Source organism: Narcine bancroftii, chromosome 2 (assembly GCF_036971445.1).
Source record: "Narcine bancroftii isolate sNarBan1 chromosome 2, sNarBan1.hap1, whole genome shotgun sequence".
Taxonomy (NCBI): Eukaryota; Metazoa; Chordata; class Chondrichthyes; order Torpediniformes; family Narcinidae; genus Narcine; species Narcine bancroftii.
Genome location: NC_091470.1, coordinates 253790851 through 253862939, shown reverse-complemented (window position 1 = coordinate 253862939; position 72089 = coordinate 253790851). Strand labels below are relative to the sequence as shown.

Sequence of the window (72089 nt, the reverse complement as noted above, 5' to 3'; positions counted from 1 at the left end):
TTGCCTTGGCGAGTCTGTTGTCTATCTCATTGTCGATCCTTGCATCTGATGAAATGGTGCAGCCGAGATAGGTAAACTGGTTGACCGTTTTGAGTTTTGTGTGCCCGATGGAGATGTGGGGGGGCTGGTAGTCATGGTGGGGAGCTGGCTGATGGAGGACCTCAGTTTTCTTCAGGCTGACTTCCAGGCCAAACATTTTCTAATTTCTCCTTAAATATAAAAATCGATCCCGCATCTACCACTATGGCTGGAAGCTTATTCCACACTCCCACCACCCTCTGAGTGAAGAAATTCCCCTTCAATCTCAATCCAATGACCTCTTGTTTGAATTTTCCCCACTCTCAATGTCCACATTGACTCTATCTGTTCCCCTCATAATTTTTAAATACCTCTATCAAACCACCCCTCAACCTTCTACACTCCAGGGAATAAAGTCCCAGCCTACTTAACCTTTTCCTGTAACTCAAACCCTGAAACCCAGGCAACATTTTTGTAAACCTCCTCTCCATTCTTTCTATTCTGTTTATATCCTTCCTGTAATTTGGCAACCAAAACACAATATTCCAGATTTGGCCTTACCAATGCCTTATACAACTTCAACATGACATCCCAACTCCTGTATTCAATACTTTGATTTATGAAGGCCAAAATACTAAAAGCTTTCTTCACCACCCTGTCTACGTGTGACTCCATTTTCAGGGAATTAAGTACCAGAATTCCTAAATCCCTTTGTTCTACTGCACTCCTCAATTGTCCACCATTTAACGCGTATGACCTTTGCTGTGTAGTCCTACCCACTCTTCTAACTGGCCCATATTCTACTGCAAGCTTTGAAAACCTTCACTGTCCTCAACACCACCAATCTTGGTATCATTTACATAATTACTAATCCATAGATGACTTCGGGACTGACCAGTCCAACCAAATAATCTTACAACATATCATCTGCCAGCATTTTCAATGGTAGGATGTGTTCATTTGTCTCCACTTGGTATCACCACCAAGACTGGCTTGAATACAGTATCAAGGCTGATGTTGGCTGTCTAACACCACTCAGAGGTCTCGCACACGGGATGCCTTTGTGAATATGGGCTTCTGTAACTGGAAAATTGCTGTGGAGAGAGATCGGGGATTTGATAAACTCAAATCTTCAAAGGAGCATATCTCTTACAATACATTGTGGAAGGAGCGAAAGAGGTGTGTCAATACTGGAAATGAGGTTTCAGCACTTGTCAATGCAGACTAACTATGAAAGAACAGGTGCTATGTTTCCTCTCTCATCGATGTTCTTGGATTTTGGCGGAAAACCAGTTGCCTTGACAAGGGAAGATAGAGTGTTTTGATAACGTTGAAGTGGGAGAGTAGACTTTTCCTCTTACTGCTTAAAAAGGACCATGGATTGGCTGAGGTTGAGAAAACAATCTCTCGCAACATCATGTACACCTGTCACGACATACAAAATGAACTCATAAATACACTCAGCAGTGTGGTGACTGAGGCTACGGTGGGGGAAGTAGGCAACTCCTATTACACCCATCGGGTGTGAAAATATATTGATTGTCATTCGATTTATGAATGAGCCATATGAGGTCACAGAGCGCCTGCTAACCATGGCAACAGCTGGCAAAGATGATGCCCAGACATTAGCAGACACCATTTTGGCAGAGCTAAATGAAGTTGGACTGGACTCATCAAAAATTCTAAGGCAGGTATTTGATGTGGCTGCTCTGAGGTCTGGGAAGCATGGTGACGTCCAGAAGTTATTGTAAGAGAAACTAGGTCCTGAAATACCTTATGTACACGGTCTTACCCAGCAGCTACACTTAGTAATAGTACGTACAATGTCAGCAGAGCAGGGTCAGTGTCAGAAGTCTAATGGGGGGGGGGTGGGTGGGGGGTATTAGGGTAACCGTGGGGAGGCGGTACAACCTGAGGTTTGAAAATCCACAGTTGGGAGGAGTGGCGGAGGTGCCTACCTGCCACGAACCTCCTCCGTGCACCGTTGTCACACTTTCTCTTCCCTCCGACGTAACAGACAAATGCACTGCTTATATTGCATGGAGACTAGTGATGCTAGTGCAGTGGGTAGGTGGGCACAACAACTCATTGGGGGGGAATGCCCGCGGATGCCCCCCCCCCGGTGTTGACCATGCAGCAGAGATTGCTGCAGTGGACTTGGTTCATGTGTGCTATGCCCTCTACAGATTCTGCAAGAAGTTCACAATTGCTGTACACTATTAGGCTGTGTATCTTCAACATTTTCTGGAACAGAAATGGATGGGACATCTTGCCACTGCATCAGTCATTTTAAAACCCTTTAATGACATAACATCTCTTTTGACTAGTGGGATTGACTCTGTGCTGGTCTATGGTGCAGAGATTTGAATGAAGGCTGTGAACCTGCTGCAAGAGATGACTGAGCCCATTTTCTCATTCATTGCCAAGTTAGTGCACATAGTTCTTGCCCTGTTGGACCCACCAAACAACCTTCTACAGCAGGAGGGCACTGAGTCGATGACAGGTTTAAATGTCGTGGCGAGTGCAACAGCTTGTGTACAAAAAGTCTGTGGTGACGAGGAGTTTAATAAGATGTTGGACGTGGACATGGCTGCCAGCGCATCACTGAGACCCGTGAGCACCAAAAGGAGATGTAAAGCGAATACAATCATGGATGAGTATGTCGTTATGGGAACAACAGGACACAGGGATGATGGTGAGAAAACAGAACTTCAGAGACTATAACAAAACACTATTGATTCAGGGTTTGGAGAGATAGATCACAGATTCAGGGACTGCAACTCACAGTGGGCTAGTGCACTTGTTGCACTGAATCCAGAAAGTGATACATTTCTTGCCTTGTCCTGTCACAGTCGCCTATAATTGAGACACAGTATGAAGTTGGTAAACAGGTTTTCAGCTCACAAAAATAATCACAGCCAATTGAGAGGGATTGGACCATACAGCACATCTTCTCAAAGTACCACACACATCTGATCAGAATGCCCAGTGTACTGACTGCTTTCAAACATGCCTTAATATTTGGCACTTCCACAGCAAGTGCAAGAATTAATTCTCTACTCGAAGAAACGTATTGTTGGATCACAGACACACAATGCTCCACAAAAGAAAGGCCCAGTTAGTTCAGCTAGCATTTGAGAGGCACAACGGAGTAGAAGGACACCATTCTGAGGAGATTCAACATCAACACTGGCCATCTGGAACTCTTCTATAACTAAGCCATGTGTTTAATTCACTTTATGATACCAACTTTGGCTTTCTTGATCATTATGCAAAATTTGGAATGATTTTTGGATCTATCTGCATTTATTCAGTAAGAGTAGAGTATATAGTCTATTTCAAATGATGTTCTAATGACGCGCACAGTGCCGTGTGTGTGTGTGTGTGTGTGTGTGTGTGTGTGTGTGTGTGTGTGTGTGAGAGAGAGAGAAAAAGAGACTTTGCAGTATGTTTTTTAATTGGAACTGAGTTGTGTTGGTTGTTGACGGCAAAGTCTTATGATCAGCAGGTTGTGTGTGGGTTGAAAGGGAGAGTTTCTGGCTGGTTGGACCCACAACTGAGAGCTGAGACCAAGGGGAAGCCCTTCAAACAACAGAAGGGGGAGTAAGGACATGATGCCACAGTGGTGGTAATGGTGTAAATAGAAATGAATGCGACAATGTGCAGTTCTGGAAATGTATGGTTACAGAACTTTGAACGGCTTTCCTTTTGGATTTAATTAAGTTTGTTTGGTTAAAAAAATTCACTGCAAAATGAGCTCAGTGGGTCAGGCAACATCGTATCGAATTTGCATCTGTAGTTTTTGTGTTTCACTGAGGTTCAACATTCATCTTATTTATAGTCACCGGCTACAACACTCGAGTGCAGGAGGACGGTTTGACCCCAAAGTTGTAGGATTTTAAGCTGCAGGTCCTAGTGCAGAAACCAGTGAAGACATTCAGCACTAATGTCACTAGGGGGTTGCGGTCCGCACCGGGTGACACCGTCAGAGGAGAGTCACCAAAATGAATCCCCTGATTTCATCTCCACGTGTGTTGGTCTGAAACACTGGAGAAAGGGGGAAGTGTGATTGTGCAGCGGATGGAGAAGGTTATGCCAGGTATGGCATCAGCTCCTCTCACCCCCCCAAATGAGTTCTCGATTGGCAGTTTGTGCCCCCCCTCCACAGCGGATGCCCCCTAACCCCCTAGATCTCTTCTGATGCTGAATCTGCCTCCAGAACATCTGTGTTTTAATCTTGTGACAAGTGACCCACCTCCTGACACTCAGAACTTTAACACCATCTGCAAGGCAAAATTGGGAGTGGGATGGAATATTTATACTTGCCTGGATCACTATAGTTCAAATAGCACTCAAGAAGCTCAACACCATCAAGGACAAGATAGTCTCTTTGATTCACTCCCTCCACCACCGATCGGGGGATGGAATATTTCTACTTGCCTGGATCTCTATAGTTCAAATAACACTCAAGAAGCTCAACACCATCAAGGACAAGGTAGTCTCTTTGATTCACTCCCTCCACCACCGATCGGTGCCCAGTGGCTGCAGTGTGTCCTAGTCATGGAGGGCATGCAATAACTCCCCCAGGGTACTCTGACAGCACCTGTCAAACTCACCACCTGCCACCAAGGGCAGTAAGAGTAAATGGTTGGGAGTACAATCCGTTGCAGAATCCACCCAAGTCACATGCCACCCTAAGTTATCACCGTTCTTTCATCATCAACCGCATCTAAATCCTGGAGTCCTCTCCCTAACACCACGGTGGGGGAATAATCACCAGAAGGACAGCACCAGTTCAATCCCACCTTCTTGACGGAAGGGGCCATAAATTCTGAATTTGCCAGTGACATAAATGCAAATAACCTTCATTTCCTGAATGTCTATCAACTTCAGTGGTGGATAAACTTGCTAACTAATCATTTACAGTTCTCAAAGGGAGAGACTTTCAAGGACTTTCTGCATAAAGAAGTCTCTCCATTGCTCAGTCCTGAAACCCGATTATCCAGCTCGAAGAATGTGAGTTCAGGGAGGCAGTTTGAAAACCACTGCCCTAATCCAATATAACAATTGAAGTTCACTTGAAAGGTGCCTATGGTGACTACATCAACATAATTGAATGTATATAATTAAATATTTTCTTTTGGCTATCAATACTATTGTAGAATAATGAAGCCATGATAATATTTATCTATTGGCAAATTGAACATTAGTAAACCTGTCCATTATATTGCCATTGCAGTGATGTGCACTGTAGTTGTACAAATCTGCCCTCTGGTGGTTAGTCATGTCCACTGCAACTCATTGAACATTACACAACAGAAACAGGCCCTTCAGCCCTTCTAGTCTGCTACCATTCTTCTGCCTAGTCCCACTGACCTGTACCTAGTCCATAGCCCTCCATACTCTCCCATCCATGTACCTATCTAAATTCTTCTTAAGTGTTAAAATTGAGCCTGCTTTCACCACTTCTGCTGGCAGCTCATTCCACACCCCCAGCACTCACTGTGTGAAGAGGTTTCCCCCTCATGTTCCCCCTAAACTTTTCCCCCTTTCACACTTAACCTATATCCTCTGGCTTGTATCTCACCTACCCTCAGTGGAAAAAGCCTACCTATTTTTTTTTCTACCCTCTCATAATTTTAAATATATGCACCTCTATCAAATCTCCCCATATTCTCCACGCTCCAGGGAATAAAGCCCTAACCTGTTTAACCTTTCCCTGAAACTCAGTTCCTGAAGTCCTGACAACATCCTAGTAAATATTCTCTGCACTCTTTCTATCTTATTGATATCTTTCCTGTAGTTAGGTGACCAAAACTGCACACAATACTCCAAATTTGGCCTCAGAAATGTCTTATATAACTTTACCATAACATTCCAACTCCTGTACTCAATACATTGGTTTATGAAGACCAATATACCAAAAACTCTCTTTCCAACCTTATCTTCCTGTGATGCCACTTTCAGGGAATTATGTAACTGTATTCCCAGAACCCTCTGTTCTACCATTTACCGTGTATGTCCTTTCTTGGTTTGTCCTTCCAAATGCAACACCTCACATTTGTCTGCTTTAAATTCCATGTCACTTTTCAGCCCATTTTTCCAGCTGATCCAGATCTCTCTGAAAACCTTCTACTCTGTCCACAACACCTCCAATCTTAGTGTCATCTGCAAACTTGGGGATCCAATTTGCCACATTATCATCTAGATCATTGATATAAATGGCAAACATTGGTCCCAGCACCAATCCCTGAGGCACACCATTAGTCACAGGCATCCAGTCTACTTCCATCCGTTGTCAAAGTTTACTACTTCACCATGAATATCCAGTGTCTGAACCTTCCTGACCAACGTCCTAAGTGGGATCTTGTCAAAGCCCAGCTGAAGTCCATGTCTTTGGCTTGGCTTTGCGGACGAAGATTTATGGAGGGGTAAATGTCCACGTCAGCTGCAGGCTCATTTGTGGCTGACAAGTCCGATGCGGGACAGGCAGACACGGTTGCAGGGGAAAATTCGTTGGTTGGGGTTGGGTGTTGGGTTTTTCCTCCTTTATCTTGTCAGTGAGGTGGGCTCTGCGGTCTTCTTCAAAGGAGGTTGCTGCCCGCTGAACTGTGAGGCGCCAAGATGCACGGTTTGAGGCAATATCAGCACACTGGCGGTGGTCAATATGGCAGGCACCAAGGGATTTCTTTAGGCAGTCCTTGTACCTCTTCTTTGGTGCACCTCTGACACGATGGCCAGTGGAGAGCTCGCCATATAACACGATCTTGGGAAGGCGATGGTCCTCCATTCAGGAGACGTGACCTACCCAGCGCAGTTGGATCTTCAACAGCGTGGATTCGATGCTGTCGGCCTCTGCCATCTCGAGTACTTCGACGTTAGGGATGAAAGCGCTCCAATGGATGTTGAGGATGGAGCGGAGACAACGCTGGTGGAAGCGTTCTAGGAGCCGTAGGTGGTGCCGATAGAGGACTCATGATTCGGAGCAGAACAGGAGTGTGGGTATGACAACGGCTCTGTATACGCTTATCTTTGTGAGGCTTTTCAGTTGTTGTTTTTCCAGACTCTTTTGTGTAGTTTTCCAAAGGCGCTATTTGCCTTGGCGAGTCTGTTGTCTATCACGTTGTCGATCCTTGCATCCGATGAAATGGTGCAGCCGAAATAGGTAAACTGGTTGACCGTTTTGAGTTTTGTGTGCCCGATGGAGATGTGGGGGGGCTGGCAGTCATGGTGGGGAGCTGGCTGATGGAGGACCTCAGTTTTTTTTGGTTTTTTTAAAATTTTTTTTTCACACCATAAATCACAATAGCCATGATATACACTTTTTCTTTTCCACACATTTACAGTGACTTTTTCTCCCCCCCCCTCCCTCCTCCCAAGCCACCCCCCCACCCCCCCCTCTCATCCATTTTAGGTATACAATCTAGGTTGCATTAATTCAGTCAGACAATGTTGTCATTCAACAAAAATACACCAGAAATTCTACTGAGTCCATTCTTTTCTTTTCTTCTCCTTCCATCAACTTAGGTAATGTTTGTTCCCGGTAGGTTTTCGCTATTGTATTTAATGTAAGGCTCCCATACTTGTTCAAATATTTCAATATTATTTCTTAAACTATATGTTATTTTTTCTAATGGAATACATTTATGACCTCAGTTTTCTTCAGGCTGACTTCCAGGCCAAACATTTTGGCAAGTCCATGTAGACAACATCTATAGCCTTTCCTTCACCAATCTTCCTGGTAAACTCCTTGAAAAACTCCATCAGATTGGTTAAACATGATCTATCATGGACAAAGCCATGTTGACTATCCCTGAAAAAACATAAATGCTGGAGAAACCCCATAGGTCAAACAATGCCTTTTCACCTCATGTAATATAAATATTTTAAAATGCTTTTATGTAGTCAGCAAGAGATGTACAGAAGAAACCAAAGCTTGACTGTTTCACAGGGAGGGGCCCCATAAACTGTGAGCAGAGTTCAAGGGAGGGGATGGGGTCATAGATGACAAAAGATTGAGAATGGATGCTCTTGACCATCCTTGCAGCAGTGTGATCACCCTGAGGAGGTCTGGCATCCATTGTCTGGTGCTTTCTTTCCCTTTGACTGTCGACAAATCTCTGGATATCAGGTGGGCCTGCTCCACTGGCGATATTCCAGGCAGCCAATGAGCATTCTGCAGCTGTTGGATAGCATGAGGCAGTTTTTGTTTGCAAGATCCTGGCTGGTGAGGTATTAATTCATGACAAGCAATGATACAGAAGGGTGAGATGTTGACAAACAGAGAGAAATGGACAGAACGAACAAAGTCATAATTACAATATCGCAAGATGTAAATATTTCTCATTTTTTTTCCATACAAAATATGAGATAATTTGGCCTGCTGGGTCAAAGCCAGCTCTCAGCAATTCCATCAATCCCACTCCCTGGCATATTTCCTTATACTTAGCAATCAACCCCCTTCCCCCACCCCCAATCCTCCTGAAACTCACTTATACTAGTGGCAATTTTACAGCAAATTCATCAACATACTGGCAACTGTTGATTATGTACACCTTGAAGATAAATGCAAAGTTAAGATGACCTGTTGGCAGGAGATTTTGAGAATTCAACCAAAGTCTGGTGTTCAATCCTCATCACCACATTTCACAAAAGGTTTTTAATTGTAGAAAGTGGTCAGAGAAGACTTCTTACATTATCACCAGGATTGGAGAATTTTAGATTGCGATTGTGTTCTTTCGATCAAGAGGCTGAAGGAGATTTAATCTAGGTTCACAAATCAACAAGTAGTTGGCTGAGAAATCAGTAACAAAGGGATATAAATTGGAGGTAACCGGTAGACAGATTAGACATGAACTGAGAAAAAAAATTCTACCCACAGATGACATTTAAAGTCATTGTCTGAGAGTTAACCTAAACAGCAAATCCTTACAATGGGTTAAACAATTTTCTACTCTGCCATAACTTCTATTGTTGAATACTTTACAACATTGTTCAACCATCCTAAAGGCCTTGGAGAGGATTTAGAGAAAACAACTGCTCTTTCCTGTTATTGACAGGATTTAACCCTTAGATGGTCGAAAGGCTAGCAAGCCAAAGTTGTGAGGTTAATGTTTCCACTTCTTAAGGGCAATTCCCTCAAGGAGAAACCATACTGGAGTCATATTGAGCAACTTGGACCAACTACCAAAAGTGAACCCAATTCATCTCTGCCAGTCATCGCACAATAACCTAAAACCAATCAAAACATACATTATCTTTTGAAAAATCTGCACTAACATTTTATGGCTGTGGGCTTTGGAGTTTTGCCTCGAAGTAAAAACAATGTAATTGCCTTCTCTTAGAAGCAGTTAATTTGTGAATAATGCTTTTAAAACAAGTTGGCATTGAGAAACTGGAGTCTGATCACCAATGATCCTTGATCGAGACTAATTAATTAATTTACTAGAGACAATTTCTCCTTCAATTGAGCCAAACCAATGATTTCCTGGTGCTCCCCAGATGAACTCAGGAGCACTTGCTCTAATTTTCACTACCCCTACCTGATGAGCTGCAGAGAAACACTAAGAGCTGCAGAAGTGGAATTTTGGGCAAACAAAGAAAGGCTGGAGGGACTCAGCAGGTCTAATCCATGTCAGCACCCATGGAGAGACCTCAGCAGCACCCATGGAGAGAAATTGCCCATCAATTGAGATCATTTTTGAGACCACATTGGAAGGGTGAAATCAAATATATCGGGGGGGGGGGGGTGGTAAACGAAGAAGAGGAGAGGAGCTAAGGGATGATAAGGTATTGTACAGGTGGGAGACCACTGGGGTTAGGGAGGTGAGAGACAAAGGTAATATTGGGAGTAGGTAGAAAACTAATGGAAACCATGAGGTGGGGGTCCCTACAATTAAAAAGATCAATGTTCATGCTGTTGGGCTTAAAGCTGTTCTGAAGGAATATTAGGTGTTATTCCTCAATTTTGTATTTGGCCTTACCCTGGTAATGGATGAGGCTGATGGCAGACATGTCTGTGTGGGGATGGTGAGGGGAATTAAAATAGTTGGCTATTGTCCTCTTCAATGATTTTTTTTCGATTATGAAATCTGATGCTAAATTCCACACATGCCCTTCCACAAAGGATGTCACCATCACTTAACCTCAACAGCAGACACTTGGCAATGATTCGTGAATGGTGATTTTCTTTGCTGATGGGGTTAAACTTGTATGGTGCATCTAAGTCACAGAGAGGGGAGCAGAACACCCTGAGAGCTAAGACAGAAAAAATCCCCAAACTGGCAACCATCTGTTGTAGATGCTGAGTTCGTGATTTAATAACTACTGCTTCTGCGTCGTACACTGGTGTAAGCATGCAGCCTTATCAGAAAGGAAGCATGTTTTCTCCTAGGCTCCATCCTTCTCAATGTGTCAGATAAAGGTGAGATAACCTCAGTGATGGAAAGCAAACCTTCTTTTGTAGTTCATAGACAAAACCTAACCCCTCAGGCAGGATGGTTTCAACCAGTATCAAACATTGAGAAGCTGGAGGGACTCAGCTGGTCAGGTAGCACGTCTTTCAACATTTCACATTTCAACATTTCAAAACTCCAAAGCCCACAGCCATAAAATGTTAGTGCAGATTTCACATCGAGACATGTGGAATCTCATTGAAGTAACAGGCAAATGGAAGCAGCCAGATAGACAATTAGGGCAGCATGGACAAGTTCTATGACTCTATGATGTGATAGAGTGGATGAAGATTGACAAGGAAGCCTAATGACATTACATCTATCTAACACACCAACACTTTGCCTTCATTTTTTCCCCCCTGCTATGGCTCTCCGTGGTTCAACCCTACCTGTGGAGGAAATGTAATCTGAACTCTCCCCTCATCACATGAAGGTTTCACAGCTCTGCACTGCCCACAACTTCATCAGATTCATTAACCACCCACATGCTGCTCAATGCATTTCTAATGCTGGTGATGTGTTTGCAATTCTCTGAATGCAGTGGTTTTGCCAAAGAAATGATTAATGTGGCTGATAAAACTGACGAAGAAAATGGAAGGGAACTCTTCAAAACAACTCACTATTTTGTTAATGGTCACAATTCCTTCTATGTATTTGTTGGATCTGCATGAACACAATGAATGGCCTCTGAACTGCTTTAGCAAATTATTGAAATGACAGCTGTTGACCATAATCACATACTTTCCTCCTCTGTGCTCAAAATTCTACCGATCTGTGCGGTCACTGAGGTTCCAACACAGAACTGCTGGAGGAACTTAGCAGGTCTCGCAGTATCCATAAGAGGTAAAGATATATTGCCTGCTTTTTTGCTCAAGGTGTGAGCAAAAAGCAGGCAAGGGCCCTATGTTTAAAAAAAAGCTGGTGAAAAGGGAAGAATGGGAGTACAGACCAGACAAAAGATGTTGGTTTCCCCATTGCTAACACCCACTTCAAAATTCAGAGTTGACTCCTACAGTTTATAATGTGGGTTGGGACATGTGAAAACTTCTCCAAGTTACCAAACTGAATTAGATTTGATCATCTGTCTTGATAATATATAAAAAGATCCATTTAAATTGCAAACAATGTAGTTTTTCTTTGGCTTGGCTTCGCGGACGAAGATTTATGGAGGGGTAAATGTCCACGTCAGCTGCAGGCTCGTTTGTGGCTGACAAGTCCGATGCGGGACAGGCAGACACGGTTGCAGCGGAAAATTGGTTGGTTGGGGTTTTCCTCCTTTGTCTTTTGTCAGTGAGGTGGGCTCTGCGGGTCTTCTTCAAAGGAGGTTGCTGCCCGCCGAACTGTGAGGCGCCAAGATGCATGGTTGGAGGCGATATCAGCCCACTGGCGGTGGTCAATGTGGCAGGCACCAAGGGATTTCTTTAGGCAGTCCTTGTACCTCTTCTTTGGTGCACCTCTGACACGATGGTCAGTGGAGATCTCGCCATATAACACGATCTTGGGAAGGCGATGGTCCTCCATTCTGGAGACGTGACCTACCCAGCGCAGTTGGATATTCAACAGCGTGGATTCGATGCTGTCGGCCTCTGCCATCTCGAGTACTTCGATGTTAGGGATGAAATCGCTCCAATGAATGTTGAGGATGGAGCGGAGACAATGCTGGTGGAAGCTTTCTAGGAGCCGTAGGTGATGCCGGTAGAGGACCCATGATTCGGAGCCGAACAGAAGTGTGGGTATGACAACGGCTCTGTATACGATTATCTTTGTGAGGTTTTTCAGTTGGTTGTTTTTCCAGACTCTTTTGTGTAGTCTTCCAAAGGCGCTATTTGCCTTGGCGAGTCTGTTGTCTATCTCGTTGTCGATCCTTGCATCCGATGAAATGGTGCAGCCGAGATAGGTAAACTGGTTGACCGTTTTGAGTTTTGTGTGCCCGATGGAGATGTGGGGGGGCTGGTAGTCATGGTGGGGAACTGGCTGATGGAGGACCTTCGTTTTCTTCAGGCTGACTTCCAGGCCAAACATTTTGGCAGTTTCCACAAAACCGGACGCCAAGCGCTGAAGAGCTGGCTCTGAATGGGCAACTAAAGCGGCATCGTCTGCAAAGAGTAGTTCACGGACAAGTTGCTCTTGTGTCTTGGTGTGAGCTTGCAGGCGCCTCAGATTGAAGAGACTGCCATCCGTGCAGTACCGGATATTTGAGAAGCATTTAACATTTCAACACAATACAAGATGTTTAACTACCCCTGTCGAGCAACCAATTCATTCTCATGATCAAATGCTTAAACTCAATGACAAAATAGTTCCTGATATCAATCCTTTTGCAAGTTCTTGACACAAAATGTCAACAATTCCTCTGCCTCCACAGATGCTGCTCGACCTGCTGAGTTCTTCCAGTGGCTGGTTTTTCACTCAAGCATCTGCAGCTTTTGTATCTCCCTAATACTATTTGGCATTTCTGATTCTTGTTAGAAAGCAACAAATGGACAAATCGATACGCAAACAGTAATGTTACACAAGATTCTGTCCATGTAAATGTTCATCGTACAACTTATTTATAAGCATTACAATATCATTATTGCTATTGTGAGAGATAATAGAATATAGGAAGTAAAGTTAGTATGAATGAAATAAGGAATACTAGACTAGACTAGAGGAAGTTAAGTAAGTGCTGAGTAGGGATGAATTCCGATAAGAGTGTGAGGAAGAGTTACGCAAGTATAATAGAATAAGGGTCTTATAGTGATAGAAAGAATTAGCAAGTTCTGCATTTAGAATTTAGTAAGTCCTGGGGGTTGAGATGTGTGAATAAGGACAATGACATGATGGGACCCAGACAGGATACCCCATGGTCTTTCAAGTTTACAGAAACTGCACGTAGGCAGACAGAATTACCAAATGCCAAACCAATCCAGTAGGCAGAAGAATGTTAGGGGGGGAGGGTACCTCTACACTGAAATGAACTGTATAAAAGTTGGGTGAGCCCCAGTATGTGTGTGTATTCCCAGGGTAAGGGGAAGCACCCAACTTTGCATTGTTGTACAATATATGTTATTTGTTCTCAATTTTGTCTCAAGTGAAATCTGTGAAGGTATTTCTGTTTCTCACACTTACAAACATAAGAGAGACTGCAGATACTGCAATCTGCTTCCAAATATCATCTGCTGGTGGAACTCAGTGGGTCAAGCAACATATGTATATTTTTAAAAATTTAGTCATACAGCACAGTAACAGGCCCTTTTGAATACAGGCAAATGGACTAACTTGGGTAGACAACTAGATTGGCATGGTAGTCAAAAAAGCTTTCAGCACATTGGCCTTCATCAATCAGAGTACTGAGTATATTGGGAGGTCATGTTACAGTTATACAAGAATTTGGTGGGCCTCATTGGGAGTACTGTGCTCAATTTTGGTCACTCTGCTATATGGAAGACGTCATCAAGCTGGAGAGGGTGCAAGAAGACTTATGAGGATGTTACCAAGACTCAGGGGCTTGAACTAAAGTGAGAAGTTGAGCAGGTGAGGGCTTTATTCCTTGGACACAAGAGGATGATCTCCTAGAGGTATACAAAATATTGACAGAAATAGATCAACACTGAAAGTCTTTTGCTCAGAGATGGGGAAATCAGCAACCAGAGGACACAGGTTAAAGGTCATGGAGAGGGGTGTGGAGATTTAACAGACACCCGAGGGGTAACCATTTCCCCCCCCCCCCTTCATGTGGGTATATGGAACATGCTGCCAGAGGAGGTGGTTGATGCAGGTACCATTCAACATATATTTATGAAGTAGACAGGCAAGTTGGCCCAAATGTTACAGAGATATTTTGATGAGCTCTCCACAGCAGGCGAGAGAACAAAGACATTCTTCCATCTCCACCCTGCAAACAGGTTCAAATACAATTAAACTTTGTGCTTTCCAATCAGGGTTTGTAATAGTAGGCTGTTAAATCCTCATGCTGGAAGTGCATTAAGGCTGGACTGTGTGTGAATGATGAATGTCAAAACACAGTGGTAGGTGAAAAAATCATGAGTGCATTTCAATGTTATCAAAACTAAAATATTTATTTCATCTGCACCAGCACTTTAAAATCATGACTTCAGCATGCTGTCAAGAATGTGATCTGATGATAACCTACAAATTCATTCCTTTGGTTTTTCCATCCCTTCAAACGTGTTTCCATTTTGTAGAAAAGAGAATTATCATGGAGTTAAATGCTTGTAGATTTGGATAAACATGTCAAATTCATGAAAGAATTAAACACAATGCCTGTCCTATTCTAGCCTATCATTTCTCACCCCCCCCCCCCCCCCCCAACTACATATAACGAATAACTGGATGCCATTGATCATAAAGCACCGCAGGATAATGGTGATAGGGATTTTATAAAAACATCAGAGAGCTTGCATAGATGATTTGGATTGGTCTACGAGTCTGCTGCCGAATTGCTGGACACTGTTGTTGAAGCAGCCACCGTACATTCTTAAACAATGGGGAAGGGATTAATTTCACTTCACTTTCCACTCCTTCATTTTTAGAGTCAAACACGATTATCACATCCAACGGTCCAAGGTCAGGAAGGAGTAGAGTCTGGGGACCTCTCAGAACATTGTGAATTTTCCCAAGTCCTTCTCCATTTCTGCATACCGTTGCTTCAGCCAATCGGTCGCTTTCTCGTGCTCCTCCTCCACCTCAGCAGCTTTGCGGTGCTGCTCTTTCACAAAGGTCTCCCATTCAGCCTTGCGCCGGTCTCTGCTGGCTTGCAATCGGTCACTCTAAAGATAACACGAAGGAAAACGCGTTCACGCAGATGTGAGCACGGAACACAGAACAGTACACTACACTCCATGATGGTTGCGCGGAACACTGCCAAATTCAACTAAAACTCTGCTGCTTGTACATGATACAAAATCCCTCCATTTCCTATATCTTCTTGCATCTTTAGAAACCTTTCAAACAGGTCTCGATATTTTTCAAACAACTTCTGAGCAAACACTTTGTGTCTGGAACAATCAGTGCTTTATCTGCCTAACACTCAAGGATGTTTACTACCCTGTTAGGGTACAGGACTAGGTCCAGAGGGATGCACCGAAGCTTTGTGCAACCAGACCAAAGGGTTATGCGGGGAAGAATCACAATCTTAAACACAAAACCCTGCAGACACTGTGACTGCAGTAAAACCACACTGAAATGCTGCAGGAACTCAGTTAGACTTGCAGTGTCTGAAGTCCTGCTGCAAGTGGATACTGGGTCAAGCACCACAACCTCTCAAACACTTCATGAGGGTATTTCTTAAAGAAGGAATATGTGTTATTGTTGCTTTATTGATTAAATAGAATAATGAATTCAAAGAATATACTGATTGTATTGCATTTCTTATTTTAAAAAAAATAAATATGTAAAACCAGTTTATCACTACACCAGGTTTAACAGAGTTAAAAGGGCTGAAAGGCTAGTTTTAATAAGCTTGTTAAAACCTTATCACACCTTTTGTCTGTTCTTTTTAAAAAATATATTTATTTATATATGGTTTTACTAAAACAGACAAGTTAGATAAACTTTCAGCGGTGGGCAGATACCTCCTAAGGGGCAGCCTAGAGGCTTCCTCAATGTGAATGCAGAATCCAAACAGAAAATACAGACTATGTTCAGAATTTGATTTCTTCTCTACTCCAATGCTGCAACTTTGTGGGAAATCTCTGAAGTTCACCTTGGAATAGGAAAACTCCATAGAAACCACTTCATAGCCCCACCAGATATTGTTTAGAACCAGAAAGCATGTCACTTTGCTAACAATCATAAAACATTTAAATACGAGATATCTTGTAAGATCCCATGGTAAAGGTGATGGAATATATCCATCAGGAAGGAGGTACAGGAGCCTGAAGACAAAGAAGAAAACAGCCTCTTCTCCATCTCTCATCAGATTTCTGAATGGACAAAAGACCACAGACACTAACCTCACTTTTCTTCCCTTCTTTTGCACCAATTTATATTAAATAATGTATTCTTGGAAATTAATTTTCAGCATTTTTGCTTCTGCATTGCACAATAGTGATAGCACGAAACAACAAATTTTGTGACACATGGTCATGATAACCTGATTCTGATTTTGATCCTGAAATTTCTTCTCTCAGAGGGTAGTGAATCTCTGAATTCTCTGCCACTGGGGATGGCGGAGGTAGGATCACCAGATATATTGAAGGTAGAAATAGATAAATATTTGACAGATTGAGGAATTGAAAGTTATGGGGAACTGGCACAGAAGAATTGAGGCTGGCATAGATCAGCCTTGATCACAATAAAAAGTGGGGCAGGTGAGAGCATCCACCTCCTGCACCTATTTTCTGGTTGCTAAACACAGAACAGGTATTGCTTTGCATTGTAGTACTGACCTGATCTGCCTCCTGCTCCTTCTGCTGGATTCTATTTGCAATCTGGATTGCAGCTTCCACTGAGGAGAGAGAGAGAAAAAAAAAACTAAGAGAATGAAAGCCTGTGAGCTTGGGAGTGAGATGTGTGTTCAGCAAGGGGGCAAACCTCTGAAGTTAGATTTCTTCACTGGGTGACAAGGCTGATGGCAAAAGCAGCGATTAAAGAGTGGCTCCAATGGCACAAATACAAGGGCTGCAACCAAACACAACTCAGTCATTTGGAGCTTGCCAGTAAAGGAACCTACCTCTCAATACAGGATGGACAACAACTTGCCGTATTTATGACATAGTGTATGCTTGAAGTTAGGGAAAATGACCTAATCAGAGCCTTGATTTTGGCAATGGCTGCTACCGCCTGATTGGGTGTTGTCTGGCAAAAAAGTGGGCACAGTGAACTGAACTCTCTTGTACAGAAAAGAGCAAAAGCAAGTGGCTGAAATTCACAGTGCAAGAGACCAAGTGGTGCAGGAAAGGAGAGAAAGGGCAACAGTATTGGGCTGGAGTCCAGTTAAAAGCATTCCATTTTGTGCAGTCCTGCCAATTCATCTGAAAAAGCTTTGTAGTATTTTGAAGGAAGGAAGGGTAGATGATCAGAAAAAATTGAATTGGAAAATAAACACAATTCTATTGTGTTTATTTGTCATAAACACAAATACAACATACAAAAGCAATCAAAGTCCTGCTGCAGCTTTCAAGGTATGTAAAATACACCAAGTATAAATTATATACAAGAGAAAAAAAGAAGAGAAGAAAAAGAATTAAGCAATATTTACAATGGGCAGGTTGTACAAAATAATGTGTTGCAGCAGAAGGGCAGTCAGATCTTGAGTAGTCTTGAAGTAGTGATATGGTTAGGGTAGAATGAAAAGCTTCAAGAGCCTGAACAGACAGGAAATGTACTCAAAAAATGCTCATGCTCAAGGAACCATAATGCCGTCATGCAATCTTTGAAATGTAGTTTTCAAACAAACACTGTTCAAACAAGGCTTTCACTGATGGATACACAAGTGAACAGCTAAACTAACGTCACTGTTGAGATGGAGGAGGTGTCTGGATATTCACCAAGTTTTACAGTAAAAGGTCTTTCACAAAGTAAGGAAGAAAGTTAATGTGTGGTAATATTGACTGATTAAATGGCTCCTTGGATCAGATATCCTCAAGCACTATAAATAAAAATGCCTGTTATTATGGTTGGGAACATTATAGACATTGTCATACAGCATGGAGCAATTCCTTCAGCCCAGCTCAACCAGGTTTTGGTCTAACCTCATTTGCCTGCATTTGGTCCATATCCTTCTAAGCCGTTGCTATGCAGATATCTGTCCGAATCCCTTTTGATCATTGCAATTGTACCCACTTGTATAGCTGCCTCTGGATACTGATTATCCTCTGAGTGAAAAGGTTGCCCCTCAGGTCCCTCGTAGCATAAACATGCCCTCAAGTTCTAGAATAGTCTACCCTGGGAAATAAGCCGTGACCATTCATTTTATATATGCCTCCTTGATTTTAAAAACTTCTGCAAAGTCATCCCTCGGCCTCCTACAGTCTATGAAATAAAGAACAAGCCTATCCAACTTCTACCTACAACTCAAGCCCTCAACTCTTGAGATCTTAACAGCAAATCCAACAATTTCAGATAACTAGCAATTCTATCTTTTACACTTTACATTTCCAACATTCAGTTTCTTTGCATCTGGTAATTTTCTGATTATTATTTGACTTTCTTTCTATTCCGTCCTCAATCATTATTCACCAAAACTTTTGCAGCCTCGTCACCTTTCATTGTTTAATCTAACCCACACATGTCAAACTCTTGCCCGTGGGCCAAATTTGGCCCGCGATATAATTATATTTGGCCCGCAAGATAATTTCAAAAATGTATTAGAGGTGGCCCGCCCTGCAGCGAGAGCCGATGCTGTTTTTTGGTAATGTCACCCCCACCATCCTCCCCCTTCATTGCACATCCTTCCCCACCCCCTAACTATCCCCTCCCCCCTAAAACCACCCCCCTTAAAAGATGGCCAGAATATTCTCAAAAAGGAATCCAGAATGGTAAAGTTCCACAAACCTTCTGCTGGGAATCCTAACAACACCCGGGCATCAGATCCACGGGACGCGGAGGGAGCAAGAGTGTTGCAGGTTGACCGGGAGCAAGAGTGTTGCAGGTTGACCGTGCAAACTTTGAAAACGGGGAAAACAAAATTGTAACACGAGAAGTCTGTTGATGTCATCAGCTGGCAAGCTAGTTGGAAGGCTCCCTGCACAACCAGTCACTTCTCCCACCTGTCGAGTGGTGCGGCGGATTGGCGAGTGCACGTAATTTCCTGTCAGCGCGACGGACATGGCAGGCTGCGCACGGTCCCCGCTGTTCTGCAAAGGCTGATCGGCAGCGTGCTGGGCCTGAGTGGGTGGGTAAGCAGGGGTGGGCAGAGGGTGTAGGTGAGGAGTAATGGGCAGGGGAAGTTATGGTGGTGCGAGGGGCAGTTAGAGGGAGGGATGAGTAGAAGGAGGGGTGGATAGGGAAGAGGTAAAAGGGGAGGGGCAGGGCGAGTAGGGGAGGGGTGATTAGAGGGTGAGAGACGGGTAGAGGGAGGAACAGGTTGAGGGGAAAGGCAGTAGAGGGGCGTGTATAGGATGGGGTGGGTAGAGGCAGAGCGAGTGGAGTGAGGGGTGAGTAGAGGTTGGGTAAAGGACTGGTCAGGTAGAGGGATGGTGGGTCGAGGGTGAATAGAGGCCTAGAGCCTGAGGAGTGAGCATGAAATGCTGAGTCCTGATGCAGGCCAAAATGGACACAGCCTGTGAATGCTGACTACATCTCCACAGGGACCAAATAGGTTTCCATCAGGTCAAGCAAAGGGTGAACTTGAGCTACCTACTCCTGACCTGTAACATTATCCTCCTAAAGTTATATCCTAAAGTTTAACATTACATATGTTGAAAGAAGAGAAAACATGCAGATGTTGTTGAAAATTTTCAATAAATATTTAGTTCGGCCCTCGACTTAGTCCAAGTTTTTAATTTTGGCCCTCCGTGAATTTGAGTTTGACACCCCTGATCTAACCTGTCTCCGACTGAATCAGATCTTTCGGTTTGTTCTCTCCTTCCCTCCACCCCCTGTTCCACTGCTACTTAAAAAAAAACACTCTCTCCTTTCCTCCAACCACCCCCCCCCACCCATTCCTCTGCTTCTTAAAACACACACCCCTAACTTTTATTGGTTTGTTGAAAGTTTGTCAACTTGAAACATGATTCCCATTTCTCTGCCCAACCTGATGAGCAATGGCATAAATTTCTGTTTAACTTCAGATTTCTAGCACCTGGGGTACTATTTTTTTGGTGGGGTGGGGTGGGGGGGTGATGAAGTAGCCATATAGTGTTTAGTTGTGGCCTTGTACCCATCTCCCCTCTACACTCTCAACCCAAAACATTACTCATTCCTTTGCCTTCACATATGCTGCTCAAGACAGTTCCTCTAGCAGTTTGTTTACTGTTTATCAGCCACAACCAATCTCTTGTGTATCCCTTGTACTTGCATTTGTTGGAACAGATTTTGACATTAGCTCTTGCCTCTGAGGTACTGCACTCAGAATAAATACAGATTTATATGGCACAAAAAGGAGGTCACATGGCCCATCATGCACATACCATTGTCAAAACTTCTCCCATGCAACAGTAGGCCACTCAGCCTGTCCCTCCATTCAATATGATTGTGGCTGATTATGCCCCAGGCCTCAACTCATCCTTTGTCAATTCTGGATCTTTCAAATAATTATCCATCTTTACTTTAAATAAGTCTAACAAACTAGTCTCCATTATATTTTAGGTTTTAGAATATCAGAAGAAATTTTCTACACATCTTGGCTTTAAATGACCAGATATCTTGAAATGATATCACTTCATTCATGATATTCCCACCAGTGAAACCATCTCAAAAGTTATCCTGTCTTGGCCCTTTCTGTTTCTGTCTTACATTCCTAAGCTCTCAAATGCCCCAATAAGAAGGCATTGAAACTAAAAAGACTCAACCTTTTTATCTGATTATGATAGAACAACCCTCTCAGCCCAGGAATTTGGTTGCTGAATCTTTTCCGGACTGCCTCCAATGCTCCTATATTATTTAATAGGCAAGAGAACCAAAACTGTGTGTGGTACTCTCGGAAAGTCCTCACCTATACGACTGTATCAAAACTCCAATCCCTTTGAGTAGCCTCAATAAAATTGATCCTTGAAAGTATTTAACAAACTGCTGAATCTGCTGCCACTGCTCTTTGAGGTTGTGCCTTGCATATCAGACCAACTTGAAAATATTTTCATTTTCCTTCTGATTCCTGTCACAATATTTTAAATGTCGGTCCTCCAAAAACTCCAACTTGGCAACAGCTTCTCCTAATACACTGCATCAAAACCCCTCAGAGTGTTTAAGTTACGGGCCACCCACACGTAGGGAGCAGGTTCCATTATTTTAGGCTATTTTGTCTTCAAGTTTGAAAATATACAAAAATCACTCAACTTGAATGCCATACCTCCACAGTATTGTGGTGAGTGGCAGTAAATGCACCAAGGACTGATGAGATAGAATAATTATGATGGTGTGTACCAAATAATTATCTCAGTCATGTTCCTGGACTTACATCTGGGAAGAACAGAGGGAAAGCCACTGCTCAAGACCTCACAGGCTTTTGGAACGGACTGGTTGTTGAGCTCCTCTATCACGCTGTCCACGCTTTCAAGTCCTCTTTGTTCTCGAAATCCACGCTTCTCCTTCAGTGGAGGGGAGAGAAAGGATACAGTTGTATTTATAAAAAAACCAAATTAAATTTCACTGGACAAAAGGATACCTACAATCAGCCCTGCCAGTGGCAGCACAGGAAGCCTTTTTGCAGGCCAAAAAAACAAATTGGTAAAACAAGGTTAAAATAAAAACAAACTCAAAAATGGGATTTTGTTGCTTTCTTATATTTTCTTACCACATAGTCTCTTCAATCTGAGGCGCCTGCAAGCTCACACCAAGACACAAGAGAAACTTGTCCGTGAACTACTCTTTGCAGACGATGCCGCTTTAGTTGCCCATTCAGAGCCAGCTCTTCAGCGCTTGACGTCCTGCTTTGCGGAAACTGCCAGAATGTTTGGCCTGGAAGTCAGCCTGAAGAAAACTGAGGTCCTCCATCAGCCAGCTCCCCACCATGACTACCAGCCCCCCCACATCTCCATCGGGCACACAAAACTCAAAACGGTCAACCAGTTTACCTATCTCGGCTGCACCATTTCATCAGATGCAAGGATCGACAATGAGATAGACAACAGACTCGCCAAGGCAAATAGCGCCTTTGGAAGACTACACAAAAGAGTCTGGAAAAACAACCAACTGAAAAACCTCACAAAGATAAGCGTATACAGAGCCGTTGTCATACCCACTCTCCTGTTTGGCTCCGAATCATGGGTCCTCTACCGGCAGCACCTACGGCTCCTAGAACGCTTCCACCAGCGTTGTCTCCGCTCCATCCTCAACATCCATTGGAGCGCTTACATCCCTAACGTCGAAGTACTCGAGATGGCAGAAGTCGACAGCATCGAGTCCACGCTGCTGAAGATCCAGCTGCGCTGGATGGGTCACGTCTCCAGAATGGAGGACCATCGCCTTCCCAAGATCGTGTTATATGGCGAGCTCTCCACTGGCCACCGTGACAGAGGTGCACCAAAGAAAAGGTACAAGGACTGCCTAAAGAAATCTCTTGGTGCCTGCCACATTGACCACCGCCAGTGGGCTGATAACGCCTCAAACCGTGCATCTTGGCGCCTCACAGTTTGGTGGGCAGCAACCTCCTTTGAAGAAGACCGCAGAGCCCACCTCACTGACCAAAGGCAAAGGAGGAAAAACCCAACACCCAACCCACCAATTTTCCCCTGCAACCGCTGCAATCGTGTCTGCCTGTCCCGCATCGGACTTGTCAGCCACAAACGAGCCTGCAGCTGACGTGGACTTTTTACCCACTCCATAAATCTTCGTCCGCGAAGCCAAGCCAAAGAAAGAAAAGAAGGCCCAGAACATTCGCATTAACTTGTGACTTATTATTTTTAACTACACCCTAAATCTATTTCCCACCCAACTACATTGGGGGAAGAGGGGGTGAGAGTGTGGTCTACAGTTCCCATTTAATCTACTAACACACATACATTTGTGATGAGGGAGGAAACCCACACAAATCACTCATCCCTATAAGGACGATGTACAAATGCACTGAAATTCTTACTTGCTGTAGCTACACAGGCATGTTAAATGCACTAACAACAAGTACAAATTAAATTAACACAAGAGAAACAAAAGATAATGATTATAAAAGGATACATTTTACAGCTAATTTTGCTTCACAAAGAAAGCAATGTTACACATGTGCAGTTGTTGTCCATACTTTATGGTTTAAATTACACTAGTCACCCAGAGGACACAGATTTAAAGTAAATTGCATTGGGTACATTTCCTAGTGGAAATCAGCTAGTTGTTAGAAGGGAGTTGGTAACAGAATGTGAGTTATATTATACAAAATACTAGCAAAGACTGTAACAGGTGTGTTGCATCAAATTCTCATCCTTGCTCTTTCGCAAGGGAGTGAGAGGAATGTTTGCAGGGATGACTCACTTTCACAATTGGGTTAGAATGGAGCAAAGAAGGGTTACAGCAGATTTGATCCAGATACACTGATCACAACAGGGTGAAGCTGTTCCCATTAGCAGGGTGTTCAAGATCAATAATAAAGGAAGGGGACATTGAACTCAGTTTGCAAATCAGCTTCACAGGAGAAAAATCCATCCATTACCATCCCTCTTCTTTCCACAGACCCTTGCAATATTTTCTTTTCTAATTCTTATCAACCATCATTCAAATGCTACAATTGAATCCCCAATGGCAGTGAAATCCACATCTCAAGTCATTAGCCGGCCCCTTCCGTGATGGCAAAGGTGCTTGGTCAAACAGTTTACCCAGGCCCAGTGCCAGACACAAATGCTGGCAGTAGGACATTAACAACACACTTTCAAGTATGTACTCCAGGATAACATCAGCAGCAGTTTGTGATCAGGAGAGAGAAAAAAGGAAAAAAAAAAGGCAAGCAATTGGACAGGATGGATGGTGACAGTCTAGGACAGGAGAGGAAGTAAACACCATTCTAACACTGTTCACCCATCTTTAATGTGAAGATACTGACCTCAAACTCTTTAACCAAATAACGAATTTCAGCCTGGAGAATGGGCCTGTGGTCGAACAGCCTGGAATAAATCTCACTCAGGTCTGAAACACCAAAGGAAAGTTTAGTAAATTCACACCAAAAGCACACTAGGATAGGGCTGAACATGGATCGAAAGCTAACTCTCGGGACCACTTGTTTCCTAATGCCAGGCACCCACACCCCCTGACTTTGGGAACACTCTGCCACTGACCCCAGTAATTCTGCCACTTGACCAGCAGACACAGCACCACGATCTTCAGCACTGCTTGCCTTCTGACCTCCAGGAACCTCCCATACCAGCTCGGCATGCACACCCACCAACTCCCGGGCACCAGTGACTGACCCTCGGGCACCACCTCCACCCAGTGACAGACTCCCGGGCACCAACACCCATCGACCTCCCCGGGCACCAACACCCATCGACCTCCCCGGGCACCAACACCCATCGACCTCCCCGGGCACCAACACCCATCGACCTCCCCGGGCACCAACACCCATCGACCTCCCCGGGCACCAACACCCATCGACCTCCCCGGGCACCAACACCCATCGACCTCCCCGGGCACCAACACCCATCGACCTCCCCGGGCACCAACACCCATCGACCTCCCCGGGCACCAACACCCATCGACCTCCCCGGGCACCAACACCCATCGACCTCCCCGGGCACCAACACCCATCGACCTCCCCGGGCACCAACACCCATCGACCTCCCCGGGCACCAACACCCATCGACCTCCCCGGGCACCAACACCCATCGACCTCCCCGGGCACCAACACCCATCGACCTCCCCGGGCACCAACACCCATCGACCTCCCCGGGCACCAACACCCATCGACCTCCCCGGGCACCAACACCCAACGACCTCCCCGGGCACCAACACCCATCGACCTCCCCGGGCACCAACACCCATCGACCTCCCCGGGCACCTCCACCCATCGACCTCCCCGGGCACCTCCACCCATCGACCTCCCCGGGCACCTCCACCCACAGAACGACCCCCGGGCACCACCACCCACTGAACGACCCCCGGGCAGCTCCACCCACTGAACGACCCCCGGGCAGCTCCACCCACTGAACGACCCCCGGGCAGCTCCACCCACTGAACGACCCCCGGGCAGCTCCACCCACTGAACGACCCCCGGGCACCTCCACCCACTGAACGACCCCCGGGCACCTCCACCCACTGAACGACCCCCGGGCACCTCCACCCACTGAACGACCCCCGGGCACCTCCACCCACTGAACGACCCCCGGGCACCTCCACCCACTGAACGACCCCCGGGCACCTCCACCCACTGAACGACCCCCGGGCACCTCCACCCACTGAACGACCCCCGGGCACCTCCACCCACTGAACGACCCCCGGGCACCTCCACCCACTGAACGACCCCCGGGCACCTCCACCCACTGAACGACCCCCGGGCACCTCCACCCACTGAACGACCCCCGGGCACCTCCACCCACTGAACGACCCCCGGGCACCTCCACCCACTGAACGACCCCCGGGCACCTCCACCCACTGAACGACCCCCGGGCACCTCCACCCACTGAACGACCCCCGGGCACCTCCACCCACTGAACGACCCCCGGGCACCTCCACCCACTGAACGACCCCCGGGCCCTATTCTGACCTCTCCGGACACGCTCCATCCTCAGGCTCTTCCCTTCAGCCGTTCTTGGGCCGTGCCACTTGAGGCTGGGAAGAAGGGGGGAGTGCTGGAAATTCACTCTTCCTTCCCTTCCCTTCACAGCACTATTAAGGCCAACCGACACTTCCTCGGATTATATGTATTTGTCCACCCCCCCGAACCTTCGCTCAATGGTTTCTCCCGCAGCTGATTGATGGGGCGATATAAAGGCTTCGGCCATTGGTTAAAAAGGCTGATGATAGCACATGGATTCTGATAGGCTTTGCCACGCTGCATGCAGAGATGCCAGGCATCCAGCAGGTGGAGCGACCAAGTGGCAGCGTTGACTCTGCTCAGTACTGCCCTCCTCAGGCAAACAGGGTAAGTCCAGAAGCTAAACACAATCTGCCGGAGGGATCAAGCTCCATCAGTGGGAATGGTTAACCTTGGGAAACCGACATCCTTCATTGAAACACTGTCAGGGGAAGTGCAAATCCTGGAGGTACAACACTCCTGTAGGGTCCAACAACATCCTTTTCGTTTATTTACATTAATATGTTCAAAGTTTAAAGATGAGGTTGGGGATTTTTTTGGCAAATGTGCCCTCTTTGAAAGGAGATGCCAGCCCTTTCAAGTGCCACAGCAGGAAGACAACAGTGTTCATAAGTTCACAGAAACAGCAAGATGCTAACAAAATTAAATCAGAAAATGCTGAGAACACTTAGGAGGTTGGGCGACATCTGTGAAGAGAGAATTAAGAGTCTGAAGTAAAGGTTATTGACCTGAAACATTAACTCCTCAGATGCTGCCTTTCAATTTGGTTATCTGGTTTTGTGAAGATTAATGGAAATACGTCTAATGGAATTGCACTAAGGTGCAATGGCGGCAAAGTTCACTTCGAGGCTGTTCGCCGAATCCTTGAATACGGACTGGATTACTGATTTGAAGCAGTCTTGTAGGATGTCATCTGTTACTTGGTTCATCGTTGAATGACTTGCAGCACTGGGACTTCCTTCTGCTTTGGCATCTGCAACTTGGATGCATTTTTAGTTCCATAAACATGGTATAACAAAGTCCCTGCCTACATCTGAAATGAACAAAGCAAACATCAGCACCTTCAGTTATCTGAATCTCCTCGGATATGATGGGGACAAAATCTAATATTTGATTTGCTCGAAAATCGCTCCAGCCTGATATGCAGGAAAGTCAACTTTCGGCAACCCCTCTGACCTTTATTGTTTGATTTCTCTTTAACCTTTTGGCTCGGGATTTCAATGCTCATCCCAGAATTTCCTGCCCACATCACTCACATCCTCTTCCCAACCTCTTAATTCCTCAAAGAAAGTTTTCAGGTTACAGGACACTTGGAAGCTGGAAAGGCAGCTCAGAATTCCTTCCAGAAGTTAGCTTGCTTCATGAAGACTTGTGTGATAGGGTTCTGTTGCTTGCATGGGAACCCTAACCCTAATGTTCTCCTTCTGACTGAAGGTGGATAGCAGGTCAGTGTTTATCTGGATTATCAGTGTTACAGAGGACTATGATCAAGGGGTTGCTGCCAAGGACTGGTACTGAATATCAGGTGATACTAGAAAGTCATCAACTCATCAGATTTCAGTTAGATTTATTCTCAGAATACATAGATGTCATCACATACAACCCTGAGATATTTTTTCCTGGGGAGATGCAGAATTACCACATATTGGTAGTGCAAAAAACTGTACTCAAGAAGATATGTGTACATGCAAACTAATAAAGAAATGTAAAGAAACTGTTTGTGCTGTACAGAGAGAAAAGAAACCAATAAAGTGCAAAAGCAAGAGTCCTTATACAAGTCTTTGATTAAGTTTATTGTTGAGGAGTCTGACGGTTGGGGGTAGCAGCTGTTCCTGAACCTGGTGGTGTGAGTCTTGTGGCACCTCTACCTCTTTCCTGATGGTAGCAGTGAGAACAGAGCATGTGCTGGGTGGTGTGGACACTTGATAATTGCTGCTGCTCTCTGATGGCAATGTTCCCTGTAGATGTTCTTGATAGAGGGGAGGGTTTTGCCCGTGATGCCCTGAGCTGTTCCACTACCTTTTGCAGGGCTTTTCGCTCAGGGGTATTGGAGTTCCCATACTAAACTGTGATGCAGCCAGTCATCCCATTCCAGTTTGCAGGACTACATGCTGAGGGATGCACTGAAGCTTGATGAAACCAGCGCAAAGGCTTTGTGGAGAAGGACTGCAGTCCAAAGCTCTACTGCCACTAGACAATGAGGGGCCAAGTCCAGTGCAACGACCTCACTAACATTTGGTTGGTATCATGCAAAGAGACCATGTGTGACAATAGTGCTATGTGTACAGAATGTGCTAACACAGCCGATAACATTATGAATGTATAGAAAGGCATGCACTCTTTGTGTATTTCTTGTATAGATATTTTTGGAATACATTTTTGAAATAAACATTTGCATAGGGATCCCAGGTGACAATATTTTAATTGTGTCTGGGGTCACAAGGAAGCAAAGTATCCTTCTTTGAAGGACATTGATGGATTTATGCAGAAACATGGTGCTTTTACAGATTTTTATTCCTGATTTCTTTAATTATTTTTCTGTTGCCATATGATTGGAGGCATTTCCTCTGGATCCGTTGGCCTGGACTCTGGATACAAATCCAGTATGTAAATCTACTGTCACTTATATAATACCAGCCTGTCTCACTGACCACATTTAAGGGACATCCACAACAGGAGCATCCCCTCAAGCCTGTCCTACCATTCAACATGATCTGCTTCAAGCCTCATCTCCTTGACCAGTTCCCCATGACCCTGAATTCCCATATCACCCCAAAATGTGGAGGCTGAATCATGGCGGTTATTTAAACTCTCACGATCCAGCCTCCAAAACTCTGTGGGGTAGAGAATTCCAGAGATTCACTGCCCTCTGAGAAATTTTAAACAGCCACCATCTAATCTTGCAACTAATTCTCCCACTAGACATCATCCTGTCATGACTCTCAGCATCTTATATCACTCCTCATTTGCCTAACCTCTGAAGATTAGAGATTTGATTTCTTTAATGTGAAACTTTTGTAAACAATATAATATATTGGTGGTTGCAGAGGAAAGCAGTTGTGTTTTTTTAGATATAACCTATTTTTGTGATTTCCAGCCATATTTTAAGTCTGCTCCAAGCATACAAAACCATGGAGTCCAACATGTCATTGAAAATTCACTTTCTTCCTTCACACTTAGCCGTCTTCCCTGCTGATCTTGGTGCCATCAGTGATGAACATGGTGAAAAGTTTCACCAGGACATTGCGACCATGGGAAAGCGGTATCAGGGCCACTGGAATCCATCGGGGCTGGCCGACTATTGTTGGGCACTTACAGAAGAGGCATCAGATGCTGAGTACAGACGAGAATCAGCGGAAAAACATTTTTAGGTCTGTCGAACTCGCGCAATGTGATTAAACATGCTAAATTCAATAAAGATGAATTTAATGTTTCTCCAACTTCCTGCGTGATACAGCAAATCTGAAATTATCTTTGTGTTCAGCTTGAAGTTGTCTATAATAATGACAAGAAGATTTGCTGTCCAGTGCAATCAGATGTTAGTAACCAGTTGCCTAAGTATTAAGAATTATGGTAATATTAAACCACATAAATCAGCATGTGTTTTTTTTAACAAAAGATATATACAGCAAACTTCCCTGAACCATGAGCCTTTGTGTCATTAGAGATTAGCTTTGTTTATAAACCTTTCTCTATTGATATGCCAAGGCTTGTCATAGGCGCCTGCAGGGCTCGAAAGAAAAATAATCTACTTCGGGATTGTCTCATCCAAGTGGCCGTGTCCGGGTCAAACATTTGCAACAGGCAGGAAATCCCAGACCTGTGGAGGCGGAACGCAGCGAGGATGAAAGCAATGGACATGACAGGTATCATCGAGTGTAGGGCGTACATTGCGGGAGTCAAACAGGTCCGTAGGCTGTGTACGCCTGTGATGGTCGGACATTGGTGGGAACCTGGTCATTAAAGACCCGGGGCGTCAGCATTTGGAATCGTGCCTGGTGCGATTAGTCGCAGCCCTGCAACGTCTGACGGCCAAACCGAGCAGACAAGTCCCAGGGCTGGAAATATTCAAGTAAATGATGTCAGAGGGGCACAAAAAAAAATTGGATCGGCGCTGGGGTCGAGCAGACAGACGGCAGCCAACGGGATCTGCAAGAGTCAAACCCGGCGGCCAAACACCTCTTTCAACTCGAGGAGACGCTGTCAGTAGATGTCAAGTTCACCCATGAGGGCTGAAAAGATTGAAGTGCCCAGAGGCAGGGCATTAAGAAGATTTTAATAAAAGGGATTCTCCCCATAGGAACTTTGAAGTGGATGCATACATACCCTGATGTTGAATGAAAAGCATGTTCCATTCTTGACAATGAGGTGGATTCTCCACAGTAATCTGTGAACAGTCTTGACTACTCGTTTCATTGGAACGAAAAAGAACAAAATAGAGAACCTATTATCCTTTCTATTGTTAAGCCTAAAGGTGACTGGTTGTTGCATCTTCCGGGGAGCAATGATGCACAGTAAAACCGATTCATTGAATAAGTGGCAACAGGGGAGAGGGTACCAGAGGTTCTGGTTTGGGGGGGTTAACCATGTGTTCAAAAGGGAATTCGATCACACAGTTTCAATGACATGCTTGTTTCTTCAATGCCAATATTTCATCTTTTCCTGAGATATTTTTCCTGCCAAGTTCCATCCAGAGTGGTTTAGCTGATAGATCTGCTCAGGTTCTGTCTACGTGGAGTTTGTACGTTCTTGCCGTGACCCCCATGGGTTTACGCCGCATTTTCCGGTTCCTTCTCACATTCCAAAGATGCAATGCGACACGCTGAATAGATTCCTGGGATCCTCTGGCCCATGACTACCCAAGGTCTAGGCCCTGGAAGGAGCCTTTGAGGTGGTGCTCTCTATTGCGTGCTGAATAATTAGATGAGCCGGCAGGTGAGGCGATCCAAACAACTTTACTGTACACAATCAAACAGAGTGTGAGAGAGAGAGAGAGAGAGCCCCTAGCATGGCATCTGCTCCCTGCTAGTACTCACTTCAACTAACACACCCTTGTGGAGCTAACGCATACGCAGTGTGCGATTGCGTGTAAGGTGGCTGCAATCCTATTGCAGCAGGGTGCAGAGTAGCTGATGGCAGCGCCTGTCCACATCCCCTTTCTCGAGGTACCCCCCCACATACCACAGTATGAGCCAATTTTAACATTTTAAACATTGCCTGGTTAACATTGGAATATCACACATCCAACCCCGTTCAGTCCCTGTATCTCGGGTTGGGTTTACAGATGCGCCCAATGTGTGTCCTGTAATAGCCCTCTGTGGATGTGGAGGCTTGGGGTCCTTCATCCTGAGGGTGTGTATTGTTCATTATCTCAGGGGTACTGTCCTTTGTCTCTTTAGTGGTTGCAGGGGGACCCCCACTGATCTCAGGCTCATGTTCCAAGTCCAGGAACACAGTCTCATCTGGGTTGGTTTGAGATGGGGGTGGTGACTCCCTTACAGGGAGGATGTGCTGTCTGTTTCTTCTGTACACTTTCCCTTCTGAACCCATCAGGTATGACCTGGGTTCCTAGCAGCACCTTTTGACTATGCCCATGTGGTCATCGACCTGTGGAGTCTGCATTCTTATGACCTGCCCTTGTGCCAATGGCTCGAGTGGTCAGCTTGTTCTATCATAGCATTTCTTTTGCACCAGCCTTCAGTTCAGCAGCTGGGCCTTGACTTCTTGAGGGTTTCTTGATTGACGCTCCAGAAACCTCCTTGCCACCGGTAGAGGCCGCCCTGGTCTGTCTTGATATTAAGTGTTGAGCCAGCAAGCTCACAGTGGTGTCATGAGGGATATTCCTCAGGTTGTGTAGGTTGAGGAACACGTCTATCTTTTCCCTGTGAGACTTTTCCATGAGCTGTTTTGCGCTTCTTACAGCTCTCTCAGCCAACTGTGGGTACTCTGGGCTGTTAGAGATGAGGATGAAATCCCACGCTGCTGCAAAGTCTCCGAATCTCTCGCTGGTGAACTGTCTGCCACTGTCTGATAGCAGAGTGTGATGCACCCCATGCACCGAGAAGTGTCGTTTCAGCTTGGTTATGACTGCAGAAGAGGTCACGTCACGCAGCAGGTCTCTCTCAAACTATCCTGAGTATGAACCAATTAGTACCAAGTATTGTTTCACCATTCAAAAATGTCTGTTGCCACAGTCAACCAGGATAGGCCTGGTAGAGGGTGGAGCTGCAGTGGCTATTTTTGCTGGTGTGGCTTAGAGCTGTTGCATACCGAGCAGGCCTGTACCCCTTGGCCTATGTTTTCTGTCATGCCTGCCATAACCCTAACCCTGTGTTTTGTTGCCTCTGCGCCCAGGTACCCTCTGTGCAAGATTTCAATATATGTATTCTACAGTGAGCTCAGATTACCACTCTTTGGGCCTTCATCACGACCCTTTCATCAATGAGTAGCTCATCGCAGAAGGGATAGTAGAGTTGTACTGCTGGTGGCAGACTGCGCTACTTGTTTGGCCAACTGGCCTTGATGAAGGTGCCATCTTTTGCCGTGCATTTACTTAGTTCCTCCAGCCTGGCCGAAGATATGTGGGTGACCATCATAACAGTGAATATGTCTTCTTCGACTGGCTGGACCGTGCATTTTCTGGGGGCATGTGATAGCACATCAGCTAAGTGCATCTTCTTACCACACTTGTGCACCAGAGTGATGTTGTACTTGTGGAATCTGAGCATCATTCACTGTAGTCTTGCTGGCACCGCTTGTATGGTTTGTTCAGTATTGTCACCAGGGGTAGGTAGTTGGTTTCTATAGTAATCAAGCTATGATAAACATAGTCATTGAACTTAGATCAGGCCACAACAACTGCTAATAGTTCTTTTTCAGTTTGTGCATAGCGATTTCCGTGTCAGTGAGTGATTTTGAAGCGTATACCGGTGGTTTTCTGTCTTGTAGGCATGCTGCACCTAGGCCATACTGCAAGGTGTCACAGGTAAGCATCGCCGGTCTTCATACGGTGTAGTAGGAGAGAGTTGCTGAGCACGATGTGTCTCTAAAGTGTCAAAACCATTCTGCTGCTGTTCATGCTGGGTCCACTCTACGTCTCTGTGTCAGCTGGGGTTGTCAGCTCACTTGAGTTGGGGATAACTTTACCCAGGTAGTTTACCATGCCTAGGAATCCTTGCAGGGCTTCTGCGTCTGTTGGCACTGGCATTTTGCTAATGACCCTTACTTTAAAGGGGTCTGCCTTCAGGACTTTGCTGGTGAACATGTGGCCTACATAGCTGACTTGGTTTAGGCGCAACCTGCACTTCCGGGGGATGAGCCTCAAGTTTACCTTCCATGTCTGGTCAAGCACCTTCTTTAAGTTTGTGTCATGTTCCTCTTGAGTCTTGCCGCGTACCACTATTGACTATGATGGCACAGGGGTACCCAGCGAAAATTTGCTCCATGGATTTTTGGAATACTTCGCTGGCCAAATTGATTCCAAATGGCATTTACAGGAACTTGTACCAACCAAACACAGTGCTGAATGTGGTCAGTAACGATGAGTTATAGTCGAGTAATACATGCCAAAATAGATTTTTCACATCTTGGTCCGAGAATACCGTTGTGCCGATCATCTGTGCGGCAACTTCTTGTACGGTGCACATGGGGTGATACAGTCTCTTTAAGGCTGCATTGAGGTCTCACAGGCTTACACAGATCCAGATCTCCTGTCCGTCTTTCTTCTTGGTGGCCATCATGGAGGACACCCATTTAGTCGGCTCCAAAACTGGAGTGATCACGCCCAAGTCCTGCATTCCGTTCAGCTCTGCCTTGACCTTGCGCTTCATTGCCGCCAATATGCAGTGCACCAGATGAACCACGGGTCTTACCTCCAGGTTGAGCCGCATGGAGTATGTCACCGACAGCATCCCCAGCTCATCTGTGAAAAGTTCACCGTATTCGTAAAAAATTCTCTGTGATAGGTCTTCGGAGGAGGAGCTTATCTGGTGTACCTCTCTGCTGAACAAAACAAGTCCCATGTCCATGCATGTACTCAGGCCTAGCAGAGGCATGACTTCCTTGTGAACCACTAAGAACATTAATATGTGTAACCATCCCTGTACTTAGCACCGTAGCCCCACCATGCCATTGGTTTGGATTCTGCTGCCTCTGTATGCCACCAGACTCATTGACCTGACAAATGGTTTAACCTGTTCTGTTTTATTTACACACTTGGGATTCACAGCAATGGTCACAACTAACAAATACATACACATGAATCTGGTTTCTAGTGTCACCACTGATTAGAATCCGGGATGGGCCCATCACAGTCAACCCTTCGGAACTGCCCATGGCTCACAGCCTGGAGCTCAGTAATATTCTTCAGGGAACAGGAAAGAGAGAGCAAGACTCCACGTATGGGCTTTCTCAATGCAGGACCCATCCATGTGACCTGTGGGGACCAATTGTGCGTCAGCCTCATCTGAAGACAGATCTAATACTTGATTCTCACTTTCAATCTCACGCCTGCTTGAGATGTCATGTTATCCTCCATTACATTCCAGCCCTCGGAAGTCACCACACCATGCCAATCCATTTACAGGCTAGTACCTCACGGACGCATTTACATTTCACGCAACCCATACCCATTGATAGGCCGACAACTTTCCCCCCAGGTCCCCCAGCTACCTGCATGGGGTGTTTTGCTCAAGGGACTGGCCCAGTGTGGATTTTGATTTTTTTTTTAATTTAAAATTTAGACATAATCATGGTAAAAGGCCATTTCAGCCCATGATCCATGCTGCCCAATTTACACCCAGCTAACCTACAACTCCCGGCATGTTTCAAATAGTGGGAGAAAACCCGAGCCACCGGGAACAACCCACAAAGACATGGGAAGAACGTTCAAACTCATTACAGACAGCGTGGGATTCAAACCCAAGTTCCAATCGCTGGCACTGTAAAGGTGTTGAGCTATGCGCTATGCCAACCGTTGGGAGGGTCATGTGACCTTTCCAGTTTGAACCTGATCAGAAGTGATTGGGAGGATCATATGAACCTGTTAATCAACTGGGATGGCCCCATTGAGCTGCAGAGAGTATTAAGCCCAAGTAGAGCTGTCTGGTCTCTTTTCCTCAAGAAATGAACCCGAGTTCCACTCCAGGTCACGAGCCTGAGCTGATGCTGGAGAATCAAGACCAAGGCGTGTGCCAGTAACAGGTGCAGGGCTTTGTGGTGCACTTTTATCAATCATCATCAAACTGTGTTTCTTTTTCCTTATTTAATATTGGTTCCCAGTGATGTATCTAGGTCAAGTGATGCGTTATGGCTGCCACTGACATCAGTGACCCCCCCCCTTTAAAAAACCACACAAAAGCCGCCACCACACACTCAGGTCGTGGATACAGGTTGCAACTCTACAAAGTGACCTATTTAGTTAAACATTTATTCCATAATTTGAACTACTTTGTTGTTCCATGAAATAAAACATCAATGAGTATTTCTTATTTTTATGTGATGCAATGTCAAAATAAATTAATAACAACACCCATTAACAGATTATTTCACATTCAGATTATTTATTCAACGAGGTATTAATTGGAAAATCTCCGTGGGTGGATGGGGTGGGCTGTCGGCAGGAGCCGTCAGGGGGCAGCTGGCGGGGCCATTGGGGGCACCTGGCGGGCTTGGCAGGCCTGACAGCGGGCAGCCCACCCCGTTGGCTGCTAAGTCTTCGGCAACTCACCAGGACACATCGGCCTTCAGGGCCTCTCATCAGTGCCAGCGGCTCAATGCGGGATCAATGGGTACAATGGCCGACTTCCCTACCCATAATCCTCCACACAGCTGGAACTGCACTGCGTTTCCCTTGCTAATGCTGGCACTGGCAGAGTGGTTCCAGCTGCGTGGGGGATTTGGGTAGGGAAGACAGCCATTTTTTCCCATTGATCCTGTATTGAGCCACTGCAAGGCACCACTTGCGAGCTGGAGCGGCCCCGAAGCACACCGATGAGATGTCAGTCAGGAGCGGCACTCTGGGGTGCTCAAGTGAACCCCGGCAGAGCAGCACTGCACCCCTGGGATGGAGATTAATTATTGGGCTAGGGACTTGGATATTGGGCAGGTAAGGCGTAGACATCTGCCCCACCTGCCATACCTAGATATGTCTATGTTGGTGCTATACCTGTAAAAGATCGAGGTGTGTTGTTGCATTTTCTTCTACTGTATAACCCTATCTAGCAGGTTTAGTTGATCTGATGTGCTTGCGTTCTCTACTTTGTGAGGGTGTGTGAGTAATTGATTCTGTGGTGAATTTTCCTCGTGGGCAAATATTGTTATTGCATTCAAAGTGTGCCTAGACTCGTTGCTTTTCAGACCCATCAAACCTGTTCCTCACACAATTGACCCTGCTCACAGTGCCAAATGTTGTGCTCAGAATAGGTTTGACAGATTCAAAGAGAATCAAGGCTGGACATGTGTTATTAACACACAGTGGTCTTTATTTACACACAGAGAAATTCACAAAAAGAGCAAACACTCACAGAGCCAAATAAATCACTGTAGGGAGCAACAAAAGAGAGCTCCACATGTCAGCTCTTTCATTTCAGGTCCTGTCCACTGACCTGTGAAAAGCACCGAGAGGACTAATAACACGTCAGATGCAAGGGCCAATCACACATCAGCCTTGCAGGTGGGCAAATCTCACCATTGATTAGCAGGTGAGCTCACTTCTGATCTCTTGCCTGCCAGAGATGTCATGTGACCTTTCAATTACAGTGGGATATCTGCAGCTTTTTAGAGGAGAGAGGGAACTTCAGAGTTTAGTTCTTAATTCAATGTTTATTGATGACCCTGTGATTTCCATCCCAGCCATTTATAAAAGTGCAATGCACAAAACTGCAGGAGAAACTCAGCAGGTCACGCAGCTTTTATAGGAAGAGTAAAGGGTATTCTCTACAAACCTACCAACTTACAGTTAACTTGACTACACCTCTTCATCCCCTATCCCCTCTAAGGGTTCTATTCTTCCACCTATGTCACGTCCACTCCCAGGTCAGAAACATGGAGTGATGGCCAGGATCCAAACAAGGCTGAAGTGGAGGGGTCTGACACTTCCCTTAACATCCATATTACTGGCAAATATCCAGTCACTGGAGAATGAACTTGACAACCTGAGGGCAAGGCTATTTTATCAGAGAAGTAAGACAAATCTCAATTGTTTGCTGAACCAAGACCTGGCTAACAGAGAACACACCAGACCCCGCTATCTGACCAGACAGTTTCACCATCCATAGACTGTATCGGACTCAAATTCTGGAAAAGGGAGAGGAGGCAGTGTGTGCTCTTTCATTAATACTGGGTGGTGCATGAACATTGGAGTTATGTCGACCTCCTGCTCTACTGCCTTAGAGCAAATCCTGATTGAATGTAGGTACCTGCCTTAATGACTATCAACCAGAGGCATGTACATCAACAGTGATGGTGTTTTGAAAGGCTGGTGATGAAACATAATAGCTCCTGTCTGAGCAGTGACATGGATAGATTCCAATTTGCCTATCGTAGTAACAGGTCTACGGCAGATGCCATCTCACTGGCTCTACACAAAGTCCTGGAAAACATGGACAGTAAAGATACATACGTCAGAATGTTCTTTCTCGGCTACAGTTCGGCATTTAACACCATCATCCCCTCAAAACTGATTAGCAAACTACAAAGCCTGGGAGTTAACACTCCACTGTGTAATTGGATCATGGATTTCCTCACCTCTAGACCACTATCAGTGAAGATTGGTAAGAACTTCTCCATAATCTCCATCAGTACTAGAGCACCACAGGGCTCTGTTCTGAGCTTCCTGCTCTACTCACTTTACACCTACAAATGTGTGGCTCAGTATTACAATAGCACAGTCTACAAATTTGCCAGTGATGCCATGTATAAAGGAATGGGATGAGTCACCATACAGGATGGAGGTTGAAAACTTGGCTGAACGGTGCTCCAACAACAACCTTGCACTCAATGTCACCAAAACTAAGGAGCTGATTGTTGACTTCAGGAAAGCCAGAGGTATATAATCCAGTGATCATTGAGGATCAGAGATGGAGAGGGTGAGCAAATTTAATTTCTTGGGAGTCACTATCTTAGAGGATCTTTCATGGACCCAACACACCAATGGCATTGTGAAGAAAGCACGTCAGTGCCTCTACTTCCTCAGGAATTTGCGGAGGTTTGGTATGACAAATTTCTACAGAGGCGTGTTGGAAAGTGTTCTGACCGGTTGGATCATTGTCTGGTATGGGGACACCAATACCCCAAAGAATAAAGCCCTCCATCAGGTAGTGGACACCAGCCCAGGAAATCACAGGCAAAATCCTCCCCAATATTGAGTACATCTACAGAGAACGCTGCTGTTGGGAGAGCAGTAGCAATCATCAAAGACCCACACCACCCAGCACTTGCTCTGTTCTCATTGGTGCCATCAGGAAAGAGATAATAGGTGCCACAAGACTCACATCACCAGCTTCAGGAACAGCCACCATCAGACTCCTCAATGACAACATCAATCAGATGTTATTTAAGGACTTTTACTTGTGCACTTTACTGATTTTCTTTTGTTCTCTCTGTATTGCAGTTTGTTTACATTCATTATCTGTTTATAGTTCTTTTATTTGTTTACATTTACAATGTATAGTTTATTTTTTGTACTCCCAATTAGTGGTAACTCTGCCATGCCCAAATTTAGACATACAGTACGGCCATTTCCGCCCATAAATGTGTTGCCCAATTACACCCAAGTGATCTACGTCTCCCGGTTTGTTTCAAATGGTGAGTGGAAACCAGAGTCCTTGGGGAAAACCTATGCAGACACAGGGAGAATGTACAAACTCCTTACAGACAGTACGGGATTCGAACCCCGGTCCCAATAGCTGGCAATGTAGCAGTTTTGCGCTAACTGTGCTGCCCAAATAGGCAAGGCACAGAAAGATACAGTTCTAATGAAGGCAAATGGATTAATGTCGATGGGTAAAAACATGGTCATAGTCATGGTGAGGAGGTTTCTGTGCTTGGCCTGTGCATTAACCCTCTAAGAATCAACCACAAGAACTCCCAAGTACTGTTCCTCGACTTTTAAAAGATCTGATTTTCTGTTGTTTCTGTCAAAATGAATCATTTTAGTATTTCTCATCTTAGTTTTCCAGTGAAATGACACAAGGAATTAGGAATTTGCAAAATCAAAACTGGTCAGATAGGATTTTTAATTTCAAAAGGTACCTTCATTGAAAACAAATTTCAAACACGTATTCCCAGGTTTGGAGTGTTGCGAGATACAATTCATATAGAGACACATTGAGGCAAAATCAATTTAAATTTATGATTTATTTATTACAATATACCTTAGAGAATTAATTGAAGGCACCCACCAATAAATACTAATCATACAATGTAAAATGGTCATTAAATTTAAGTGGAGGCCAGTGTAAAAATGGCGCAGTCACAAGTCAGGGATCTTCACAGTCCAATGTTGCTGGCTCTCTGACAAGGTTCTTTTGGAATTGGCACTTTTTACATAATCATAAAAATTAAAAATGTAAACAATTTTAAAGCACCAAACCACTTGAAGCAAGTAGGTTACAGAACTTCTTTTCTGAACCACATTTCACATGAAAAGAAACAGTAGCTGGTTGAGATATGTAAAAGTGGACATATATTTTCCGTAAAGTCACCATAGTATTCATCACAAGTGGGAAAGATGGTTGAAGATTAAAGTATCACGCAGACAGTATACCACATTGTTCACTCCAAATGCTTATAATTAAGTTTAGTTTAATTTCCATTATTTAAGATTCCTTTAGGGATTACATGAATCCTGGTAAACCAAACAAGCAGGCTGACAATTCCAGCTCATGCAACATCTTAAATGGAAATATCTGATTGGAAATAAAACATGTTCCACGACCAAATTTTGTTAAAAGGAAAGATGTTGGGTAAATAAAATTAAAATGGGATAGAGAGAAAAAGAAAGGATCTTACAGTAAAAATGAATCAAAAAGATTGGATATTTAGATTTACATTAGAGAAATAAAATTGAAAAGTGGAGAAATTATAAACCTTCAATGAACCTTTGCTAGACTAAATGTAGAGAATTGCAAGTACATCTGTTCAAAACATACAAATGACAAATTTACAAGGACTAACCAGAAATATGAGGTTCAACCTCACAGTAAATGATATATAGTCTGGGCTTCCTCCTTGGATTAGCTGAGGGATGAGCAAATAGGTCAGAATGAGAGGGCATTAGGGCAAATGCTTCCATTTGTGGGAAAAAGTAAAACTCAAATTAGTCAAATGAAGACATCGCTCAGAAATGAAGTTGGGAATTATGGTAGGAGCACAAAAAATGTGGACTCAGTCACCACAAGAGGCAATAAACCAAACAACAGAGATAGTTATGGAGCGATCAGTTAAGGAGGATTAAGTTGATTAAGGGTGGAGGAAGGCCTAAATGGAGCATCAATGCTGAAATGGATGGGCAGCTAAAATGGCCTGTTTCTGTGCTGAAAACTCTTAAAAGCAATTCTGAACATGTGACAAAACAAATTGTTCCACAGTAGGAAAAATGTGCAAGACAGACTGCAACTTTTCATGGATCGAATTCACAAAACAATAGAACTTAAAAAGTTGCTGAGGGATACACTGTCACCAAAAAAGAAAACGAAGCAGACGAAAGAGTTCACTTGTTCTCACCTGTGCCAACCTTGACTATTTCAATCCTGACAAGATGCTCAGATACAACCCCATTTGTAGTGCAGCTTTTCTAGTGGACAGTAGGATAGAGCCTATTTTTTACAAAGATGATAACAGGAGAATGTTGTCGGACGCCAGGATAATGCTGGATGTGGTTGAACCATCGTGACACATTCACATATTTCTCTCTATCTTCATGAGTTAGTGCAGCCTGGAAATGGACATTTAAAAGAAGCCAAGAACAGAGATCAAGGATTTAGTTAATCTCTCACATTAAAGAGGAAATACAGTTCAAGTGAAATAATTATCATGCCTCACAGATGAGGCATACCACAGCTTTGATACCTATACTGCATTGATAACTGCTGGGAATATGATCAAGAGAAATAAATTGATCTTGTATATAGCAAAAATGTTGAAGTCACTGACATTTCTTTAACCTTGGAGTTCACTAGGAAGAACACAGCTGAAAGCTTGGCTCCAAAGATTATCTTGTGATCTCTAAGAGGTTGCTCAATTGAAGACAGGATTTGGTTTGCTTGCGATTGAAATACTTACCAACAATTATTTTTCCTATGTTCTCAGAAAAGGATTAATGTCATGAGTGAAGAACAAGGCAATTTTGTGCATTCAGAAGGGAAAGCTGCAAAAATAAATACAGTACGTTTCCCCATATCCGAAGTTCTGAATACCAAACAGATCCAAAAACTGCTTTTTTGTGGCGCTGACATGACGTCACAAGTTGAAATAAATTAGCACCTGACTTGCTCAAGCCTTTATCTTATTTTGTAAGCAGAGATCAAGTTGTTTTTTGGTATCTATTAAACATTATTTCATGCTCGAAAATCTTGCCTTTTTCTGTGGCTGTTTAACCATTGTTACAAATATTCTGCTGATATTATTGAGATGCTTAAAGCCATTATTCCAATAACTGAAAAAAAAAACCCCAATAACCGAAAAACGTCTGGTCCTAAACATTTTGGATATGGGGAAACGTAATGTAGAAGAAACAATTTCAAATTAGGCAGTTACTCCATCTTGGTGTAATGCTGAGGGCTTTGGGCAAAGTGCATCCCAATCTTCTTCAGGGGATCACTGCTCTGCTGCTGGGCTCAGACAGAGAATTCAGCAGTGCAGCTGTGAGACATGTACTGTAGAATGGAATTTGGCTCCAAGAAAGTCTGGATCTCAGTGTTTACCAGCAGAAGTTCCAGACTTCCAGAGAGCAAATGGCTGATTTCTAAAGGGAATTAATTAGTGGCTATCTCCCAGCACAACTCAAAAATTCAATACATGAATAAATAGTACGTTAGTGTTAAACAGTGGAACTTTCTGTAAATCTCCATCACCCACGTAGCTCACCCACCAATGCTGCTTTCAACTGAATACTAACACATTCAAAACAATACGTTAGTAGAGTAAGGAATAGATCTTCACAACATTTTCAGAAAACTTCTAAACAATCCCTTTTCTGGATTTCAAAGTGTTCTATTCTTGAGACCATAATCACATATCATCAACTCTTTTGCAGTTTTATGATATGCATTGAATGTAATGCAGTGTGGGTAATGTGTAATGTGGGTAATGTGTAACGTGGGTTACCATACAAATGGAAAAAAAATTGATTATTTGTATCAAATTAAATCCATTCCTTTTATTGTATTTTTCTTCTTTCTTTGGTGGATTGGAAAGAAACAAGAAATAATTTCTTCCGGACATTGTTTCCCTCACTGATGCTCTTGGCCTGATAAATGCTTCCAGTATTTTCTATTTTTGTTTCAGGTTTACAGTATATGCTTTTTTTGTTACTAGAATCCCCATTGTCTGGAATTCAATCAACCAGAAACTCAAACAACTGGCAAAAAAAAATTGAGCAAATAAATAAATAATTTTGAGTAAATAAGACTGGGCGGATGGACCCTACAGGGGAGCACTGAGACGTATTAGGTATATTAGTAAGGCTTTATCTGTAAACTTGGGGGTGGAGTTTAATCATGATGGCCGCTGTTACAGCACCAGCAACTGGGATTCAAATTTAAATTTTGTAAGTTATGGGAATACTTGATCAAAGTGAACTTTACATAATTAAAGACAATACTGATTAAAAAAAAAATCATTTTGCACAGTCTTATCCTTTAAACAGTGTATTCTTAATGTCCATGTATTAGGCATTGGAAGAGTGAGTCTCAGTCAACCAGAAAAGTAGCACACCTGACATTCCCATAGATGCCAGATAATGGGGATTCCACTGTATTTCTTTATAATCAGTCATTTCTCAGTGCATACTGTTGAACATTAACGTCAGTTATGTGTATGCAGTGTAATCATATCATAGTGCCATACAGCACAGAAACAGGCTCTTCAGCTCATCATGTCCATGCCAATCCATCCACACTAATCCCATTTACCAGCCCTTAATCTGTGGCCTTCTACACCATTGCAATTCAATTGCTTGTTAAGATACTTGTTAAATGTTGTGAGCATCAATTCCAGTCTGTTCAGGAAATGTGCTCCCGTTACTAATCGCCCTCCAGGTGCAAGAAATTCCTCAGATCACCTCCAAACCTCTTCTCATCTCAAACCTGAGTCCTCTAGGTTTTGACACATGTGAACTTACGTTTAGATAAAGATATAGAGCATGGAAGCAGGTGCTTCAACCACTCATGCTGACCCTTAACACTAATTTTACATTATTCCTGTTTTTATCTTACTCAAGTCCCTTCAACTCCCTCCATTTTCTATTCCTCACCTGCAAACGAGGAGCAATTTGGTGTCTAATTAACTAAACACCACATGCCTTTGGGATGTGGGAGGAAACCAGAGAAGATCGAGCAAACCCACTTGCTTACAGGGAGAATCTGCAAACTCTATAAAGACAAGACCCTAAGTCAGGACCAAGCCCTGGTCTCCACTAGCTGAACAAAGCACCAGATTAAGAGATTCATTCAGGATTAACCGACGCCAAATTGTGGAGATTCGCAAACAGAATGGAGAACTGACTGTTAACCAGGAAGAGATAAATCAATCTTTCCAAAATTTTTATACATCCTTATATAGTACAGAATCCCCTCAAGACCTTAGTAATATGTTTAATTTTTTAGAACATTTGAAACTCCCAAAAGTATTACCTCAAGATAACTTAGAATTAAGTAAACCCATTACAGATTCGGAGATCAATAATACTATTTTCTCACTGAACTCGGGGAAAGCACCAGGTCCCGATGGATATTCTGTGGAATTTTATAAAGCTTTTTCTTCTACTATCTCTCCCTGGCTGATTAAGATGTTTGATGAATCTATCACATTGGGTAAACTACCACAATCATTTTACAGAGCTACGATTTCTCTAATCTTGAAAAAAAATAAAGTCCCGACCGAATGTTCTTCTTATAGACCTATTTCTTTGTTGAATGTTGATTCTAAGATCTTCTCTAAAATTCTAGCGACAAGGCTAGAGAAGATATTACCATATATTATCTCTGAAGACCAGACTGGATTCATTAAAAATCGTTATTCCTCCTTTAATATTAGAAGATTGATGAATATTATTTACACTCCTTCACATAAGTCTTCAGAACGTGTTATTTCACTAGATGCTGAAAAGGCCTTCAATAGAGTAGAATGGCCTTATTTATTTACAGTTCTTGAAAAATTTAATTTTAGTCCGATATTTATATCTTGGATTAAACTTCTTTATAATTCCCCAGTTGCCTCGGTTTTTACTAATACCCAAAGATCGCCATATTTTCGATTATTTCGGGGCACCAGGCAAAGGTGCCCCCTTACCCCTTTATTATTTAACTTAGCTTTAGAACCTTTGGCAATTGCTATCAGAGAAGCACCCAATATTACTGGTATTATTCGTTGCAGGGATATTCATAAAGTATCACTATATGCAGATGATTTATTGTTATATATTTCCAATCCTGAAAATTCTATTCCTGCAGTTTTATCTTTATTAGCCCAATTTAGTAATTTTTCGGGATATAAACTGAACTTAAATAAAAGTGAATTATTCCCTTTTAATGGATGGGTTCCTATTTATGATAGTTTACCTTTTAAAATAGCTAGAGACCATTTTATATATTTAGGGATTAAGATTACTAAAAAACATAAAGATTTGTTTAGGACTAATTTTTTCCCTCTATTGGACCTGATCGGCAGTTTACTTACCAATTGGTCACCATTATCCCTATCCATGATAGGCCGAATTAATGCTATTAAGATGATGATCTTACCTAAATTTTTATATATATTCCAAGCTATACCTATTTTTGTTCCTAAATCTTTTTTTGATAAGGTCGATTCTAAATTGTCCTCGTATATCTGGCAAAACAAGAATCCTAGATTGGGGAAAAAATATTTACAGAAATCTAAACTAGAGGGAGGGTTGGCATTACCCAACTTTAGAATTTATTACTGGGCAATTAATATTAGTTACTTAAGGTATTGGTTGAATTATTCAGAATTATCTCTAAATCCCCATTGGGTAAATTTAGAAATTAAACCGATACAAAATTTTTCAATTAGCTCTATTTTGGGAGCTGCTCTCCCTTTTACTCTTACTAAATTATATAAACAAATTGATAATCCAATGGCTAAACATACACTACGTATATGGTTTCAATTCCGGAGATTTTTTGGCCCAAGTCATTTTATCTTGGAAACTCCTATTGTACTAAATTTCCTTTTTCATCCCTCTCTTATTGATCAAGCTTATTTACTCGGGAAAGTTAAAGGTATAACATGCTTTTCAGATTTATTCTTGGATAACTCTTTCATGTCATTTGAACAATTATCCATGAAATATGATTTACCTCGATCTCATTTCTTTCGATATTTGCAGATTAGGAGTTTCTTAGTTTCGACTTTACCCTCTTTTCCCAATCGGGAGACTACGACTGTTTTAGAGGATATACTATATTCAAAATTCCCTCCAAAAGGTGTGATATCTAAATTATATAATATAATTACAAAAATAAATTCTGGGACTTTTGAAAAGTTTAAAAATGATTGGGAAAGAGAACTCAACCTTCATATTTCTAATGAAAATTGGAATAAAATTCTGCGACTGGTAAACTCTTCTTCTCTATGTGCAAAATATTCACTAATACAGTTTAAAGTTGTTCATAGAGCTCATATGTCTAAAGATAAACTCCATCGCTTTTATTCTCATATCGATCCTATATGTGATAAATGTCAATTGGAAATAGCTTCCCTTACACATATGTTTTGGTCCTGTCCCTCTTTACAGAATTATTGGAAGGAAATTTTTTCCATTATATCTACTGTTTTGAATATTGATTTACAACCACATCCCATTACTGCAATTTTTGGATTACCTATGATAGATTTGACTTATTTATCTCTTCCTGCGGATCGTATGATTGCTTTTCTTACACTAATGGCTAGAAGATCTATACTATTGAATTGGAAAGAGGTTAATCCTCCCACTGTTTTCCAATGGTTTACCCAAACTATACTATGTTTAAATTTAGAGAAAATTAGAAACTCTGTCTATGAATCCCCTTCTAAGTTTGAGTTAACCTGGCGACCATTTATTCAATATTTTCATTTGTGGTGAGTTGATCTGGCTCCGTTTTCTTTCTATGATTATGTATGATAATTGGGCTGTAAGATGAGATCGGAGTGATCGGCGTGGTTTAGCTATATCTGTAGGTTTCTTTTTTAAAAGTTTTTTTTAATTCAGATTTGTTTTTTCTTCTTTTTTGGGGTTTTTTTTCTCTTTTTTCATATATTGTTATTAATTATATCTTTTTTTGTTAGAGATAGTTCACACCCTAAACTGATCTAAAATTTTTTTTATGATATATTTTTATTCTGTAATATTATTGCTTAATATCTCTGTATTAATTCATTACTTACTATGTATTTTTTATAACTCTTTGAACTGTATGTGTTTATAAATTATAATAATAATAAAAAGATTGAAAAAGAAAGAAAGAAAGGATTAACCTGCTTGAATTCAAGTTAAAAAAAAATTCCACAGAAAAGACAGTGCTCCCTCCCCAACCCTGATACTTTTATTCCTTGTAAGCACAAGCTTCTATAACCTTTATAATATCTCCTGAAAAAAAGTTATATAAACATTGGTGCTTTGTTGGAATTAACAACCTTCTACACAAGTTAAACAGAAACCATATATCCTACCCAGTTGAATGCAAGAGTCTAATTTCTTAAGGATCTACATATCACTCACCATAATAGGATGAAGACCATTGTACAACATGATATCTGCTAAAGTGAAGCTGTTTCCTGCCATGTAAACTTTATCTTCAAGATAGCAATCAAGTTCCTGCAAGAAAAAAACATTGTGAAGGGAGTCTGCACAAAACTATTATACTTGGGTTAAATAAAGACCAGTCTATACTGCCATTAGGCTTCTGATATTGAAAATGACTGCTTTAATAAAATTGCAGCTAGTTTCTAATGCAAACAGCATTCATGCCAGTAAAAACAGAATGGTGCAATTGTGCAAAATGGAATCGCTCCTTAAATTAATAGGCATCTAAATGAACCATATATTGCGAACTGTAGGTTGCAGTCTATTCTGGAAGTATTTTAATTAAAATCACTCAGACTTAACACCCTTTTGAATGTTATACAGTAAAGGTGACTAGTTTAATTGTAAGCAGATGATAAATTGTACTCAGAAAACCACTCCCAAAATAGACATGGAAAGTTTGTTTGTATTTAATGATTTGTTCTCTTGGTGGTTTTGGATAGCACAATGATCTGGAAATTGCATATGATTGTTTTGTCTGTAATTCGACCATTGAACTATTTTAACTCAATCCATAACTAGAAAATAACAATCATTATAGACATGGCACTCAAGCAGAAAAAAAGAGTAAAATCCCCATTATGTAGCACTCAATCAAGTGCAAACTCAAACAACAAGCAAAAAAGTAGAGAAAATAAAGAAATAGGAATAAATAAAGATTTGTTTAAAATTGTAAAAGAGGCTTTATCTTTATTAGGATATTATTAAGTATATTAGTACAGCTTTATCTGTAAACTTGGGGGAGGGGGCTCAATTATGACGGTCACACTGTTAGATAATGTTGTTTATGAATGGAGTTCAAACTTAAAGGAAAGTGCACCAAAGGTTTGACCGGGACACTGGCGTGGAGGTGAGTGGGGTTGCGTTGAGGGCCTGACCGGGACACTGGTGTGGAGGGGAGTCAGGTTGTCAGCGCGGGAAAGATGCACCAAGGGTCTGACAGGGAAACTTCCTTGGAGGGGTGTTAGAATGCACCGAGGGTCTGACAGGGAAACTTCCTTGGAGGGGTGTTAGAATGCACCGAGGGTCTGACTGGGAAACTTCCTTGGAGGGGAGTTGGAATGCACAGAGGGTCTGACTGGGAAACTTCCTTGGAGGGGAGTTGGAATGCACCGAGGGTCTGACAGGGAAACTTCCTTGGAGGGGAGTTGGAATGCACCGAGGGTCTGACAGGGAAACTTCCTTGGAGGGGAGTTGGAATGCACCGAGGGTCCGACTGAGACACCAGGATGAAGACCCGGTCAATGCTGCTCACCACTAGGGTGACTATCCTAAGATTTCTCCCTGTCCCTGTCTAGTAAAAGTCTATATCTTTATTATTAGGTATATTAGTAAGGCTTTATCTGTAAACTTGGTGGGAGGGGGTGTTAATTTAGCACAACACTGTTGCAGCAACTGGGGCTTGAATATAAATAAATTTTGTCAGTTATGGAATTACTTGATTAAAGTCAACATACTACAATACTGATTTTTTCAAATGTCTTTACATTTTGCACCATCTTTTGACTTTTAAACAGTGCAGTCTTAATGCAGGTGTATTAGTTCGGCATTATCCATGGCCCATATAGGTGCTGGATAATGGAAATTTTACTGTAAATGCAGTATATTCCTTTTCCAGAGTTCAACAACGTCATGCTTATTTACATAGAAAATATGAACAAGATCCTGCAATTCTCTTTTCAAATCAAAATCCAATATATCAAATTATACTCAATGTATAGACATTTCCAAACATTGAAATATTTGTCATACTATTTACATGCAACAGAGGAAAAGATCATTTGACTAGTCATTTCCAGTTCCCTACCCATTCTCTCTCACTCCCATCTGCTTCCCCTTTTCTCCTCTGACTCTCATACCATTTACCATATATACGTGTGCAGTTGTTTAATTTTGTGCATCAAATTTTAAGGTAAAATTTAGGGGTTAACTATTACTTGCATACTCCTTTTGACTGTGGTAAGTACCGGTGTCGTTCGGGCAATGGGAGCTTGGACGGACAGGTGGCTGGGGCCAAGGCGAGAGTCCGTGGTCAGGGTGTCGTGAGCTATGGAGAGCAGGCAGCAGGGGCCAAAAATAAGTGGGGGGAGAGGGGGTCAACTTTTACATGTGATATATGGAAAATACCTGATTTTTGGTCCAAAAATAGGGGGTCAACTTTTACACTGTATTGACTATTACATGGTACCTATCATAGGGGTTATTTACAGTCACCAACCAGAATTATAGGATGTGGGAGGCAGTTAGAACACCAAGAGGAAACCAGGAAGAATGTGCACAATCAACTTAGACAGCATCCCAAGGAAAAAAAAATCAAACCTGGGTCACTGGAGCTATATAATAGCACTGTGATTTTGCTTTGCTGCCCTAATATTTCTGTTAAGTTGACAATAACTGTAATAACAGGAAGCCAACAGACACAATCTTAAGTTTATATGGAATAACTCCTTTGAAATGCAATGAAATTGTTCTCTTCTCCCAAAGATGAATAGAAAATCTCACAATGAAAAAAAAAATTGTGCCCTGAAAATCATTTGGTTTTTTGTTGAAGTAGTAACTAACCACAAAATCTTTACTTGGCCTGTTTCAGACCAAAGGCACAGGTTACTTGCACTTTCTCAATTGAAACTATGAAGTATAGAGTTTTTTCAATGTTGAGTTACTGCTGAACTGTTTGTCCTAAATAACATCACCATACATAAACAGACAATCTTCGACAGGAAGAGATTAAACAATAGCAATGTGATCATAACACTTGTGGATATTAATAATCATGATGTATGTTTAGTATTGGTTGGAAAGTTTTAACAAGCGTATTGAACAACTAATCCCATACCTTTTCCATGTAGATACAGATTCCAAGTATTGAAAGCTAGAGAAATTCTGGGTGAGGCTTTTGCAAAAGAAAACAATAGTTCTTATAAGTCTTAACTATAACATCAGGTGTCATTTATGGAATTAATTCATGAGAAACAACACTGAAAAAAAGGAGACAGTGTGGCAGCGTACTCTCTCATGGCGAACCAGCCCCACATGGGAAGATGTCACTGTCAGGGTTTTCTCCCTGCCTCGAGTCTCCTGCCCAGCGCGTGCCTGGGGCAGCGATTATGATGTCACAATGCACCAGGTGACTGAGCTCATGCTGCCCTTAAAGGGGCCCGTGCTGAATTTGAATTAAAAGTCATTAACGACTTTCATTGGGGTGGCTGAGTCTTTCTTGGCTGTGTCCAGCACTACACTGGTGACCCCGTTGAGCCCAGACACCTCTCTGGTCTCAAGAATATGGATCCGGCAGAGATCAATGCAGTTGCCATCAAACTCCCCCCCCCTTCTGGACCCATCGCCCATGTACGTGGTTCGGGCAGGTGGAGGCGCAGTTTCAACTGAGGAACATTTCAGCAGATGCCACCATGTCATGAGCGTGCTGGACGAAGTAACGGCAGCCAGGGTGGACAATCTAATACACAACCCACTGGCCGAGGGTAAATATCCTGCCCTCAAGAACCTGCTCCTTGGCACTTTTGGGCTTTCCCCTCAGCAGCGTGCCTCCAGGCTCCTGCACCTCGACGGGCTTGGGGACCGCAGACCATCAGCCCTAATGGACTAGATATTGGCACTGGAGGAGGATCAAAAACCTTGTTTCCTATTCCGTCAGATCTTCCTTGAGCAGATGCCCGGGGATATACATCCAACTACTCCTGTCAGATGAGGACTTCACGGATCCACGCTGAGTCGCAGCCAGAGCAGACACCCTCTGGCGCACCAAGAGGGAGAATGAAGTAGCCCTCAGTCACGTTATGCAACCAAGAGCCAGCCGGCCGCAACACTCCCCAAAGCACAAGCCGGAGAAGCACCATTCCACCTGGTGCTTTTACCATCAGCGCTGGGAGCGCAAGCTCGTAAGCGCTGACAACCATGTGACTACCAGGTGAAACGACCCGTCTGGCCACAGTTTATAGCTGCAACAGCTGGCCACGTGGACAGCTTCCTTCACGTTACCAACATGTCCACCGGCTGACATTTCCAGGTGGACACAAGAGCGGAGCCGAGTGTCCTGCCCTCAACCGCCCTCGACACGCACTCGATCTCGTGGTCCCACCCTGGAGGCAGCCAACGGTTCCGCCATCAAGACCTTCGGTACCCGAAGGGCACAAATCCAGATCGGGAAAGATAAATTCAGTTAGCTTCAGTGGGTACTGCGTTGTTTGGGACTGACTTCCTGAAGGCACACGGACTGTTGGTCGACATGAAGGGCAAGAGGCTGATCAACACTCACACCTTCCATTTGGTGCGCCTAGGTGCCACGAATGCCTGCAGGCCCAAGATCGCCGCCATCACCACTTCCAGGGATGAGTATTCAAACATACTCCATGAGTTCCCTGCCATCCTTCAACCACCATTTAGCGCCACCTTATCCCAGCACGGGGCATACCACCACATCTCCACGCAGGGCCCCCCGCTGCACGCCAAGCCCAGATGACTTCCGCCTGAGAAGCTGCAGCTGGCAAAAGAGGAATTTTCCATGCTGCAGGAGTTGGGGATGGGGATGTCACTTGGACAGCACCTGGGCACCCCCTCTCCACATGGTCCACAAATCTTCCAAGGGCTGGAGACCCAGCGGCAATTACCGGCGTTTGAACGACTCGACCACACAGGACAGGTACCTGGTTCCACACATTCAAGACTTCTTGGCCAATCTCCACAGCACGCAAGTCTTCTCCAAGGTCGATCTGGTGTGGGGTATCATCAGATCCCAGACCACCCCGAGGATATCGGCAAGACTGTGATCATCACCCCCTTTGAATTCCTGCGAATGCCTTTTGGCCTCAAGAACGTGACCCAGACTTTTCAGCACCTCATGGACACAATGGTTAGGGACTTGGACTTTGTGTTTATCTACCTGGACGATATTCTTAATCGCCAGCCTGAACCGCGAAGAGAACAAGGCCCACCTCCGTACCCTGATTGCACGATTGGAGGAGTTTGGCCTCAAGGACAGCGTAGCTAAGTGTCAGTTTGGCAAGCAGAAGCTGCAGTTCCTGGGGCACACCATCTCGGCAGCAGGCACTGACCCGGCGCCAGAGAAGGTTGCGACTGTCCAGCGGTTCCCCAAGCCAACCACCCTCAAGGGCCTGCAGGAGTTCATGGGGATGGTGAATTTTTAATCATCGGTTCATCCCCGGCACCACCTGCACCATGCGAACGCTGTTCGTGTTGATCGCCGCTAAGGAGAAAGTCCTGACCTGGTCGGAGTAGGCAGAGACCACTTTTGCCGCAACAAAGGAGGCCCTTGCCAATGCAACTCTACTGGTGCACCCACGCCCGGAGGCACACATGGCGCAGTCGGTGGATGCCTCAGCCACAGTGGTAGGGGGCATACTCGAGCAGTGGCTCAACAGACAGTGGCGCCCACTGGCCTTCTTTAGCAAACAGCTGCACTCACCAGTGCTCAAGTACAGCACTTTCAACGGGGAGCTCCCAGCACTTTCGATACTTTCTGGAGGGCAGGCCCTTCACAGTGTTCACGGACTACAAGCCCCTCACACAGGCACTTGCGATGGTCAAAAATCCGTGGTTGGCTCACCAGCAACCCCACCTCTCCTATGTGTCGGAGTTCACCACTGACATCCGGGACAGGGCAGGCAAAGACAACGTTGTGGCGGATGCACTCTCTCATCCGGCGATCAATGCTCTTGCCCCTGGCCTTGACTACACACAGTTGGCACAGGCCCAGAAGTTGGACACAGAGATGCAGGCTCTCGGGACTGCCATCTCTGGCCTCAAGCTCCAGGACATTCAGATGTCCAACAGCCCAGACATGCTGCTCTGTGACGTCTTCACCAGCTCGCCATGCCCAGTAGTCCCACCGCAGTGGAGGTCGAGGGTTTTCAGCTTAGTCCACGACCTAGCCCATCCCTCGATGAAAACTTCGGTGCGAATGGTGGCAGAGCAGTTTGTGTGGCACGGGCTCAAAAAGGAGGTGGCCGAGATGGCGAGGAACTGCACTAGGCCTTCAAGGTCCACCAGCATACGCAGGTCCCAATCCATCAATTCGACTCAGCGGTGCGAAGATTTCAGCTCATCCATGTTGACATCGTAGGCCCCCTGCCGGTGTCCAGAGAAGCGCGCTACCTTCTCACAATAGTCGATTGGACCACGAGATGGCTGGAGGCCATTCCCATCAAAGAGGCTTCCACAGAGATGTGCGCCAGGAACCTAGTCAGTCATTGAATCACTAGGTTTGGAGTCCTGGCGAACATCACCAGTGACAGGGGTGCCCAGTTCATCTCCACGCTCTGGGCTCAGCTGCCAAACCTCCTAGGGGTTAAACTCCACCACACCACAGCCTGCCACCTGCAAGCAAATGGTTTGGTGGTGAGGTTTCATTGTCATATGAAATCCACCCTTATGGCTCACTTCACCGGCCCAGGCTGGGCAGACGAACTGTCCTGGGTCCTTCTCAGCATCAGAACAGCACCCAAGAAGGACCTACAGACGTCTCCTATGGAACTGGTCTACAGCGCTCCACTCTCGCTGCCCGATGAGTTCTTTGGCCTGGAGCCCAACATCACATCCAAGCACGCAAACCTTTTGGCAGATCCCCGTAAGAAACTATTCTCGCTAGCCCCCCCCCCACCCCGCCTCCCTCGCATCATGGCATCCGGCAGACACATCGTTCCAAACAGCTGGACTCAGCGGAATTCATATTCATTTGCAGGGCTCACATACGGCACCTTTACAATGCCCATATAAAGGTCCATACAAAGTCCTCCAATGGTCCGGCAGGACTTCCACTTTTAATGTAGGGGATAAAGACGAACTTTTCACCGTGGACTTTTTAAAGGCGGCACACTTAGACCTATCATGGCCGGTGCAGACGGCCATGCCCAAACGCCGGTACCACCCGCCCAAACGGCAGGATGCATAGCTGGTTTCGGGGGGGGAGGGGTTGTGTGGCAGCGCACTCTCTCATGGCAAACTGGCCCTGCGTGTAACGCCACGTAGCGAGGCAGCCATGGGAAGATGTCGCTGTCAGGATTTCTCCCTGCCCAGTGCGCACCTGGGGCAGCGATTATGATGTCACAATGCACGAGGTGACTGAGCTCATGCTGCCCTTAAAGGGGCGCGCGCTGAATTTGAATAAAAACAGTCGTTAACGACTTTCAATGTGGTGGCTGAGTCTTTCTTGGCTGTGTCCAGCATGACAACAGACAACAAAAAGAGCCTATTTATGTAAAAAAATTACAATACAAATAGGAGGACACAAAAAAATGAACTCAGATTAAGCTTGAGACCATTACTCAATTACTTCAGATCTTGATCTCCTGGGGACAAATTACATGAAACTCATCAATGAGACACAGAGCAATATGTCTTTAAAAATGAAGAGATAGTCAGTAAATTTTTCATTCAGTTAACCCATACCTTTAAAATGACCCGTTTATCATCTTGATTGTTACGCCTATCTATTTGAGTCACTCTATATTCAAGCCACTGCTGAACTAAAGCGCTCTTTTCAGGTGTTGTCCCCAAAAGCTGCTCCTTTTTGGCCACTTTTACGAGATGAGATGCAATGGTTGTCAATCCTTCATAATTAGTATTTGTTTGCAGCTCTGGAACCTGAAAGTCAAAAAGTGTACTTTACAAACCAGGTTCCTACAGCACATTGCAAAAGATATCTGTTTTATAAATAATAATCGATGATGGATAATGTCTTATGGATCAGATAGTTTAGTTATCCAATTAATCCTTTCGATTTGGTCGCCTAATGCAACAAGCTGCATTTAATTTGTGAATTGGCACCATCAGGTTTAAATCACTGGACAAACAGAAAACAATCAAGTTGACACAAATCAACAAATGAAATCTTTCCTCTTCTCTGCATCTATTTATCAAAATTTCTAGGTAGAGGTTTACTGGAAGAAAGCAACTGGCATGATAAAGTGTAAAAGCATTTTTCACATATTGTACAACTCCAATTACCCGACTTCTCCATTGCCACCAGCTGCCTGACATCCCGTGAAAATTTTTTGGATAAATGAGGATTTCTGATTTGTTTCAGATATCCTCATTTATCGGAAATTAAAAAAAAAAAATTGTATAAATGAGGATTTCGGAGAATCCAATTTTGGATAATTGAAGTTGTTCTGTATTTCATTCTTGGGAAATCAAAAACCATCATCGCAACTGGCTTCATTTTTTGAAAAGGAAGTTCAAATGGCAATTTCACATGGGGAAGATCAATTTGCTGAAACCCTAGCATAGACAAGTAGATGAAACAAGACAAATTAATCACAAATTTGATGGAGACACAGACAGCAAAAGCTGAAATCTAGAGCAAAAAAAAAGTAAACTACTGAAAGAACTCAGTGGATTATAAAGCATCTATGGATGCTAAAGGACAGTTGACGTTTCAGGTCAAGATGCTTCTTTATTGTATAAATTCTAATAACAATAATCAAGCAAGGAATGACGCAGAGGTACAGACGTTGAGCCACTGTCTCACAGCTCAAGCAATCATTCACCATTGCTCTAATACTGCTTGGGTAAAAGGCCACAGTCTGTCTTGTATAATTAACTTAACTGGCACATGTTTATATGATAGTGAAAACTAAATAGGGTGGCACAGTTGGCATATCATGTTGTGCAATGTCTTTACAGTGCTAATGATCAGGACCAGGGTTAAAGGAGTTTCTACATTCTCCCTGTGTCTTCATCCAACACAAAACTTTATATCACCAAGATTCTTTCAATTTGCAATTCTAGAAAACCACTAAGGTCAGGAAGGGAGAAAGGGAGAACAGGTGAGAGAATGGATGGGGAGACAGGAGACTGAAAGGAAAGGATGGGCATTCCAAAAGTGACATAACAAAAAGAGGAAAAAGGTGACAGATCAGATGATGGGGACAGAATTGGGTGGCAGAACAAAAGGAGGAATAACTGTACGTAAGAGGGAAAACAGGGAGTGGAGAGGAGATGGGTGATAGAAATGAAAACAGGGAGGGAAAAAGAGGTAAATTACACAAGGGAAAACGGGGAGGGTGAGAGGCGGGTGCAGGAAAAATGGAAAGGGGAGAGGCGGGTGAAGGGAAAATGGAGGGGGGAGAGGCGGGTGCAGGGAAAACGGAGAGAGGGAATATGCACGTGAAGGGAAAACGGGGAGGGGGAAGATGCGGGTGAAGGGAAAACGGGGAGGGGAAGATGCGGGTGAAGGGAAAACGGGGAGGGGAAGATGCGGGTGAAGGGAAAACGGGGAGGGGAAGATGCGGGTGAAGGGAAAACGGGGAGGGGAAGATGCGGGTGAAGGGAAAACGGGGAGGGGAAGATGCGGGTGAAGGGAAAACGGGGAGGAGAAGATGCGGGTGAAGGGAAAACGGGGAGGGGGAAGATGCGGGTGAAGGGAAAACGGGGAGGGGGAAGATGCGGGTTAAGGGAAAACGGGGAGGGGGAAGATGCGGGTGAAGGGAAAACGGGGAGGGGGAAGATGCGGGTGAAGGGAAAACGGGGAGGGGAGAGATGCAGTGAAGGGAAAAAAGGAAGGGGCGAGATGTGGGTTAAGGAAAAAGGGGAGGGGAAGAGGTTGATGACAACAGGGAAAACAGAGGGGGAAGAGGTTGATGACGGAAGTGAAACAGAGAGAGGAAAACAGAGAGGGGGAAGAGGCCGACGACAGAAGGGAAAACGGAGAGGGGGAAGAGGCCGACGACAGACGGGAAAACGGAGAGGGGGAAGAGGCCGACGACAGACGGGAAAACGGAGAGGGGGGAAGAGGCCGACGACAGACGGGGGAGGAGGCCGACGACAGACGGGGGAGGAGGCCGACGACAGACGGGGGAGGAGGCCGACGACAGACGGGGGAGGAGGCCGACGACAGACGGGGGAGGAGGCCGACGACAGACGGGGGAGGAGGCCGACGACAGACGGGGGAGGAGGCCGACGACAGACGGGGGAGGAGGCCGACGACAGACGGGGGAGGAGGCCGACGACAGACGGGGGAGGAGGCCGACGACAGACGGGGGAGGAGGCCGACGACAGACGGGGGAGGAGGCCGACGACAGACGGGGGAGGAGGCCGACGACAGACGGGGGAGGAGGCCGACGACAGACGGGGGAGGAGGCCGACGACAGAAGGGGGAGGAGGCCGACGACAGACGGGGGAGGAGGCCGACGACAGACGGGGGAGGAGGCCGACGACAGACGGGGGAGGAGGCCGACGACAGACGGGGGAGGAGGCCGACGACAGACGGGGGAGGAGGCCGACGACAGACGGGGGAGGAGGCCGACGACAGACGGGGGAGGAGGCCGACGACAGACGGGGGAGGAGGCCGACGACAGACGGGGGAGGAGGCCGACGACAGACGGGGGAGGAGGCCGACGACAGACGGGGGAGGAGGCCGACGACAGACGGGGGAGGAGGCCGACGACAGACGGGGGAGGAGGCCGACGACAGACGGGGGAGGAGGCCGACGACAGACGGGGGAGGAGGCCGACGACAGACGGGGGAGGAGGCCGACGACAGACGGGGGAGTAGGCCGACGACAGACGGGGGAGGAGGCCGACGACAGACGGGGGAGGAGGCCGACGACAGACGGGGGAGGAGGCCGACGACAGACGGGGGAGGAGGCCGACGACAGACGGGGGAGGAGGCCGACGACAGACGGGGGAGGAGGCCGACGACAGACGGGGGAGGAGGCCGACGACAGAGCGGAAAATGGAGAGGGGGAAGAGGCCGATGACAGAGGAGAAATCAGAGAGGGGGAAGAGGCTGATGACAGAAGGGAAAATGGTGAGGGGGAAGAGGCTGTTGACAGACGGGAAATCGGAGAGGGGGAAGAGGCTGTTGACAGACGGGAAAACGGAGAGGGGGAAGAGGCTGTTGACAGACGGGAAAACGGTGAGGGGGAAGAGGCTGATGACAGACGGGAAAACGGATAGGGGGAAGATGCTGATGAGAGAAGGGAAAACGGAGAGGGGGAAGAGGCTGATGAGAGAAGGGAAAACGGTGAGGGGGAAGAGGCTGATGACAGACGGGAAAACGGAAAGGGGGAAGAGGCTGATGACAATCGGGAAAACGGAGAGAGGGAAGAGGCTGTTGACAGACGGGAAAACGGAGAGGGGGAAGAGGCTGATGACAGAATGGAAAACGGAGAGGGGAAAGAGGCTGATGACAGAAGGGAAAACGGAGAGGGGGAAGAGGCTGTTGACAGACGGGAAAACGGAGAGGGGGAAGAGGCTGATGACAGAAGGGAAAACGGAGAGGGGGAAGAGGCTGATGACAGAAGGGAAAACGGGGAGGGGGAAGAGGCTGATGACAGAAGGGAAAACGGAGAGGGGGAAGAGGCTGATGACAGAAGGGAAAACGGAGAGGGGGAAGAGGCTGATGACAGAAGGGAAAATGCAGAGGGGGAAGAGGGTGATGACAGAAGGGAAAATGGAGAGGGGGAAGAGGGTGATGACAGAAGGGAAAATGGAGAGGGGGAAGAGGCTGATGACAGAAGGGAAAATGGAGAGGGGGAAGAGGCTGATGACAGAAGGGAAATGGAGAGGGGGAAGAGGCTGATGACAGACGGGAAAACGGAGAGGGGGAAGAGGCTGATGACAGAAGGTAAAACGGAGAGGGGGAAGAGGCTGATGACAGAAGGGAAAACGGAGAGGGGGAAGAGGCTGATGACAGAGGGAAAACGGAGAGGGGGAAGAGGCTGATGACAGAAGGGAAAACGGAGAGGGGGAAGAGGCTAATGACAGAAGGGAAAATGGAGAGGGGGAAGAGGGTGATGATAGAAGGGAAAATGGAGAGGGGGAAGAGGCTGATGACAGAAGGGAAAATGGAGAGGGGGAAGAGGCTGATGACAGACGGGAAAACGGAGAGGGGGAAGAGGCTGATGACAGAAGGGAAAATGGAGAGGGGGAAGAGGCTGATGACAGAAGGGAAAATGAAGAGGGGGAAGAGGTTGATGACAGACGGGAAAATGGAGAGGGGGAAGAGGATGATGACAGAAGGGAAAATGGAGAGGGGGAAGAGGCTGATGACAGAAGGGAAAATGAAGAGGGGGAAGAGGGTGATGATAGAATGGAAAATGGAGAGGGGGAAGAGGCTGATGACAGAAGGGAAAACGGAGAGGGGGAAGAGGCTGATGACAGACGGGAAAACGGAGAGGGGGAAGAGGCTGATGACAGAAGGGAAAATGGAGAGGGGGAAGAGGCTGATGACAGAAGGGAAAATGAAGAGGGGGAAGAGGTTGATGACAGACGGGAAAATGGAGAGGGGGGGAAGAGGCTGATGACAGAAGGGAAAACGGAGAGGGGGAAGAGGCTGATGACAGAAGGGAAAACGGAGAGGGGGAAGAGGCTGATGACAGACGGGAAAACGGAGAGGGGGAAGAGGCTGATGACAGACGGGAAAACGGAGAGGGGGAAGAGGCTGATGACAGACGGGAAAACGGAGAGGGGGAAGAGGCTGATGACAGACGGGAAAATGGAGAGGAGGAAGAGGCTGTTGACAGACGGGAAAATGGAGAGGGGGAAGAGGCTGTTCACAGACGGGAAAATGGAGAGGGGGAAGAGGCCGATGACAGAAGGGAAAATGGAGAGGGGGGAAGAGGCCGATGACAGAAGGGAAAATGGAGAGGGGGGAAGAGGCCGATGACAGAAGGGAAAATGGAGGGTGGGGGGAGGAGGTCGACGACAGACGGGGGAGGAGGCCGACGACAGACGGGGGAGGAGGCCGACAACAGACGGGGGAGGAGGCCGACGACAGACGGGGGAGGAGGCCGACGACAGAGCGTAAAATGGAGAGGGGGAAGAGGTTGATTACAGAGGGGAAAATGGAGAGGGGGAAGAGGCTGATGACAGAGGAGAAATCGGAGAGGGGGAAGAGGTTGATGACAGACGGGAAAACGGAGAGGGGGAAGAGGCTGATGACAGAAGGGAAAATGGTGAGGGGGAAGAGGCTGTTGACAGACGGGAAATTGGAGAGGGGGAAGAGGCTGATGACAGACGGGAAAATGGAGAGGGGGAAGAGGCTGATGACAGACGGGAAAATGGAGAGAAGGAAGAGGCTGTTGACAGACGGGAAAATGGAGAGGGGGAAGAGGCTGTTGACAGACGGGAAAATGGAGAGGGGGAAGAGGCCGATGACAGAAGGGAAAACGGAGAGGGGGGAAGAGGCAGATGACAGAAGGGAAAACGGAGAGGGGGGAAGAGGCCGATGACAGAAGGGAAAACGGAGAGGGGGGAAGAGGCCGATGACAGAAGGGAAAATGGAGGGTGGGGGGAGGAGGTCGACGACAGACGGGGGAGGAGGCCGACGACAGACGGGGGAGGAGGCCGACGACAGACGGGGGAGGAGGCCGACGACAGAGCGGAAAATGGAGAGGGGGAAGAGGTTGATTACAGAGGGGAAAATGGAGAGGGGGAAGAGGCTGATGACAGAGGAGAAATCAGAGAGGGGGAAGAGGTTGATGACAGACGGGAAAGCGGAGAGGGGGAAGAGGCTGATGACAGAAGGGAAAATGGTGAGGGGGAAGAGGCTGTTGACAGACGGGAAATTGGAGAGGGGGAAGAGGCTGATGACAGACGGGAAAATGGAGAGGGGGAAGAGGCTGATGACAGACGGGAAAATGGAGAGGAGGAAGAGGCTGTTGACAGACGGGAAAATGGAGAGGGGGAAGAGGCTGTTGACAGACGGGAAAATGGAGAGGGGGAAGAGGCCGATGACAGAAGGGAAAACGGAGAGGGGGGAAGAGGCCGATGACAGAAGGGAAAACGGAGAGGGGGGAAGAGGCCGATGACAGAAGGGAAAATGGAGGGTGGGGGGAGGAGGCCGACGACAGACGGGGGAGGAGGCCGACGACAGACGGGGGAGGAGGCCGACGACAGACGGGGGAGGAGGCCGACGACAGACGGGGGAGGAGGCCGACGACAGACGGGGGAGGAGGCCGACGACAGACGGGGGAGGAGGCCGACGACAGACGGGGGAGGAGGCCGACGACAGACGGGGGAGGAGGCCGACGACAGAGCGGAAAATGGAGAGGGGGAAGAGGTTGATTACAGAGGGGAAAATGGAGAGGGGGAAGAGGCTGATGACAGAGGAGAAATCGGAGAGGGGGAAGAGGTTGATGACAGACGGGAAAACGGAGAGGGGGAAGAGGCTGATGACAGAAGGGAAAATGGAGAGGGGGAAGAGGCTGATGACAGAAGGGAAAATGAAGAGGGGAAGAGGTTGATGACAGACGGGAAAATGGAGAGGGGGAAGAGGCTGATGACAGACGGGAAAACGGAGAGGGGGAAGAGGCTGATGACAGAAGGGAAAATGGAGAGGGGGAAGAGGCTGATGACAGAAGGGAAAATGAAGAGGGGGAAGAGGTTGATGACAGACGGGAAAATGGAGAGGGGGAAGAGGATGATGACAGACGGGAAAATGGAGAGGGGGAAGAGGCTGATGACAGAAGGGAAAATGAAGAGGGGAAAGAGGTTGATGACAGACGGGAAAATGGAGAGGGGGAAGAGGATGATGACAGACGGGAAAACGGAGAGGGGGAAGAGGCTGATGACAGAAGGGAAAATGGAGAGGGGGAAGAGGCTGATGACAGAAGGGAAAACGGAGAGGGGAAGAGGCTGATGAGAGAAGGGAAAACGGTGAGGGGGAAGAGGCCGACGACAGACGGGGGAGGAGGCCGACGACAGACGGGGGAGGAGGCCGACGACAGACGGGGGAGGAGGCCGACGACAGACGGGGGAGGAGGCCGACGACAGAGCGGAAAATGGAGAGGGGGAAGAGGTTGATTACAGAGGGGAAAATGGAGAGGGGGAAGAGGCTGATGACAGAGGAGAAATCGGAGAGGGGGAAGAGGTTGATGACAGACGGGAAAACGGAGAGGGGGAAGAGGCTGATGACAGAAGGGAAAATGGTGAGGGGGAAGAGGCTGTTGACAGATGGGAAATCGGAGAGGGGGAAGAGGCTGTTGACAGACGGGAAAATGGAGAGGGGGATGAGGCTGTTGACAGACGGGAAAACGGTGAGGGGGAAGAGGCTGATGACAGACGGGAAAACGGAGAGGGGGAAGAGGCTGATGAGAGAAGGGAAAACGGAGAGGGGGAAGAGGCTGATGACAGAAGGGAAAACGGAGAGGGGGAAGAGGCTGATGAGAGAAGGGAAAACGGTGAGGGGGAAGAGGCTGATGACAGACGGGAAAACGGAAAGGGGGAAGAGGCTGATGACAGTCGGGAAAACGGAGAGGGGGAAGAGGCTGTTGACAGACGGGAAAACGGAGAGGGGGAAGAGGCTGATGACAGAATGGAAAACGGAGAGGGGGAAGAGGCTGATGACAGAAGGGAAAATGGAGAGGGGGAAGAGGCTGTTGACAGACGGGAAAATGGAGAGGGGGAAGAGGCTGTTGACAGACGGGAAATCGGAGAGGGGGAAGAGGCTGTTGACAGAAGGGAAAATGGAGAGGGGGAAGAGGCTGATGACAGAAGGGAAAACGGAGAGGGGGAAGAGGCTGATGACAGAAGGGAAAACGGAGAGTGGGAAGAGGCTGATGACAGAAGGGAAAATGGAGAGGGGGAAGAGGGTGATGACAGAAGGGAAAATGGAGAGGGGGAAGAGGCTGATGACAGAAGGGAAAACAGAGAGGGGGAAGCGGCTGATGACAGAAGGGAAAATGGAGAGGGGGAAGAGGCTGATGACAGAAGGGAAAACAGAGAGGGGGAAGCGGCTGATGACAGAAGGGAAAATGGAGAGGGGGAAGAGGCTGATGACAGAAGGGAAATGGAGAGGGGGAAGAGGCTGATGACAGACGGGAAAACGGAGAGGGGGAAGAGGCTGATGACAGAAGGTAAAATGGAGAGGGGGAAGAGGCTAATGACAGAAGGGAAAATGGAGAGGGGGAAGAGGCTGATGACAGAAGGGAAAACGGAGAGGGGGAAGAGGCTGATGACAGAAGGGAAAATGGAGAGGGGGAAGAGGCTGATGACAGAAGGGAAAATGAAGAGGGGGAAGAGGTTGATGACAGACGGGAAAATGGAGAGGGGGAAGAGGATGATGACAGACGGGAAAATGGAGAGGGGGAAGAGGCTGATGACAGAAGGGAAAATGAAGAGGGGAAAGAGGTTGATGACAGACGGGAAAATGGAGAGGGGGAAGAGGATGATGACAGAAGAGAAGGGCGGAAGAACGGGGCCAGATGACTAAATGGATGGGATACAGGGGTGATGAAGGGGACAAATTGACCCCGGAAGACGACGTGTTGGGAAGCAGACTGCGACGTAGGAAAGGGTACACGAGGTGGGAGGTGGAAGGTGGGGTGCGTTTGAGACAGGTCGACAGCGCCGGAGATCCACCTCCCCTCGCGAAGGCATCGCCCAAACTTACCGTCAACCCCAACGTCTTCTTCAGGGACGCCAACTCCAGCGCCGCATCGGCCATTGTGCCACCTCTGAGTGAGCGCTGCTCCCACTGGATGAAACGTGGCAGCCGCCCGACAATCACTGGGACACGTGATTGGCCAGGAGCCGGCTGAGCGAGAGGGGCGGCTCCGCCCGAGAGCTCAGCTCCCGCCGCCTTGCCCATGGGACCCATGGTGGGTTGGAGCCGCCGTGCCCTCCTCGCACAAGGAGGAGGCATCTTCAGGACAAGCGCTGATGCGAATGTTTTTCGTCGGGGTCCGTGGGAATGAGCACCCTGTCTCAGCTTCTTTAAGCACGCGGGTGCAGGACCACCTCAAAGCTCAGTCACTAAGCTGTGTTCATTACCAATGTCCAACCCCTTCAAGGCACCAGAGGAAGGGATATTTGCTGATCAGTTTCGTGCAGTTTACAGATCCTAGGCTAAAGAAGCCCGCATTCAATTGGAGCAAGAGCTCGAGTAACATCTCTTGAAGAGATTTCTTAATGGTTATTCTGAAGTGGAATTTTATTTCGGCTTTTCAATTGGCTAATTTTCCTCGTTTTTTTTATATGGGGGGAGGGGGAGGGGGGTGTGGTAGAGTCAGGCAGCACAGAATAAAAGAGGAGCACCCCTTGGAAACAAAGAGTGAAGACATGCAAACTCCACACAGACAGCACCAGAGTACAGATCGAATTTCGGTTGCTGGACCTGCAACCTGGGAATTCACAATGCTTCAATCTAGGATGCTGAACTATGGAAGGTATGAAGCAGCAGCAGAAGAGTTGGCCACCTCTCTTTAAGCCTTCTTTGCTTTCAGTGAAATCTTGCTATCACCTTCACATTTCTGCACTCCCCCCCCCCCCCCCACTCCCATAACTCTCGGCTCCACTATAATCCAAAAATCTGCCCGGTGTATTAGATTTTAATGATTCAATGATTGCAAGCCTTGTATAAATATCCTTGGATACAAGGACATGAATTGCATTCAGAATTCCAAATGACTTGTTCCTCAGCATCTCTGTGATTTTAGGAAAAAAATCCTAACCCTAATTCTAAACCTCTCCCTTACTTTTGTACTCCAACCAATATATTAAAGTCTGATTTGAAAACCTGCTGCCATCTGAGCATTTGAATCATGGTTTATGATGAAGTAATATTCATTGGATTTAGTGCCAATAGATAGTTGATGGTTGGGTGGTGTGTGGTGGGCTGAAGGGCCTGTTTATGTGCAGTTTGACTCTACAACTCCATCCCTGGGGCAGCACTTAGCACTGATGATCTGAGCCAAGAATTTCCAGTAGGCACCTAATATTTAATATGCAGTAGAGTCCCTGGTATCTGGAATTCAAGCAACCAACCGCCTCAAGCAACTGACAAAAAAAATCAAGGAAAATAAATAGGTACAAAATAAGTAACTTTAAAATTGTCATACTCACTGTTAGCCCACTAATCATACAACTGCACAATCTTAAGCAACTGGAAAATACACATCTAGCATTACCCATCTCCAAAGGGGCCAGATACCACTTTAAGGTCATCCCTTTGCCTCCTATGGTCACGTGAGAAAGGGCCCAGCCTATCCTTATAACTTAAGTACTTTAGTTCCTCTAACATCCTCATGAGTCTTTTCTGTACCTTTTCCATCTTGCCTTTAGTATTGTACTTCACTGAACAAACCTTGTTCCATGCAGGAGTGTTAATACCCACATTCATTCACAGAGCTGCCCCAACGACTTGCAAGGGCTTTGCCCATGAATATGCACAGACAGCGGTACCGTGGACTGGATCCAGATGCCACAACTGTCATCAGTCCTTTAATATCATCAACGGACTCAGCCAAATTGTTGTTATAGCTTTGGGCCAAGCACCAATTCCTGCAGTCACCCAGAGTCACAGCCCCAGAGAAATGTGTGCTGGGTTTCGAGAAGGTTAGTGGGGAGGTTGGCACGATGCTATTATAGTGACAGTGACCCGGGTTCGAATCCAGTGTTGTCTGTAAGGAGCTTGAACGTTCTCTTCGTGACCTGCGTGGGTTTCCCCCAGATGCTCCAGTTTCCTTTTACCTTCCATAAATGTAAAGGATTGAAGGTTAATTGGATGTAATTGGCTGGCATGGGTTTCAATGGCCAGAATCGGCTTCGACTGTAATGTAAGTTTTTTTAAAAATGGATTAATTCAGCCTGACAGTACATTGCATCCCTCCATCTTTTTTGGAGGAGGGATTCAGGTGGTTGCAGCTACGGCAGAGGCCAAGGTTATGGTAGTTCAGGCAACCACAGGAGAGATGGTGGTTATTGGGAGGACAAGAGCAGTGGCAGATGCCGGTACAACTCGTGAGAGCATCAGGGCTACTCGGATCAGTATCAGTACCAGGATAGTGATTGTGATCACAGAAACCATTCTTACTGGGACTGTAACTGAGCAACAGTTTGTGCAGGATTCCCATGCACCTGGTGATTACAGAGCAGCTCCTGGAATAGCAGGAATCTGCTGAGAAATAATCACATTGAACTCATGATTAAATGGAACATGGTGCCAGGGTGAGGCAATTTTCACAATGCTTGAATAATATTGGAAACAAAGCTTTTCTCTGTATCTTGGTACACATTTCACTAACCACTAATCCTCCAATAAGTCCATTGACAGTCACCTCCACTCATCACCTTTTCTTGCCTCCAAGTGGGCAGGATGCCCTGGTATGTCAAAAGGCAAACAGTCGCTGTTCTGCCATGATGGAACAGTGGGGAAAAAGGATTCCACTCACTCCAACACTCTTGCCACTTTCTCGTTTATCTCAGAAGAAATTAAGCTTAGTACATGATATGATACACACATCTTCATTGAATTCATTAGTATTTCAGAAGAGGAGCTCAATGCATATAAATTGCAATGCATCCTTGGCATATGTAATAAAGGCTGAAATTTTGTTCCCTTGTATCCAAAACAAATTTTGCAAAGGCTGAAATATTTGCAGAAAACATTTAAAGTTACATTTAACTTTTCCCTCTGACTCTCTGCAACCACTCATTTGTAAGCTACCATAACTGTAATTTTGTGCCACTTCCTCCATGTTGAGCCCCCAGTGTTAAATTCAGAGGCCCAGAAGCTAACTGTGATTCAATAATAAAGTAACCTTGTTCCATCTAATCCTGCTGTAAAGTGGCCATAAATGTGCTGGCTTCTGTGCTCTCTGGAACAGTAAGAATGAGTGGTATTGCTACTGTTCTCATAGGATTGCTCTCCTAAACTGTTGTTTTATGCATAAACCATGAGGATAAGAGGCAGCTGAAAGAACAATAATGTATCATTACTCATTTGGCTTGCTGCTCTCAGCAACATGTAGGGATCTTTATCTCTACTTTACAACTTTATTCATCCTGATCCCTGTCCCTGGTTTGTCACGTAGTTTGCCTGACCCATAGGAATGGATGAGCAGAAATCTCCTATTCAAAAAGAATGAGGTGCTGGTGGAATTTAGCAGGGCGGGCAGAATCCACAGAGGTGTGATAGTACCGATTCTATCACCAATGTGTCGATGTTCAGATGGTAGTGTAGGATGACTGTGATTGGCTGAGAGCGTAGCCACACCTACTGGCAGGTCTTCAAGGATTGCTCCTCGCCAGATCAGGTCATTCTGGACTGGTTGACCTACTTGTGATATGGTCCAGTCTTTTAGTTAATAAAAGCCTTGGTTTGGATCAACAAGTCTTTGGTTCTTTCGACGCGCTCTACAAGAGGGAAATAGAACAGTCAATGTTTGAAGCCCAGATGAAGGATCATTGACTGTTTCCCTCTACAGATGTTGCCTGACCTCCTGAGTTCCTCCAGCAGTTTGATTTTTGCACCATATTATGGTTTCTGCAGTCTCTTTTGTCTCCAGAAATCTACAATTAGACATCAGGAATATTGAAGGCAGTTATTTCATCAACCAGCATGTCTGGCACCATGTCTCAGTATCAATCATTCTAGAATTCTGGAAAATAGTTCCAATTTATATGGTGGTTTATTAAATAAAAGAAAAAAAAACTTCCAATGTTAGACTGCCTCCCTTTATCCACACAGACACACAGATGTTTTGGAACTTCCCACACTATACAATATTGCAACAGTGCAGAAATATTCTAGTCCCTGGATAAATTTCTTTAATTACTGCAACCATAAAAAAATCTAGGATGGTTCCCAATCATATTGGAGTGAGACATTTATTATATTGATATTTTCAGTTCCTTGTCACAAAAACTGTTCCTTACCCCTGACTGTATACACCAGGGCCAATGTCATTGTCGAATCAGAAAGGTCACATAATTGGAACCAGTCAGTAGCCACCAAGCCCTTCTTCTCTTTTATGAATTCTATCTCTTTCCACATCTACATTCACAGTATTTTTCCAGAATAAGGGAGTCTCTATCAAATGAATACTCTTATCAGATAAACCTCTGCAATTACATGATGGAAAGGATACTGACATTCACATACCAGTTATGCATGTGTAATAGTCAAATTTTGTGGACCACTTTTTAGGGTAAGACTTAGGGGATGGACTAGTACATATATTCTGCTTTTGACCGCGGTAAGTTCCTACATCATTCAGAGCATTGGGAGCTCAGATGGGTGGGCAACCGGGACCAGGTGGTAAAACTGTATTCGGAGTTTTGGGAGCTCGGAGGGGCTGGGACTGGGAGTAAGTCCACATTTGTGGAGTCAGGAGCTTGGATGGTTGGGTGGGTGGCCATGACCTAGGCAAGAGTCTGCAATCAGGGCGTTGGGAGCTCTAGTGGGAGGGCAGCCTGGGTCAAGGTGAGAGTCTGTGGGCAGGGCATTGGGAGCTCTGCTGGGCTGGCAGCTGGGGCCTAGGTGAGAGTCAATGGTCAGGGAGTAGGGAGCTCCAGTGGCCAGGCAGCCTGAACCTAGGCGAGAGACGGCAGTCGGGGTGTTTGGAGGTCGGATAGGCGGGTGGCTGGGTCAAAAATGATGGGGGGAGGGTGGTGTGGTGTGCTGTTAGCCAGAATCAGACATACACACGGTAAAGACTGTACAACAGGCTTTAATCCACAAAGCCTTCCACAGAGCTAGACTGGTTATAGCTGCAGTAACTCTGAGTGAGCTTTGGGATGCTGGCGCAGGCTTATATCCTGGAGGGTGATTGACACTCAACCAGGTGGGGCTTGATCCCTTCAGGCCGACTGAATGACAGCTGCCCAGGTGTTGTCCTGTCCCTTTACACTCCTGCAGGCACAGAGGTTGTCCCCTGCAGTAGGCCGGTGGTGTACATTCATCCCCTTCTTTAAAATTGTCCCAGGGGAGGGGCAGTAACAAGGAATCGCACCCACTATATACATACAATATTTGCAGGTTGAGATGATCTGGCGGCCGCCGAGGTCTCTGTGACTGTCTTAGGGCTGGCTCCTGGTCACTGGTCAGAGGGGAAGTGGGGGGGGGGGGGGGGGTTGGTGGGAGGGATCTGAGTGACTGGTGTGGTGCCAGGCAGAGGGGTGGCTGGGATCAATGTATGAGGGTTGTATTCGATGGGTGGGGGGGCAGGTTCTTCTCCCAAGGCTGAAGCAGGCCCCTGGTGGTCAAGGAGGTCCTGCGTACCCCATAGCTGCCTGAGGACGGGGATGTATGCCCGGTCAGTGTTGTCCTGGGCTGGAGGGTGGCGTGGTGTGGTGGGTGCTCCTGTTGGTCCCAGGTCCTGGTTGAGACAGTGTCATCCCTGCCACTGCCGAACATAACGTAGGTGTAGTTGTGGTTTGCATGTAGGATGAGGACCTGCTCGACCAGGGCTTCAGCCTTGTGTGTCCGTACGTGCTTACGCAGGAGCACTGGTCCCAGGGATGTGAGCAATGCCGGGAGGGACATTCCAGTTGCCGACCTCTTGGGGAATGAGAACAGATGTTCGTGAGGGGTCTCGATGGTAGTCGTGCACAGCAGCGACCGAATGGCATGGAGCGCCTCAGGCAGGGTATCCTGCCAGTACTCAACGGCCCACCCCTTCAATCTGATAGCCAGGAGGACTGCCTTCCAGACCACCCTGTTCTCGCATTTCACTTTTCCATTGCCTCTCAGGTTATAGCTCGTCATGCGACTGGTCGCGATGCCCCTCGCCATCAGGAACTGGTGCAGCTCGTCACTCATGAAACTAGACCCCAGGTCGCTGTGGATGAAGGTGGGGAAGCCAAACATGGTAAAAATCTGCCCCAGGGCCCTGATGATGGTGGCCATGGAGGAGTCTGGGCAAGGGATAGCGAAAGCGAAGCATGAGTACTCGGCCACTACCGTGAGGAAGTAGATGTTTCGGTTCATGGAAGCCAGGGGCCCTTTGAAGTCTATGCCGAGATGCTCGAAAGGCTGAGTCGCTTTTACAACATGGGCCTGGGGTGGGCGGAGGAAGCGGCGTTTACACTCCGCGCAGACCTGACAGGCCTCGGTCATGTCCCTGACGTCCCTGATGGTGTATGGCAGGTTTCGGGACTTAATGAAATGGTACAACCTGGTGACACCCAAATGGCAGAGGGACTCATGCAATGCCTGCAGCCTGTCGTCGTGCATAGACGCACAGGTACAAGAGAGGGCATTGGGGGAGTCTAAACTTCCCTGGGTGGTACTGGATGTCGTAGCTGTAGGTTGCCAGCTCAACTCTCCAGTGCAGGATCTTGTCGTTCTTGATCTTGCTCTTGTAGGTAGTGTTAAACATGCAGAGGGCTAATCTCCTGCTGGTCAGGTAGTGGTGCCAGTGGCGGACCGCTTCCACAATCGCCTGGGCCTCCTTTTCAATAGTGGAGTGCCCTAGTTCGGAGCCATGGAGGGTCCTGGAGAAGAAAGCGACGAGGCGCCCCCCCCCCCTTGGTTGAGGGTAGCAGCGAGGTCCACCTCGGAGGCATCGCTCTCCACATGGAAGGGGGAGTCCAAATCCTCAGCCTGCATCATGGCGTCCGCGATGTCTTGCCTGAATCGGATGAAGGCCGCCTGCACCTCAGGTGGGAGGGGAAAAGTTGTAGCTTGGGCCAGTGGGCGGACCTTGTCCGAGAAGCGAGGGACCCACTGCGAGTAATAAGAGAACAGGCCAAGGCGCCTGTAGAGGTCCTTTAGCGTGGGGGGAGCGGTAACTCCATTAATAGGCGCATCCTTTCCTGATCTCGGCCGATGACTCCATGGGCCATGATGTACCCCAGGCTGGTGAGGTATGTGGTGCTAAACACACATTTCTCCTTGTTATCAGTGAGGTTCAGCTCCCCGGCCGTCTGGAGGAATTTTTCCAGGTTAGTATCATGGACCTGCTGGTCACGGCCGCAGATAGTGATGTTATCCAGATACGGGAACGTCGCCTTCAGCTTGTGCCGGTCTACCATGCGACCCATCACCTGCTGGAAAATGAAGACCCTGTCCGTGACCCCAAAGGGAACTCGGCGGAACTGGTACAGGCGCCTGTCCATCTCAAAGGTGGTATAGGGCATGTCCTTCGGGTGGATGGGGATTTGGTGATACGCTGATTTCAGGTCAATCGTGGAGAAAATCCAGTAGCGGGGTATCTCGTTGACCATGTCAGCGATCCTCGGCAGGGGGTAGGCATCCAGCTGGGTGTACCGGTTAATGGTCTGGCTGTAATCCACGACCATCCTCTGCTTACTTCCCTCTTTGACCACCAGGCTTTGGGCACTCCAAGTGCTGTTACTGGGCTCTATGACGCCTTCTGCCAGGAGTCGCCATACCTCTGCTTTGATGAAGTCTCTGTCTGCGGCACAATAGCGCTTACTCCTGTATATGCAGAATGCAATGACCAGCAGCCTGAATTCTGTGTAAGTCTCCCCTCCCACAGTTAAATCGGCCGAGCAGCGCCTGAGGGTACCAACAGTTTTATCCTTGGTGGTGAGGCCAATCGAGCAGGTGGTGGGGTGGACTTTTAATCTCAGGGAGTGGGCCATGCTCGGGTGAATGAAGCTCTCGGTGCTGCCACTTTCACACAGGCACTTCGTTACCTGCCCATTGACTTGCACGTCCATCATCGAGTGCCTGAGGTCGTGAGGGATGTCCCTGGTCTGTGTGGTGGTGGCCAGGACCATCTCAGAGTTGGAGTCGTTGCTCTCTGGCTGTGCGTAGCAATTTATGGCTTCCGGAGACATGGGGAGCATCGGTAGGGCAGCTTGGTTGTCGCCCGTGTTGACCACATCGACATCGGTGTGTGGCGTGTGGCGTCCAATGGCACCCAGAGGCGTGGGCAACGTCGGTAGGGCGGCCTGGTCATTGCCTGTGTTGACCACGTCATTCTCAATGTTGTCGGGGGCCCTCCGTGTCGACTGCTGCCTGGTCCAAGATGGCGGCGGCACGTGGGGGCCTCCTGCATGGCTGGCCTCCTTCCCCAGCTGTGTCTGTTGCGCCAGGGGAAATGACATCATCGCGGCCGGCGGCAGTGACGTCATTACATCAGCCAGAAGTGATAACGCACAGTGAGCCGGAAGTGATGTCTCTGTAGTTCTCGGTGAGCGGCGCTGGCGAGGGCGGGGGCTCAGGGCACACACTGCGACATTTGCTGGCGGGGCTGGATGTTGTACTGTCAAAGTCGGGGAAGGTGGAAGTCGTCGTGGGGACAATGGCACCGCCCGGCATGCGCACGTGGAGGGGTCCGTGGGAGACGTTGGGAGGTCACAGAGGGCCGCTGAGCGGCCGGCTGGTTTTGAGAGGTACACTTTTGCAAAGTGGCCTTTCTTGCCGCATCAGGAACAATACTGGTTCCTAGCTGGGCAGTTTTGGTGCGATCGTCGATCTGACCCACACCAGGACCCACAGTACTTACAGGGGTGCCGAGCGCCTGCCTCAGCGACGTTCTCCTCCCCAGCTCAGTCTGGGGCTGCAGCTGCAGTGTGAG

The 72089-nt window shown here is 46.1% G+C and overlaps 2 protein-coding genes across 2 annotated transcripts; both read right to left on the bottom strand.

Annotated features, from left to right (window-relative positions):
• Nucleotides 1-14771: 14771 nt before the first annotated feature.
• On the bottom strand, nt 14772-25860 carry bloc1s5 (biogenesis of lysosomal organelles complex-1, subunit 5, muted). Its single transcript, XM_069920856.1, has 5 exons — nt 25762-25860; nt 24106-24188; nt 21535-21664; nt 16865-16923; nt 14772-15244 (listed from the first exon to the last, which is right to left on the bottom strand). The coding sequence occupies exons 1-5, from the start codon at nt 25778-25780 to the stop codon at nt 15071-15073; spliced, it is 465 nt and encodes a 154-aa protein (XP_069776957.1). The 5' UTR covers nt 25781-25860; the 3' UTR covers nt 14772-15070.
• Nucleotides 25861-39149: 13289 nt separating this feature from the next.
• eef1e1 (eukaryotic translation elongation factor 1 epsilon 1) lies at nt 39150-63316 on the bottom strand. Its single transcript, XM_069920855.1, has 4 exons — nt 63212-63316; nt 54266-54460; nt 46757-46852; nt 39150-40747 (listed from the first exon to the last, which is right to left on the bottom strand). The coding sequence occupies exons 1-4, from the start codon at nt 63263-63265 to the stop codon at nt 40607-40609; spliced, it is 486 nt and encodes a 161-aa protein (XP_069776956.1). The 5' UTR covers nt 63266-63316; the 3' UTR covers nt 39150-40606.
• Between the last annotated feature and the right edge of the window lie 8773 nt (nt 63317-72089).

Excerpts from the sequence above, each read along its gene's own strand:
- bloc1s5 (XM_069920856.1), bottom strand. Across the intron at positions 16,924-21,534 it reads TCCCTCTGTTCTTCCCAGAT|TGGAAGCTGCAATCCAGATT; the intron begins GTAAGTCCAGGA and ends CTCTCTCCTCAG. Across the intron at positions 15,245-16,864 it reads AGGAGCAGGAGGCAGATCAG|AGTGACCGATTGCAAGCCAG; the intron begins GTCAGTACTACA and ends TGTTATCTTTAG.
- eef1e1 (XM_069920855.1), bottom strand. The coding sequence starts at position 63,265 with ATGGCCGATGCGGCGCTGGAGTTGGCGTCCCTGAAGAAGACGTTGGGG. Across the intron at positions 54,461-63,211 it reads AGAAGACGTTGGGGTTGACG|GTTCCAGAGCTGCAAACAAA; the intron begins GTAAGTTTGGGC and ends TTTGACTTTCAG. Across the intron at positions 46,853-54,265 it reads ATAAACGGGTCATTTTAAAG|GAACTTGATTGCTATCTTGA; the intron begins GTATGGGTTAAC and ends TTTTTCTTGCAG.